The sequence below is a fragment of the Nomascus leucogenys genome, chromosome 9, assembly GCF_006542625.1.
Source record: "Nomascus leucogenys isolate Asia chromosome 9, Asia_NLE_v1, whole genome shotgun sequence".
NCBI classification, from domain to species: domain Eukaryota; kingdom Metazoa; phylum Chordata; class Mammalia; order Primates; family Hylobatidae; genus Nomascus; species Nomascus leucogenys.
Window position 1 is genome coordinate 92404650 of NC_044389.1, and position 72089 is coordinate 92476738.

A 72089-nucleotide genomic window follows, 5' to 3' on the forward strand; every position below is an offset into this window, starting at 1 on the left:
ATTAAAAGATACAGATTAGCAGAATAGATAAAAAATCACAGACTAAATATCTGCTATCTTTAGGAGACTCACCTGACACCTGAGTATTCCTATAGACTCAAGGTAAAGGGGTGGAAAAAGATACTCCATGCAAATGGAAACTAAAAGCAAGCAGGAATATCTATTCTTATATCAGATAAAACAGAGTTTAAAGCAACAACAGTATAAAAAGACAAAGTAGGTCATGATATAATGATAAAAGGATCAATCCAACAAGAAGATATTACAGTCCTAAATATATATGCACCTAAATCAGGAGCTCCCAGATTGATGAAAAAAAATTACTACTATAGCTAAGAAAAGAGATAGACAGCAACACAGTAGTAGTGGGGGTCTTCAACACTCCACTGACAGCACTAAAGTCAACATGAAGGAAAGACTTGTAAGAGCAGTGAGACAAAAGCATCAGGTAACCTATAAAGGAAAAGGTGTTCTCTTTGTTCACTTCCCACCTATGTGTGAGAACCGGTGTTTGGTTTTCTGTCCTTGTGATAGTGTGCTCAGAATGATGGTTTCCAGCTTCGTCCATGTCCCTGCAAAGGACATGAACTCATCCTTTTTTATGGCTGCATAGTATTCCATGGTGTATATGTGCCACATTTTCTTAATCCAGTCTATCATTGATGGACATTTGGGTTGGTTCCAAGTCTTTGCTATTGTGAATAGTGCCGCAATAAACATATGTGTGCATGTGTCTTTATAGCAGCATGATTTGTAATCCTTTGGGTATATACCCAGTAATGGGATGGCTGGGTCAAATGGTATTTCTAGTTCTAGATCCTTGAGGAATCGCCACACTATCTTCCACAATGGTTGAACAAATTTACACTCCCACTAACAGTGTAAAAGTGTTCCTATTTCTCCACATCCTCTCTATCATCTGTTGTTTCCTGACTTTTTAATGATCACCATTCTAACTGGCATGAGATGGTATCTCATTGTGGTTTTGATTTGCATTTCTCTGATGACCAGTGATGATGAACATTTTTTCATGTGTCTGTTGGCTGCATAAATGTCTTCTTTTGAGAAGTGTCTGTTCATATCCTTCGCCCACTTTTTAATGGTTTTTAATGGGGTTGTTTGATTTTTTTCTTGTAAATTTGTTTGAGTTCTTTATAAATTATGGATATTAGCCCTTTGTCACATGGATAGGTTGCAAAAATTTTCTCCCATTCTGTAGGTTGCCTGTTCATTCTGGTGGTAGTTTCTTTTGCTGTGCAGAAGCTCTTTAGTTTAATTAGATCCCATTTGTCAATTTTGGCTTTTCTTGCCATTGCTTTTGGTGTTTTAGTCATGAAATCTTTGCCCATGCCTATGTCCTCAATGGTATTGCCTAGAGTTTTTTCTAGGGTTTTTATGGTTTTAGGTCTTACGTTTAAGACTTTAATTCATCTTGAGTTGATTTTTGTATAAAGTGAAAGGAAGGGATCCAGTTTCAACTTTCTACATATGGCTAGCCAGTTTTCCCAGCACCATTTATTAAATAGGGAATCCTTTCCCCATTTCTTGTTTTTGTCAGGTTTGTTACAGATCAAATGGTTGTAGATGTGTGGTGTTATTTGTGAGGCCTCTGTTCTGTTCCATTGGTCTATATCTCTGTTTTGGTACCAGTACCATGCTGTTTTGGTTACTGTAGCCTTGTAGTATAGTTTAAAGTCAGGTTGCGTGATGCCTCCAGCTTTGTTTTTTTGCTTAGGAATGTCTCGGCAATGCAGGCTCTTTTTGGTTCTGTATGAACTTTAAAGTCATTTTTTCCAATTCTGTGAAGAAAGTCATTGGTAGCTTGTTGGGGATGGCATTGAATCTATAAATTACCTTGGGCAGTATGGCCATTTTCACAATATTGATTCTTCGTATCCATGAGCATGGAATGTTCTTCCATTTGTTTGTGTCCTCTCTTATTTCGTTGAGTAGTGGTTTGTAGTTCTCCTTGAAGAGGTCCTTCACATCCCTTGTAAGTTGGATTCCTAGGTATTTTATTCTCTTTGAAGCAATTGTGAATGGGAGTTCACTCATGATTTGGCTGTTTGTCTGTTATTGGTGTATAGGAATGCTTGTGATTTTTGCACATTGATTTTGTATCCTGAGACTTTGCTGAAGTTGCCTATCAGCTTAAGGAGATTTTGGGTTGAGATGATGGCGTTTTCTAAATATACAATCATGTCATCTGCAAACAGGGACAATTTGACTTCCTCTTTTCCTAATTGAATACCCTTTATTTATTTCTCTTGCCTGATTGCCCTGGCCAAAACTTTCAACACTATGTTGACTAGGAGTGGTGAGAGAGGGCATCCTTGTCTTGTGCTGGTTCTCAAAGGGACTGCTTCCAGTTTTTGCCCATTCAGGATGATATTGGCTGTAAGTTTGTCATAAATAGCTCTTATTATTTTGAGATATATTCCATCAATACCTAGTTTATTGAGAGTGTTTAGCAGGAAGAGCTGTTGAATTTTGTCAAAGGCCTTTTCTGCATCTATTGAGATAATCATGTGGTTTTTGTCATTGGTTCTGTTTATGTGATGGATTATATTTATTGATTTGTGTATGTTGTACCAACCTTGCATCCCAGGAATGAAGCTGACTTGATCATGGTGGATAAGCTTTTTGATGCGCTGCTGGATTTTGTTTGCCAGGATTTTATTGACGATTTTCGCATTGATGTTCATCGGGGATATTGATCTATAATTATCTTTTTCTTTTTTTTGTTGTGTCTTTGCCAGGCTTTGGTATCAAAATGATGCTGGCCTCATAAAATGAGTTAGGAAGGATTCCCTCTTTTTCTATTGATTGGAATACTTTCAGAAGAAATGGTACCAGCTCCTTTTTGTACCTCTGGTAGAATTTGGCTGTGAATCCGTCTGGTCCTGGACTTTTTTTTGTTGGTAGGCTATTAATTATTGCACGTGAGATGGGTCTTCTGAATACAGCATTTTGATGGGTCTTGACTCTTTATCCAATTTGCCAGTCTGTGTCTTTTAATTGGGGCATTTAGCCCATTTACATTTAAGGTTAATATTGTTATGTGCGAATTTGAGCCTGTCATTATGATGTTAGCTGGTTATTTTGCCTGTTAATTGATGCAGTTTCTTCATAGCATCGATGGTTTTGGAATTTTGCATGTTTTTGCAGTGGCTGATACTGTTTGTTCCTTTCCACATTTAGTGCTTCCTTCAGGAGCTCTTGTAAGGCAGGCCTGGTGGTGACAAAATCTCTCAGCATTTGCTTGCCTCTAAAGGATTTTATTTCTCCTTCACTTATGAAGCTTAGTTTGGCTGGATATGAAATTCTGGGTTGAAAATTCTTTTCTTTAAGAATGTTGAATAGAGGCCACCACTCTCTTCTGGCTTGTAGGGTTTCTGCTGAGAGATCTGCTATTCATCTGACGGGCCTCCCTTTGTGGGTAACCCGACCTTTCTCTCTGGCTGCCCTTAACTTTTTTTCCTTCATTTCAACTTTGGTGAATTAACTTTTGGTGAATTTAACATCAACTTTGGTGACAATTAAGTGTCTTGGAGTTGCTCTTCTCGAGGAGTATCTTTGTGGCGTTCTCTGTATTTCTTGAATTTCAATATTGGCCTGCCTTGCTATATTGGGGAAGTTCTCCTGGATAATATCCTGAAGAGTGTTTTCTAACTTGATTCCATTCTCCCTGTCACTTTCAGGTACACCAATCAAATGTAGATTTGGTCTTTTCACAGGGTCCTATATTTCTTGGAGGCTTTGTTCATTTCTTTTTACTCTTTTTCTCTAATCTTGTCTTCTCACTTTATTTCATTAACTTAATCTTCAATCACTGATATCCTTTCCTCCACTTAATTGAATTGACTATTGAAGCTTGTGCATGCGTCACGAAGTTGTTGTGCCATGGTTTTCAGCTCCATCAGGTCATTTAAGGTCTTCTCCACACTACTTATTCTAGTTAGCCATTTGTCTAACCTTTTTTCAAGGTTTTTAGCTTCCTCGCAATGGGTTAGAACATGCTCCTTTAGCTCAGAGAAGTTTGTTATTAATGACCTTCTGAAGCCTACTTCTGTCAACTTGTCAAAGTCATTCTCTGCCCAGTTTTGTTCTGTTGCTGGCAAGCAGCTGCAATCCTTTGGAGGAGAAGAGGCACTCTGGTTTTTGGAAGTTTCAGCTTTTCTGCTCTGGTTTCTCCCCATCTTTGTGGTTTTATCAACCTTTGGTCTTTGATGTTGGTGACCTACAGATGGGGTTTTGGTGTGGATGTCCTGTATGTTGATGTTGATTCTATTCCTTTCTGTTTGTTAGTTTTCCTTCTAACAGTTGGGCCCCTCAGCTGCATGTCTGTTAGAGTTTGCTGGAGGTCCACTCCAGATGCTGTTTGCCTGGTTATCACCAGTGGAGGCTGCAGAAGAGCAAATATTGCAGAACAGCAAATATTGCTGTCTGATCCTTCCTCTGGAAGCTTCGTCCCAGACGGGCACCCATCTTTATGAGGTGTCTGTCGGCCCCTACTGGGAGGCATCTCCCAGCCAAACTACACAGAGGTCAGGGACCCCCTTGAGGAGGCAGTCTGTCTGTTCTCAGAGCTCAAACACCATGCTGGGAGAATCACTGCTCTTTTCAGAGCTGTCAGACAGGGATGTTTAAGTCTGCAGAAGTTGTCTGCTGCCTTTTGTTCAGCTATGCCTTGCCCACAAAGGTGGAGTCTATAGAGGCAGTAGGCCTTGCTGAGCTGTTGTGGGCTCTGCCCAGTTTGAGCTTCCCAGCTGCTTTGTTTACCTACTCAAGTCTCAGCAATGGTGGACGCCCCTCCCCTCACCAGGCTGCAGCCTCGCAGGTTGATCTCAGACTGCTGTGCTAGCAGTGAGCAAGGTCCCATGGGCGTGGGACCCACCGAGCCAGGCATAGGAGGGAATCTCCTGGTCTGCTTGTTGCTAAGGCCATGGGGAAAGTGCAGTATTTGGGTAGAGGTGTACTGATTTTTCAGGTACAGTCTGTCACAGCTTTCCTTGGCTAGGAAAGAGAGATCCCCCGACCCCTTGCACTTCCTGAGTAAGGCAATGCCCCACCCTGCTTCAGCTCGCCCTCTGTGGGCTGCACCCACTGTCCAACCAGTCCCAATGAGATGAACCAGGTATGTCAGTTGGAAATGTGGAACTCACCCATCTTCTGTGTTGATCCTGTTCGCAGCCGCAGACCAGAGCTGTTCCTATTCGGCCATCTTAATCATGGCTTGTCTCAATAAATTTTTAAAAATCAAAATCATATCAAGTGTCTTCTCAGACCATGGTACAATAAAACCAGAAATCAACTCCAAAAGGAACCCTCAAAATTATGCAAATACATGGAAATTAATCAGTCTGCTCCCAAATGACTTTTGGCTTAACAATGAAATCAAGATGAAAATTTTAAAGTTACTCAAACTGAATGATAATGGTGACACAACTTATCAAAACTTCTGAGATACAGCATAAAGCAGTGCTGTGAGGAAAGCTAACAGCACTAAATACCTACATTAAAATGTCTGAAAAATCACAAATTAACAAGCTAACATTATACCTCAAGTAAACAGAGAAACAAGAACAAACCAAACCCAAAGCTACAAGAAGAAAAAAATAAGATTAGAGGAGAACTAAATGAAATTGAAACAAAAATACAAAAGATCAATGAAATAAAAAGTTGTTTCTATAAAAAGATAAAGTCAATAGACCATTAACTAGATTAACTAAGAAAAGAAGAGAGAAGATTCAAATTAGCTCATTTAGAAATGAAAATGGAGGCATTACAACTGACATCGCAGATATACAAAAGATAAGTTTACACTATTATGAACACCTCTATGCACATAAACTAGACAATCTAGAGGAAATGGATACATTACTGGAAACATACAATCCTAGCTTGAATCAGGAAGAAATAGAAATCCTGAACAGACCAATAACAAATAATGAGATTGAAACAGCAAAAACCAAAAAATGCCAACAAAAAAAGCCCAGTGCCCCATGTATTCACAGCCAAATTCTCCCAGACATTCAAGAAAGAATTGGTATCAATCCTAGTGAAATTATTACAAAGGAATTGAGAAAGAGAGAATCCTTCCTAACTTTTTCTATGAAGCCAGTATCACCCTGATACCAAAACCAGGAAAGGACATAACAAAAAAAGAAAACTACAGACTAATATCCATGATTAACATAAACGGAAAAATTCATAACAAGATACTAACAAACTGAATCCAACAGCACAACAAAAAGATAATTCACCATGATCAAGTGGGTTTCATCCTAGGGATACAGGAATGATTCAACATATGCAAGTCAATAAATGTGATACATCACATAAACAGAATTAAGAATTATATGATCATCTTAACAGTTGCAGAAAAAGCATTCGATAAAGTCCAGCCTCCCTTTATGATTAGAAACCCTCAACAAACTAGGAATGGAAAGAACATACCTCAAAATAATAAGAACCATGTATGAGAAACTCTCAGTTAACATCATATTGAATGGGAAAAAGTTGAAAGCATTCCCCCTGAGAACTGGAACAAGACAAGGATGTTCACTTTCACCACTTCTATTCAACGTAGCACTGGCAGTCCTACCCAATGCAATCAGGGAAGAGAAACATATAAAGGGCATCCATATTGGAAAAGAAGAAGTCAAACTATCCCTGTTTGCCAATAATATGATCATATACCCAGAAAACCCTAAAGACTCCACTGAAAGACTCCTAGATTTGATAAGCGAATTCAGTAAAGTCTCAGGTTACAAAATCTATGTAAACAAATCAGTAGCACTGCTATACAGCAACAATGACAAAGTTAGGAATCAAATTAAGAACTCAATTCCTTTTACAATAGCTGCAAAAAATAACCTAGGACTATACTTAACAAGGAGGTGAAAGATCTCTACAAGTAGAACTACAAAACACTGTGGAAAGATATCATAGATGACACAAACAAATGGAAATAGCTGCCATGCTCATGGATTGAAAGAATTAATATCATGAAAATGACCAAAGTACCCAAAGCAATCTATAGATTCAATACAATTCCTATCGGGCGGATCACGAGGTCAGGAGATCGAGACCACAGTGAAACCCCGTCTCTACTAAAAATACAAAAAATTAGCCGGGCGTGGTGGCGGGCGCCTGTAGTCCCAGCTACTCGGAGAGGCTGAGGCAGGAGAATGGCGTGAACCCTGGAGGTGGAGCTTGCAGTGAGCGGAGATTGCGCCACTGCACTCCAGCCTGTGCGACAGAGCGAGACTCCGTCTCAAAAAAAAAAAAAAAAAAAAAAAGTATCAATATCATTTGTCACAGAATTAGAAAAGCAATCCTAAAATTCTTATGGACCCTACAAAAAAAGCTTGAATAGCGAAAGCAATCCTAAAGCAAAAAGAACAAATCTAGAGGCATCACATTATCTGACTTCAAATTATACTACAAGGTTATAGTAAACAAAACAGCATGGTACCAGTATAAAGGTAGATACATAGATCAATGAAACAGAATAGAGAACCTAGAAATACAGCCAAGTATTTACAGCCAACTGATCTTTGACAAAACATAAATTGGGGGAAGGACACTTTATTTGATAAATGGTTCTGGGAAAACTGGATAGCCACATGAAGAAGAGTGAAACTGGATATCTCTCTCTCTCTCTCTCTCTCTCTCCCACCGTATACAAAAATCAACTCAAGATGGATCAAAAACCTAAATCTAAGATGAGAAGCCATAACATTCTAGAAGAAAACCTAGGAAAACCACTCCTGGACATTGGTTTGGCAAAGAATTGATGACTATAGCCCCAAAAGCAAATGCAACAAAAACAAATAAATGAGAACTAATTAAGCTAAAAAGCTTCTGCACAGCAAAAGAAATAATCAACAGAGAAAACAGACAACCCACAGAATGGGAGAAAATATTTGCAAACTATGCATCTGACAAAGAACTAATATCCTGAATTTGCGAGGAGCCCAAGCAAATCAGCAAGAGAAAAATAATCGCATCAAAAAGTGGGAAAATGACATGAATAGGCATTTCTCAAAAGAGGATATGCAAAGGGCCAACAAACATGTGAAAAAGTAATCAACATTACTAATCATCAGGGAAATGCACATTAAAACCATAATGAGATACCATTGTACCTCAGCCAGAATGACCATTATTAAAAATTCAAAAAACAATAGATGTTGGCATGGATGTGCTGAAAAAGGAACACTTTCACACTGCTGGTGGGCTGTTAAATTAGTACAACCTCTGTGGAAAATAGTATGACAGTTTGTTGAAGAACTAAAAGTAGATAAGTAGATATACCATTCAATCCAGCAATCCACTACTAGGTATCTACCCAAAGGAAAAGAAGTCATCACACCAAAAAGACACCTGCATGTATATGTTTATTGTAGCACAATTCACAATTTCAAAGATATGGAACCATTCTAAGTACCCATTACATTATGACTGAATAAAGAAAATGTGGTATAATTACACTAAGGGAGGAGACCACCCCTCATATTGTCTTATGCCCAATTTCTGCCTCCAAAGAAAGAAGAAGTAAAAACTAAAAGGCAGAAACGAAATCCACAGGCAGACAGCCCGGCACCACGCCCTGGGCCTGGTAGTTAAAAATCGACCCCTGACCTAACCAGTTATGTTATCTGTAGATTCCAGACATTGTATGGAAAAGCATTGTGAAAATCCCTGTCCTGTTCTGATTACCAGTGCATGCAGCCCCCAGTCACGTACCCCCTGCTTGCCCAATCAATCACAACCCTCTCATGTGGACCCCCTTAGAGTTGTAAGCCCTTAAAAGGGACAGGAATTGCTCCCTCAGGGAGCTCAGTTTTTGGAGATTTGAGTCCGCCCATGCTGCCAGCTGAATAAAGCCCCTTCCTTCCACAACTCTGTGTCTGAGGGGTTCTTGTCTGCGACTCGTCTTGCTACAACACCATGAAACACTATTTAACCATAAAAATAAATAAAATAATGTCTTTTGCAGCAAGTTAGATGGAGTTGGAGGCAATTATTCCAAGTGAAGTAACTCAGAAATGGAAAACCAAGTACCATATATTCTCAGTTATAAGTGGGAGCTAACCTATGGATATGCGAAGTTATGCAGTGATAATAATTTAATGGACATTGGAGACAGAATGGGGGAAAGGGATGAGGGATTAAAAAGTACATATTGAGAACAATGTACACTACTTGGATGCACTACAATCTCCTCACCACTATGCAATTCATCCATGTAACCAGGAACCAATTGTACCCCAAAAGCTATTGAAATAAAAAATACATATTAAAAAAAATTTTAAAAAATTAAATGTCAAAACCCTATGATAAAGAGAAAAATTGTAAAGCAGTCACAAGGAAAAAAAAGCACATTAGAGGCAGAGGAACAAATATATAGAGAGAGATTTTACACAGTCTCAAAAAAGGACATAATGGAATCTCCACTCATTTAGGAGGGAAAATGGCAAATATTCTGCTTAAATAGAAAATAGCTTCCTTCTGAGAAGAACATTTTATTGTCTGCTTCACTTAATTTTTTTGTATCACGCTGTTTGATTTTAAAGAAAAAACTTGCAAAACCTGCTATCAGATTTTAAACTTTCAAATTTGTAAAATACCTTGAAATAATATTAACAAAGCATTGTCGCACAGCAGATTTTCTAGATTAATCTTAATTAGCATATTCATTGTTATGTAAATGATGCTTTTGCTGTGCTAGAAAAATGAATTCTAGCGCAATGTAGTTCTTAAATAAGTTGAGCAACCCTTTTGCTCTGTTAATTGCCACTCAATTTTTGCATTCTTTATTTATACCCTTTTTGCACTATGACTTTAACATTTCAAGGGATAGGGTGTATGAAGCACTTTGTAAACTATAAATCACTGGGGAAAGGTAAAGTAAAATTATTGTAATCTTTGGTTTAACTAACCTCTGCTACAGTGGTTTGGGGTGTTACTTCTCAATCGTATATATCTAGTGATATTAAATCTTCCCTGTCTCTCTGCCTTTCACATTTTTTAGTAGGGAATTATACCATGAGGGTTAAGTAACCAAAGACAAAATAAAGTATGCCAGTGGCATTCAAAATCTGAAATCTTCCTAAGAATGAATCTGCTTTTTCTTGCCATTTGGCTTTATATATATAGTTAGAGAAGGAATGAAGTCTGTCTGTCCTAGGCACTGCCAGTTCTAAGACACTGCATAGTGATGAATTAACTTTACTCAAGGAAAAGTCTTGTCTTTGTCCCTGCTCTCCAGAGTTAACCTTTAAACCCTTGGAATTTCTAGAGTAATGGGAGTGTCTTTGTTACTCATGATGGGCCCCTTAAACCACACCCGATAGTTTGTGTTAATGAGGTGATTCAAGGTGGACCCTTGGTACATCACACTAAGAGATGACTCAGTGTGAGGCCCAGGCTACACCGATAGGCTTAAGGTGAGCACTGACCACACCAGAAAGACCAACTATGTGGTTAGGGGGTCAGGACTTTGAGCCATATGATGCTAGACTGATATCCAAGAAGGGGAGGGGGCTAGAGATTGGGTTTAACCATGTGGGCCTTGATACAATCAGTCATGCCTATGTAATGGAGCCTGGAGAAAATCTCTAGATACCAAAGCCCAGGTGAGCTTCTTAGGTGGGTGACACTCTGTATATAGCCACACATCAACATCAGGAGAGTAACGCATCCCAAGGGCATGGAAGCTTTGTGTTTGGGACCCTCCCAGTCCCAGATCTTGCCTTGTCTTTTCCTTGGGCTGGTTCTGAACTGTATCCTTTGCTGTAATAAAACTGTCATCCTACATATAACGCTTTCCTGAGTTCTGTGACTCATTCTAGCACATTATCAAACCTGAGGGAGTCCATGGGGACCCCCAAATTTGTGGCTGGCCAATCCGAAGTGAGGGTGGCCCTGGGGATCCCTGAACTTGTAGCTGGTGCCAGAAGTCTTGGGTAGATGTAACATTCTGGAGGACTGTGCCTTTAACCTGCCTTTTGTTATAGGAATGTCAGCTATGTTTAATACCTTTCCTCACCTATTATAAGAGTCACAGCCAACACTCCTATAACAAAAGACAAGTTAACAAGAGAAAAGCATAACTATTTAACCACAGATTTACGTGACATAGAAGCCTTCAGATGTGAAGACTCAAAGACCCAGGAATACTGTCTATTTTTATGCTTAGGTTCAATGAAGAATGGACGGCCATGTAGAAATGTGATTGGACAAAAAGGCTATGATCTAATGGTGATAGACTGAGGCAGGGAACCTAGCAAGAACCATCTGCCCAGACTTTTTTGGCCTCTGTGAGCATCACTTCTTCCTCCCGAGAATAGGGCAGCACCCCTAGGGAGAGAATGACTTTCCTAGGTCTTATGGCTTGCTTTGTGGGAGAGGAGTTCTAGTGTTTATGACTCATTTTGGGGAGGAGGAATTCTGATTTCTATGGCTGGCTTTAGGGAAGAAGAGAGGTGGAAGACATGAAGTAAGAGTGTTCCTGGATGGAAGGTCTTGACTGTGAATTGTCCAGGCTCTTGGCTTGTTGAACAAAGACTTGAACAAAATGCACAAACAAAGCAACTAAAGAACAAAGCAATGAAAGACAAACAGCAACAAAAGAATGGAGTAACAAAGGCATAGATTTACTGAAAAAGCAAAAGTACAATTCACAGAGTAAGGGCAGGCTCAGGCAAGAGGCCCAAGAGCTTCCTCTACTGCAGTGCTCCCCAGGGTTTTTATAGAGCCAAAAGAATTTGGTAACACCCCTAGCTGTGCTTTAGAGGCCTCCAATTGGTTACATCCCAAGAACAATTGGCCTGCAACCAATCAGAGGCTGAAGTAGAGACTTGGTCCACATCAATCAGAGGCTGAAGTGGAAACTTTTGTCTTGTTTTTACAGGAGTGAAAAGGTGGCCTATATGCTGCCCAGTCTTGCCTAGAACTGGCTACACCTGCTGTTCTCTTGCTTATGCAAACTCCTATTCCTTTGCTTATGCCCCAACCCTTGGCTACCCTAATTCTCTATCCTCCTACCTCAAGAGGTCAGAGAGATCTTGTTTCTGAGGCTTTCCAATGTCCCTCAGTTTAAAGTACTCAGTGTGCCTAGTGCCATAATTATGAGTATCATGTTCTGAGCCCCAACAGGGCTAAGGCTGGGCAGTCTTTGTTCTTGTGATCCTTATGGACCACTGAAGACGCTAGAGAAAAAATTATTAATACCTATGTGAATAAACATGAGACACATAACAGTGGGCCTTACCTAGTCTTAGGGGTCAAGGAAGTTTCCCTAGAAGTGGAAGAGCATTTGAAGAAGAGAGATGAGTCCATTCAAAGGCTCTGAGACAGGAAGCAACACATCACAATGGAAGAATTTACAAGGGGCTGCAGTGTCTGGTCAGCAGAAGGTGGGGCAAGCAGAGGTGGGAGAGAAAGAAAGTTGTCAGTTCATGCAGTCTGATGCATACTCTTAAGGACTTTGGAGTTTGTTTTAGAAAAGTAGAAAGCCTTTGAAGTGACAATTAGACTTGCATTTTTAATAGTTACTTAGTAGGCATGAGGAGAGCCTAAATCCACTCCAGTGACATGGCTGGTACAAGAGTAGTCCTAGTAGCACAGTCAAGGGCGGTGGAGGAACGTGGATGCATTCAATATCTGCAGGAGCTAGAATCAACCATACTTGGTGATCGAATGGAAATTGGAGTACTGATGCAGGAGATCCCAGGTGTCAGGCATGACTAGGGACAAGAAGGGGCTGTTCACTGTAAAAGGAAAATGAATCTTGGAACCCCAAAACCACTAAGCCAAAGGGAAAAGTCAAGCTGGGAACTGCTTAGGGCAAACCTGACTCCATATCTATTCCTAAAAAACATAGCTACTAAGATTTAAAAAAAAAAAAAAAAAAAAAAAAAAAAAAAGCTACACACCTCCCTCCCTCCCTCACAAGGAATTTCCCTGTGGACAAAGGACAGACAGAACTCAAAGTCGTTCCTCAGCTCACTGAGATAAATGCATATCTGATTGCCTGTTTTGGAAAGGCTAATCAGAAACTCCAAAGAATGCAACCACGTGTTTCTTACCTACCTATGACCTAGAAGCACCCTCTCCATTTCCAGTTGTCCCACCTTTCTGGACAGAACCAGTGTACATCTTACATACATTGATTGATGTCTCAGGTCTCTCTAAAATGTATAAAACTAAGCTGTGCCCTGACCACCTTGGGCACATGTCGTTAGCACCCCCTGAGGCTGTGTCATGGGTACGCATCCTTAACTCTGGCAAAATAGGCTTCCTAAATTGACTAGGACCTGTCTCAGATATTTGGGGCTCACATCACTGAGTCAGAAAATACTGGAAGGGGACAGGTTTGTTGGGGAAGCATCCCCAGCTCACTTGGACTTGTTGAACCTGGCATTGCTATAAACCTTGTGGTTGGAGATGTCTACTGTAAAGCTGTATTGTGGGTCTGGAGCTCAGAGGAAAGTCTAGTGCTGCATATGTAGATCTAGAAGTTGTTGGTATATAGAAGATGTCAAATTCATGGCAGTGATAAGCTCACCTACGTAAATGTACCAGGTTTGTTTCCCAACATGTGTGTCAACAAAAAGAGTCAAATTATGTAAAATACTTGAAGAGATTTATTCTAAGCCAAATATGAGTGACTACGGCCTGTGACGCAGCCCTCAAGAGGTCCTGAGAACGTGTGCCCAAGGTGGCTGGGGCGCAGCTTGGTTTACACATTTTAGAAAGGCATGAGACATCAATCAACTGCATCTTAAATGTATTTCTTAAAAATACATTGGTTTGGTCCAGAAAGGTGGGACAACTCAAAGCGGGGGGTGGAGGGAGTGCTTCTAGGCTATAGGTAAATTTAAACATTTTCTGATTGACAATTGGTTAGAAAGGAAACATTCAGGTTAAGATAAAAGATTGTGGAGACCAAGGTCCTTTTGAAGTCTTAGAGTGTCTGCCCTTAGAGAGAATAGATGACAAATGTTTCCTATTCGTATCTTTAAAACGTGCTAGACTCTTTCCAGAGTCAGATTGGAAAGTAAATCACAATATATAGGGTTAAATAAAACCTATCTGATGAGAATTTATGGTTGGTAGGACATGACTCCCCAGTCCTCTTAGACAAGAATTTGGGCAAAATGCAAAAACTCAGAGCTTAGTCTTCCCGTGGCAAGCAAATACGCTAAGACACTAGGTTGCAGCAGAGAAAGAGGTTTAATCATAAGGCAGACAAATGAAAGAGATGGGGGAAACCTCAAATCTGCCTCCCCGAGGAGTCTAGGGATAGGGATTTTAAGAGGCTTGGACAAACAGCGGGCTGAGGTGTAGAGATGGTTGTTAACGTTGAAGAGTGTAGGGTGAAGTCACAAGATAGACAGATGAAGAAACTATTCTCGTGTGGATTCCGTTCCTCTGTGGGGTTCTTCAAACTGGTTGGCACCACCCATTTTGCTGGAATTCAGGATCTGAAAAACATCTTAAGCAATTCTTAAACAAAAGCCTTATGATTCTAATGTCAGAGTCTAGCTATAGAAACAATGAGAATTTAGTATCTAGTATCAATGAGAATGCAGATGGTCAGTATCTAGTGAGATGTGGCTAGTCCAAATAGAGGTGTGCTGTAAGCCTGATATGCACACTAGACTTGCGTTTATTAAGCAGCTACAAGGAAGTGGGGCAGAGTGCAGTCTGAGGAATGCTTAATTGAAAGTATTATATTTCTGTCCAGAACCTGGCATGCAATTCTTGTTAACTCTATGAGGGTGATTTCACATAGGCAGAAAATGTGCATCAAGAGAAGCTCTGGTACAACTTTATCTACAGCATCTGCTCAAACTCAGCAATGCTTTAGAGTGTTACCAGGGAGTAAAGGCTACCATTGGACAGAAGGTGGGTGGAAGACCCAGAGAAAGTAAAACTTCAAAGTATTTTTCGGGTTTGGATTATAATCCTGGAAGACACAATGCCAAAAGCCATAATCCTTAATGTGTAAATCCCAAAAGATCAAAATCCCTAAAGTATAAATTAATTCTCTGACATATAAAATCCTGAAAATCAGTCCAGGCACCATGGCTCAGGCCTATAATCCCAGAACTTTGGGAGGCCAAGGTGGGAGTTTTGCTTGAGCCCAGGAGTTTGAGACCAGCCTGGGCCACATAAACCCCATCTCTACAAAAAAATACAAAAATAGCCAGGTGTGGTGGTGCATGCCTGCAGTTCCAGCAACTCTGGAGGTTGAAGGAGGAGGATGGCTTGAGGCTGGGAGGTAGAAGCTGGAGTGAACTGTAATCACACTACTGCACTCCTGCCCGGGTGACAGAGCAACATCCTGTCTCCAAAAAATTAATTAATTAGATAAAACCCTGAAAATCACAGTCACAAGATGGTTACATTATGTTAGGCAGAATAGGGAACGCTCATTTCCATGTATATCAAATCATGGAAGAATTTCTAAAAGAGCAACACCACATAGAAAATCAACGTGGGCCAGGCCCAGTGGCTCATGCCTGTAATCCCAGCACTTTGGGAGGCCAAGGCGGGCGGATCACAAGGTCAGAAGATCGAGACCATCCTGGCTAACATGGTGAAACCCCATCTCTACTAAAAATAAAAAAAATTAGCCGGGTGTGATGGCAGGCACCTGTAGTCCCAGTTACTCGGGAGGCTGAGGCAGGAGAATGGCGTGAACCTGGGAGGCGGAGTTTGCAGTGATCCGAGATCGCACCATTGCAATCCAGCCTGGGCAAAAAAAAAAAAAAAAAGAAAGAAAATCAACGTGAACATATTCACCAAGGAAAGCCATGCCCAATTTAAAAAAAAAAAAAAGGCCGGGTGCGGTGGCTCACGCTTGTAATCCCAGGACTTTGGGAGGCCGAGGCGGGCGGATCACGAGGTCAGGAGATCCAGACCATGGTGAAACCCCGTCTCTACTAAAAATACAAAAAAAATTAGCCGGGCGTGGTGGCGGGCGCCTGTAGTCCCAGCTACTCGGAGAGGCTGAGGCAGGAGAATGGTGTGAACCCGGGAGGCGGAGCTTGCAGTGAGCCGAGATTGTGCCACCGCACTCCAGCCTGGGAGACAGAGTGAGACTCCATCTCGAAAAAAAAAAAAAAAAAAGCAACTACTCACTGCAATGCAAGACTTCAAAATACAATGAATGATTGTGATAGTCAGCCAGCTCTTGTGGACTACCTATGTGCAATTGCCCATGGTCTATCCCTATGATACACTTTTCCATATGTCAGATTTTCTTTTCAGTTTGTTTTTGTTTTTTAAATTTTATATAGTTTTTTTTTTTTAACTAAAATATGGGAATTGGAAAGGTTTAATCCCTTGACTCATCTAGTGTTGCCAGCCCACTTCCCTGCTGAGCCATGAGACTGCATAATACCACAGTTTGTCATGACGTTCAGATATGTCAGGGGTTCAATCCTATCCTGTGAGATAGAACAAATGATGGAACAGGGAATACTCAGCCTCCCCTCAACACCAAAGGATATGGCTCTCTTCAGAATAAGGTGTGATGAAATAGTCACTGTATTAGGGTTCTCTAGAGGGACAGAACTAATAGGATAGATGTATATATGAAGGGGAGTTTATTAGGAGAATTGACTCACACAATCACAAGGTGAAGTCCCACAATAAGCCATCTGCAAGCTGAGGAGCAGGGAAGCCAGTCCGAGTCCCAAAACCTCAAAAGTAGGAACACTGACAGTGCACCCTTCAGTCTGTAGCCGAAGGCCCGAGAGCCCCTGGCAAACCACTGGTGTGAGTCTAAGAGTCCAAAAGCTGAAGAACTTGGAGTCTGATGTTCGAAACCAGGAAGCATCCAGCACAGGAGAAAAATGGAGGCTGGAAGACTCAGCAAGTCAAGTCCTTCCACATTCTTCTGCCTGCTTTATCCTAACTGCGCTGGCAGCTGATTAAATTGTACCCACCCAGATTGAGAGTGGGTCTACCTCTCCCCGTCCACTGACTCAAATGTTAATCTCCTTTGGTGACACCCTCATAGCCACTCCCAAGACCAATACTTTGCATCCTTCAATCCAATCCAGTTGACACTCAATATTAACCATCACAGTCACTAAGCTATGCAGAGACTGGGTTTTTTTTTTAGCCAATATCATTTTCTATCTTTAACCACTTAAATAGCTATGTGGCAGACCCACCCTTGTGATATCCTTCATCTTTCAGGTGCTTGAAAATATCCAAGACACTTTTGCCCTCAAAGAAAGGCACCCCACAAGGAAGGATAGGGCAGAAAGAGAGAGAAAGAGGGAGCCATTGCAGTCACAGCAGGAACAAGGCGTTCTGCTTCCGGGGGGAGCCATGCTGATCTGTGCTGCTGTTGCACAGCTCTCTGTGGAGGAAGGGCCTTGAAGTCGTGGATTCTCCCCTCCTAGGAGAAGGCTCCTGAAGGGAATGGCAGGGAGGTGTGCGATTTCATCTCTAGCCTGGCAAAGTGTACTTTCCTGCATTCATGCTTACCTCCCTCTCACTCTTTTTTTTTTTTTTTTTGAGAAGACGTTTCACTCTTTTTGCCCAGGCTGGAGTGCAATGGCAGGATCTCAGCTCACTGCAACTTCTGCCTCCTGGGTTCAAATGATTCTCCTGCCTCAGCCTCCCGAATAGCTGGGACTACAAATGCCCACCACCACACCCAGCTAATTTTGTATTTTTAGTAGAGACAGGGTTTCACCATGTTGGCCAGGCTGGTCTCGAACTCCTGACCTCAGGTGATCCACCAAAGTGCCTCCCAAAGTGCTGGGATTACAGGCATGAGCCACCGCATGCCGGCATCTCACCCTTTCTGTAGCTCTGGAAAGACACTACATCTATAAACCTGAGTTTCTTTTCCAAAAAAAATTTTTTAGAAAAATATGTAAAATGCTTGGATGTTTGCTCCCTCTCTTGCCCTCCTAGCCATGCACTATATTTATAGAGTGTATGTTGTATACCCAGTTCTTCTTTGGCCAAGAGAAAACTTTGCTTGATCAAAAATGATCACAGCTTTGCAACATCCCATAGAAGCTGATATAACTGAGAGTTATTTTCTCATTCTTACTCCACTCATATTTAATGACCATGTGGAGAAAGAAAGCAGATTCCGAAGGTATTTGAATTACATCACCCTATATTCGAAACTAAATGAGAGCCAAGAGAAATACACACACACCCAGTTTTTTAAGTAGTCAAGGATGTCCTTCTCTTTCAACTTTCCTTTCCCGGCGTGGCCCCTTGAGGGCTTCTTCAATTTGTGAAGAACCATAATGCAGGTTCATGACCAGGATTGGAAGTGCCCTGAAAACCAAAGAACTGACTTTCAATGTGCACCAATTACTTTCACACCAACCTAATGTATAATTGAGTCTGCTTTATAGAGTGGGAGGCAAGAAAATCAAGGTCTTGATATTTGTGATATCAAAAGAAAATGTAAAGGGAACATGAGGGAGCCTCCGTTAATGTTCCATCTCACGATCTGGGGTCTAGTTAAGCAGCTATGTTCTTCCTGAAAACTCATCAAAATGCACTTATTATTTATGAATCAGTAAAAGGTTCAAATTTTAAAAATCCATCATCTGGCTGGGAGCAGTGGCTCATGCCTGTAATCCCAGCACTTTGGGAGGCTGAGGTGGGTGGATCACTTCAGGTTGGGAGTTCAAGACCAGTCTGGCCATCATGGTGAAACCCCGTCGCTACTAAAAATACAAAAATTAGCTGGGCTTGGTTGCAGGTGCCTGTAATCCAAGCTACTCAGGAGGCTGAGGCAGGAGAATGGCTTAAACCTAGGAGGCAGAGGTTGCAGTGAGCTGAGATTATGCTACTGCACTCCAGCCTGGGTGATGGAGCAAGACTCCATCTCAAAAAAAAAAAAAAAAAAAAAAATCCATCATCTAATTTGTCTAACAAAAGTCTAAGAAGCAGATTGTGTCCAGTCCAGTTGGTGTTATCCAATATGGTACCCACCAACCACATGTGGCTACTGAGTACTTGCGATGTGGCTAATCCAAACTGAGGTGTGCTATAAGCATAACATGCACACTAGATTTTAAAGGCAGAGTATGAACAAATGTAAAATATTTTATTAATAATTTTTATATTGATTATATATTGAAATCATATAGTACAGATATATTAGGTTAAATCAAATACATTTTTTAATAAATTTCAATTGTTTCTTTTTGCCTTTGTTAATGTGGCTACTAGGAAATTAGAAATTATGTATGTGGCTCTCGTTATCTTCTTTTGAACAGCATGGTCCTAATGTCTCTAACTCTCCCACTAGACTGGGTGTGAAGTTAGTTATTGTAGATCCTGGCCTCACACACTCACACCTAATGAATATTTTCAATTCCTATAGCAATATCACAGAATATTTTATATTCTGGGGGGAAAAGAATAATTACCAATCTTGATTTGTAAAGTTGGCTTAAATATATACACATTATACATGACTTTTTAATTAACAGTGAATAGTGTAAAATGTTTTCAAGTTGAAAATAGTAAAAGTGACACTTCTAAAATGAACAAATCTAGCCAGGCACAGTAGCTCATGCCTGTAATCCCAGTACTTTGGGAGGTCAAGGCAGGAAGATCACTTAAGCTCAGTAGTTTGAGACTAGCCTGGGCAACATAGTAAGACTCTATCTTTGCAAAATAAAAATTAGCCAGGAGTAGTCCTAGCTACTTGGGAGGCTAAGGCGAGGGGATCACTCGAGCCCAGAAGTACAAGGTTACAGTGGGCTATGATTATGCCACTGCATTCCAGCCTGGGTGACAGAGCAAGACGCTATCTCTAAAAAATATAAAAATAAAAAAATAAAAATAATGGGCAAATCTGAAAAGTTTCAGTTCAGTCAGTCATGAGTACAGAACCACCACGGCAAAGAGAAAGAACCTTTCTTGGGTTTATAGTCTTCCCCTTTGTCTAATATTTCTGCTTTCTGTTGTATACTTTTTCATAATTGGTATTCAAGCTGTGAAAAACATTCTTCCATCAGCAGAATCTGGCACTATAGCAGGCTCTTCAGATAGCAGGGTTGGCATTTTTAAAATTCACTCTGGATTTGTTAAGTGGTTTGTAGCTGAGAAGCCAGAGGAGCTGACTTTTCACCGTATAAATTTTGAAAAAGCACAGAGGCAAGTATCTATTTAAGAATTATGATATTCTGTGGGCAATATCATAGGCACGTTATTAAAATACGTGCTCTTTTTACTATTGTAGTAATCTAAAATTTTCTAATTATGTAATAGCACACTAACAAAAGCATAATCATAGATATACATTATTTGATGTGTATCCCAGTTTTTGGCAAACCTTGAAACTAGTTACATATTATATCTAGAAAAATCAAAATTTGTCCCAAAAGTGTTAGACTCAAGTCAAGACTAGAAGTGCTTAAGTAGGCTTAGGGAAATTATAATTTCTTCCATGACAGTCACCGGGGAAACATCTGTCAATGGAAGTTTAAGAAAATTGGGCACAGTAAGCAAGAGTGAAGGACGAATCACAGCAATTGCCTTTAAGCATTCTCCTGTTTGCAGAGATTCTAATCCTCACTCTAAAATGAATTATTTCACTGCAAGGGGTTTGCGGTGAGAACATTTTGTTTTTATTTTTGCTTTTTCAGAGACAAGGTCTCACTCTGTCGCCCAGGCTGGAATGCAGTGGTACAATCTTAACTTACTGCAACCTTGAACTCCTGGGAGCAAGCATTCCTCTCACCTCAGTCTCCTGAGTAGTTAGGACTATTCCTGACTAATTTTTTTTTTTTTTTTATGTTGTAGAGACAGGGTCTTGTTATATTGCCCAGGCTGGTCTCATACTCCTGGCCTCAAGTGATCCTTCTTCCTTGGCCTCTCAAAATTTTTGTTCTTTTTATATGTAACACTAACCATTTTACATTCAACAGTCATTGGAAAACTCAAAGATTCAACATTTGTAGGACAAACATTCTTTGAAAGTAGCAACACTGTTTAACAAATTTTAGTTGATATTCAACTTAACTATAATATTCGGAACAAAAAGAGTGGGGAAGATAAGAGAAGGAGGAAAGAAATGAGACTGTCAAATCAGGGAGACAGGAGGAATGAAAATGAATGGTATATTTTCTGGAAGTCATGAAAGTCATCAACCTGAGTTTAATATTTGATCTGAATGATAAAGGAAGATGGTACTGGTGATATCAGAAGGGAATTCTAGTTCATTTACATCTCACAAAACACATCAACAATCTAATCTAGAAGATGAGCTACCATACTTATATCAAGATTTCTCCAATATGTGAATCACAGAATTCTTCCTTTTTTTTTTTAATTGTACTTTAAGTTTTAGGGTACATGTGCACAATGTGCAGGTTTGTTACATATGTATCCATGTGCCATGTTGGTGTGCTGCACCCATCAACTCCTCATTTAGCATTAGGTGTATCTCCTAATGCTATCCCTCCCCCCTCCCCCCACCCCACAACAGTCCCCAGAGTGTGATGTTCCCCTTCCTGTGTCCATGTGTTCCCATTGTTCAATTCCCACCTATGAGTGAGAACATGCGGTGTTTGGATTTTTGTCCCTGCGATAGTTTACTGAGAATGATGATCTCCAGTTTCATCCATGTCCCTACAAAGGACATGAACTCATCATTTTTTATGGCTGCATAGTATTCCATGGTGTATATGTGCCACATTTTCTTAATCCAGTCCATCATTGTTGGACATTTGGGTTGGTTCCAAGTCTTTGCTATTGTGAATAGTGCCGCAATAAACATACGTGTGCATGTGTCTTTATAGCAGCATGATTTATAGTCCTTTGGGTATATATCCAGTAATGGGATGGTATTTCTAGTTCTAGATCCCTGAGGAATCGCCACACTGACTTCCACAATGGTTGAACTAGTTTACAGTCCCACCAACAGTGTAAAAGTGTTCCTATTTCTCCACATCCTCTCCAGCACCTGTTGTTTCCTGACTTTTTAATGATGGCCATTCTAACTGGTGTGAGATGGTATCTCATTGTGGTTTTGATTTGCATTTCTCTGATGGCCAGTGATGATGAGCATTTTTTCATGTGTTTTTTGGCTACATAAATGTCTTCTTTTGAGAAGAGTCTGTTCATGTCCTTTGCCCACTTTTTGATGGGGTTGTTTGTTTTTTTCTTGTAAATTTGTTTGAGTTCATTGTAGATGCTGGATATTAGCCCTTTGTCAGATGAGTAGGTTGTGAAAATTTTCTCCCATTTTGTAGGCTGCCTGTTCACTCTGATGGTAGTTTCTTTTGTTGTGCAGAAGCTCTTTAGTTTAATTAGATCCCATTCATCAATTTTGGCTTTTGTTGCCATTGCTTTTGGTGTTTTAGACATGAAGTCCTTGCCCATGCCTATGTCCTGAATGGTAATGCCTAGGTTTTCTTCTAGGGTTTTTATGGTTTTAGGTCTAACATTTAAGTCTTTAATCCATCTTGAATTAATTTTTGTATAAGGTATAAGGAAGGGATCCAGTTTCAGCTTTCTACATATGGCTAGCCAGTTTTCCCAGCACCATTTATTAAATAGGGAATCCTTTCCCCATTTCTTGTTTTTGTCAGGTTTGTCAAAGATCAGATAGTTGTAGATATGTGGCGTTATTTCTGAGGGCTCTGTTCTGTTCCATTGATTTATATCTCTGTTTTGGTACCAGTACCATGATGTTTTGGTTACTGTAGCCTTGCAGTATAGTTTGAAGTCAGGTAGCGTGATGCCTCCAGCTTTGTTTTTTTGGGTTAGGATTGACTTGGCGATGTGGGCTCTTTTTTGGTTCCATATGAACTTTGAAGTAGTTTTTTCCAATTCTGTGAAGAAAGTCATTGGTAGCTTGATGGGGATGGCATTGAATCTATAAATTACCTTGGGCAGTATGGCCATTTTCACGATATTGATTCTTCCAACCCATGAGCATGGATTCCTCCTTTTCTACTTGTAAAGCCTATCCAAATTCTTTGGAAATTTCTCTGATTACAGGAAACAGCAGATAGACTGATGAAATATCTGTAGTTACATAATGCTAACTAGTTAATTTTTAGAGCCTGTTAGGTTGAGAATTTGAAGTCTATTATTCTTGTATCAACCCAAAAGCATCTCTTTCAGGCATTTGTTAGCTAGTCCCTCAGCATACATTAGGTTAATTTTATGTATCAACTTGACTGGGCCACTGGGTGCCCAGACATTTGTGTCAAACATTATTCTGGGTGTGTCTGTGAAGGTGTTTCCAGATGAGATTAGCATTTGAATTGGTAGACCTAGCAAAGCAGTATATCCTCCCTAATATGAGTGGACCCCATCCAATCAACTGAAGACCTGAACAAAACAAAAAGGCTGAGTAAGAGAGGACTCCTCCTGCCTTAATGCTTGAGTTGGAACATGGGTCTTTTTCTCGCCTTCAAACTCAAACTGAAACATCAGCTCTTCTTGAGTTTCAAGCCAGCTGGCTTTCAGAATGGAACTTATTCTATCAGCTCTCCTGGCTCTCAGGCCTTTGGACTTGCACCAAGACTACGCCATCAGCTCTCCCTGGTCTCCAACTTGCCAAGTACAGATCTTGGGACTTCTTTGCCTCTGTAATCATGTAAGTCAATTTCTTATAATAAATCTGTATATGTAAATGTGTATATTTATATACACATTGTACTTTTACATATATGTGACACCTATGAATGGATGGCTTCTTTTGGACTCATGGTATGTAGCTCTAGCTCTGTCCTGGGGAGAGGAAATTTGTAGGAAAGACCTTTTCATTTCTCCAGCTACTTCATTTCTCTCATGTAGATGGGCTTTGCTGCCCATAGACAGGATGGACTTGTTGCCCCTGCCCATCATTGTCACAGGGGAACAGGAATGCACCTTCCCCAACTATCCCACCTCACAACATCTGCTCTGAAGCGAATACATACAGGAATCCATGAAAGTTTATGCAGTTCTTGACTGAAGGGGTTTGAGTGCCTACAGATTTAGGATGTGCTGGGGCAAGTGAACAAGTTTTTTTTGTTTTTTCATTTACATCATTTTGTCTTTATTTCTTGCGAAGAAATACCCTGATTGTATTATGCACAGAGAGTATTCCCATGCCAGAGTTACTTCACAGTGAAGAACCTCAAATGCAAATCACTTCTCTAATTCTGAAAGAAAGAGGAAGATGGTACTGGTGGCATCAGAAGGGAATTCCAGTTCATTTACATCTCACAAAACACATCAACAACCTAATCTAGCCGATGAGCTACCATACTCTTATCAAGATTTTCCCAATATGTGAATCACAGGATTCCTTCTTGTTTACTTGTTTTCCAATATAACTCTATAAAATATATTGTGTCAAGAGATAATCCCTGGCAGTAAATGACAGTATATTCTGCCAATAGGGAACTATTACATGTAGTATGATTGTGTTATATGAAACTGGAGATGTGATCCTTAATTACTCCATTTTTCTTTTACTTTATTTTATTTGGTGACATAGTAATCTCTCCAGATCTGGTTTCTTGTGGAAGAAATTGAGATTGTGTACTACAGTGATTTTTTCCTCTGTATCTTTATACCCTTATCTTTGTAAGAAGGAATGGTTTGTCTACAAAAATGTGTTGCCTCACTATTAAATTTTAGAAACCAAGACCTACTGTCTAATATATGTCACTTATTTTCAGGCTGCTTTATTCCTGGAGACAAAAAAAAAAAAAGTACCTGTAAATGATTTTTCTTTTCTTAATTTAAAGGAAGGTGGAAATGATTTTTCTTTTTTAATTTAAAGGAAGGTGATTTATCTGAGAAGAACTGTCAACAAATAAATGATCACAGGCCATGTACAATCAAGTTGAGTGAGAGTCAGAATACTGTAGTGTCCAAATACACAGACTCTAAAAGGAGAAAACACAGTTTTGAAGCCTGACTGTTAAACTGAGTAAATGTATACCTTTGGGCATAGCATTTTACCTCTCCGATCCTGTTTCCTCATCTGTAAGAAGGGATAACGATGTCTAGCTCACAGATTTGTAAGGATCAAGTGGGATAAGTTTTGCATGCGCCTGGCACATGGTATTCATTCTTTCTACATTACCTTTTATTATTTACCATTCCCCACACAAACTATTTTGAAGATTAACCTTCAAATTCTTCCACCAAGCACATTAGGAAAATATAGAGGGGGCTGATGAGAACTGGGCAGGATCCCAGGTTTTCTGCTAAGCAGTTTGGGGTTCAAGTCAGGGCTACAGTGTAAAAGGACCAAGGTGCGGGTTCTATCTCCTAAGGGATGGCCGTGGCCAGGGCTTGGAAATCAAATAGCTCTGGTTTGAAATGCTAGCACCACTGCTTCCCAGCTGTGTGAGTTTGAGCAAGTCATTTAATACTCTGCAATCTCATGTTTCCCCATTTATAAAATGGGAATAATAATGTCCCCCGTAAGGTGGTGGTGAAGAATTAAATGTGATCTTATATATAAAGCATTTAGCATAGTACCTAACAGTAATGTGTCAACAAGTGATAGTAGTTGTATTTAATATTGGGGAAGGGTTTATATTTTCTTTGTTAGTGTTGATGTTCTTTAGGCTGGTCCAACTCTTCATGGGGCAGGAGTGTTTTGCAACTCAGTGTGCCATCAATTTCCAAGTTCCTCTCTAGACCTGTGGGGTCTACAATCACAGAAATCATTTCAGACCCCACTAGACAATAGGTTAGTTTATTGCCTTCCTCTTGGGTCTGGCTGGAGAAGCTCAGGACTGGGTCCTGGTGAGCTAACATGTAGAAGGAAGCCACTGGGAGGTCCTGCAGGAGGCCATAGTTTGCAGTATCTTTACTTCTTCTTCCTTTATTCTGCATTCCACATAACATGAGAAACACAGGTGAATCTTTAGTTAACATGTTAAGCTACCTTAAAATAGGTAGTTGAGCAGATGATTATGTTTTATATGTTGCCATTTATTCTCATCAAAATGTTGAAGATTCATTTTGCTTTAGTCATTTTATAACTTCTGCAGAGAAAATGCAAAGCTGTAAATTTGAATAGTTCTATGATACTGCTACATCTTTTTGGATGTAGTGGATTAGACTGCTGGGCACATAAAGGGTAATTTACAGGAATTAGTAGTATCTGTAATCATCATTATTGCAAACAATCGCTTTCTTAGCCTGGTCTAGGTGATTCTGCACGTGTGGTGACAGTATAACAAAGTATCTCATTTACATGTTTAATTCAGTCTAATTTTTTCCAAATTGTCTTGTTCATTTTTAATGTGTTCTTTTATCCAGAAATACTTTCTTGCATATAATTTTTTTCTGCATAATGAGATTGTTTAGAAATGTCTAGTAGGATCCAGACATATTGTTCTCACTGATTTTCTATTATGGGGAACTTTTGGGGCTTCCTATTGGATATTTGCAAACATTCTGTCTAGGTTTGAGAGAGGCAGGTGGGCATATGACTTCCCTTACATTCATTCATGAAAATTGATTCGAGTGTTTTTTAAAGATAATCCACAAAGGTTTCCCCTTTTCTACCCAAACATCTTCATCTCTAGGTTTCAAATTGGTTATTTTTCATCTTCTTATTATTTAAATCAATTAAAGTTTTGAATTAGAAGAGAATTCCATTAAAATTAAATTACTTTACCAAAACAGTGAATCAACTTGGGATTAAACTTTCTTAAATTGCATGTGTTCTTTCATTGTTCACTCAGTCAACTTTTTTTTTTTTTTGAGATGGAGCCTGGCTCTGTCGCCCAGGCTGGAGTGCAGTGGTGCGATCTCAGCTCACCGCAACCTCCACCTCCTGGGTTCAAGCGACTCTTCTGTCTCAGCCTTTCTAGTAGCTAGGATTACAAGTGTGCGCCACCACACGCAGCTAATTTTTGTATTTTTAGTAGAGGGGGTTTTTCATCATGTTGGCCAGACTGGCCTCAAACTGCTGACCTCAAGTGATCTGCCCACCCCAGCTTCCCAAAGTGATAGCATTGCAGGCATGAGCCACTGCACCAGGCCAACTTTATTATTTTCTTTTTTTTTTTTTTTTTGAGACAGGGTCTCACTCTGTTACTTAGGCTGGAGTGCAGTGGCACAATCATAGCTCACTGCAGCCTCCTCCTCCTAGGCTCAAGTGATCCTCCCACCTCAGACTCCCACACAGTGGGGACTACAGGCATGTACCAAGCTTGGCTCATTTTTTTTTTTAAAAAAAAACAAGGTCCTGTTCTGTTTCCCAAGCTGGTCTGGAACTCCTGGGCCCAGGCGATTCTCCTGCCTGGCCTCCCAAAGCATTGAGATGAGATTGCACGCATGAGCCGCTGTGACCGATCTTTACTGAGCAATCTTTAATGACCAACCTTTATTGAGCACTGACTGTTTTAAGACATTAGGTAAAATACTGTGAGTGAAATAGAGATAGATTAGCAACCATCAGGAACTTCCCTCTGCAGGTTTGTAGTTTCATAGAGAAAACAAGATTTAGATGCAAATGCTTGTAGCAACATTTACAGAGAAATCATGTAGACCAGAGGAAAGGAAGAAAGATAAAGCATCAGCCGTTGGAACTTGGACAGGAAGGGATTAGTCCTGGCTTGAGGGAGGATTTGTACCTGCCTCTGTGTATCCTTTCCTGCATTTTCTGACTTTGCATTCATTCTTTCTTTCACTATTTAATGATGTTTTTACCCTCTGGAATGGTAGAGTTAAAAATTACGACCAGGCAGGTACAATGGCGCTCCTGTAGTATCAGCGACTCCAAAGGCTGGGGCGGGAGAATTGCTGGAGGCCAGGAGTTCATGACCAGCCTGGGCAACATATCGAGACCCTGTCTTGACACCAAATTTAAAAATTAGCTGGACATGGCAGCACGTGCCTGCAGTCCCAGCTATTTGGGAGGCTGAGGCGGGAGGATCATCTGGGCCAAGGAGTTCAAGGCAGCAGTGACCTATGATCATTCCACTGCACTCCAGCCTGGGCAACAGAACAAGGTCCTGCCTATTAAAAAAAAAAAAAAAAAAGACATTTCACCGGCTCTTGCAGGGCAAAACAGACATAGGCTCTGGGATATACAATATATAAAAGAACTGAAAAAATAATAATGCAGGTGCTGATTTTGGATCTAAAAGATTAAGTTCTTGTTATCTGCGTGTTAATTTAGAAATAGTCCTCCTCAACATTAACATCTATAGACATTTGACCTAAGGTTTGAAATATTAGGGAATTTATTTTCTTTTTTTCCCCCTCTGTTGCCCAGGCTGGAGTGCAGTGGCATGATCTCAGCTCACTGCAACCTCTGCCTCCTGGGTTCAAGCAATTTTCCTGCCTCAGCCTCCCAAGTAGTTGGGACTATAGGCACACACCACCATGCCCAGCTAATTTTTGTATTTTTAGTACAGACGAGGTTTCACTATGTTGGCCAGGCTGGTCCTGAACTCCTGACCTGAAGTGACCCACCCGCCTTGGCCTCTCAAAGTGCTGGGATTACAGGCGTGAGCCACTGCGCCCAGCTGATTGTCTTAACTGATAGAGGCCAAAAGGAACAAGGATCGACACTGACCAAAGCCTGACCTCCACAGAAGTGCTCCCAGCACAGGGAGGCCCCAGGAGTAGCAGAGAAAAATTCAGGCTGAAATGTTTGCAAACAGACATCCCCAGACACAGCGTTGGCATGAAGGAAACTCAGAGCACATTAGTCACTGCTTCAATGGAGGAGTGGGAAGACCAGCCTCAGCCTGCTGGTGAAGAGCGAACTTTAAAATAACCCTACTAAATTAGAAAAGTGGTCAGGATGCTTTTTAAAGTTTGCTGAAGATAAATGCAGGGTAGGAGTCCCTCTAGGAGAAGGAAGTGAAGTATACAAACAGAAGATAAGATGTGACTGGCTACAGGGAAGGATGTCTTAAAACGAGCCAGCAATGAAAATAGATAAGCTGGAGTCAGTCATAACAGCAGCTTTTTAAAGACTGCACAGTGCCAGGATGCAAAACCAAGTCCCAGAGGAACCATGAGATCACCCTCCCATTATACATGGTACTGGTCAAACTTTTCTAGGAGCATGGTGTCCATTCCTGAGTTCTAGCATTAAGGGGCATGGAGAACTTGGAGAATATTTTATCCCTAAAGTCAACCAGGATTAGAAAATGAGACTTCTGCAAAAAAGGGCTCGAGATTGTTCATTATGAAGAGAAAGCCAAGAGTTGATTAAATTGGCATCTTTAATTGGCAAGATAGTGTATGTGTGTATGTATGTATATATATATGTATTTAAATTCAGCTACTTTTTTCACTAGGGTACAATCTTTTTAGCTATAATATAAATATTTGGGGTTACATGTTAAGAGAATTGTCTAAAAATAGAGTTCAAACCCCAGTTTGAACAAACTCTTCTCTAAATTGAAAGCCATTTGCTTAGAGGTCACAGGCCTCCTGGAGGGCCTGATCTTCTTAGTCTGATTTGACTTAATACTGGTAGGGATTAGTGCCTAATGATTTATTTTTCTTCATTCCATTATTATTTTTCAGGCATCTTTCTTCTTCCTGGTCTACAGTTTGTAATAGTGTCCTCCCTTATCTACAGCTTTACTTTTTGTGGTTTCAGTTACCCGAGGTCAACCACAGTCCAAAAATATTAAACGGAAAATTCCAGAAATAAACAAATTATAAGTTTTAAACTGGGCAGCATTCTGAGAAGGGTGATAAAATCTTGAATTGTCCCGCCCCATCCCACCTGGGACATGAATCATCCCTTTGTCCAGTGGATCCACACTCTACTACCCACCCACTAGTCATCAATATCATCTGCTGCTGACATCCAGTCACTGCCATCAATTATGGCTCGATGATCCGGTTCACCTGAAGCAGATGGTTCTCCTAATGGTCAGAAAGTCAATAGTAGCCCAACCCTGCATCACAATGTCTACATCATTTACCTCACTGCATCTCATCACAAAGGCACTGTGGTATCCCATCTCATCACAAGAAGGGTGAGCACAGAACAGTAAAATATTTGGAGAGAGAGACCACATTCCCACAACTTTTACTGCAGTATATTTTTAGAATTGTTCTTATTATGAGTTACTGTTATTAATCTCTTACTGGGCCTAATTTATCAATTAAACTGTATCATAGGTATGTAGGTATAGGAAAAAACAATATCTATAGGATCTGGTACCATCCATGGTTTCAGGCATCCAATGGGGGTCTTGGAACACATCTCATGAGGATAAGAGGGGACTACCATATTCTCCTGTCTGTTTGTAACAAGAATGCTGCACTTCTAGTCACCTCCCAACCCCTTCCCCTCTGCCATCAGAGAAACCCTCCCCCCTCCTCCCCTCTTCCTGAGCTTGCTTTGTGCATCTTGTGTCAGCCGAAAGCTGTCTCTTCCCAGAAGACACTCCTTCCGATTGCCCGGGAATGCCCTTCTCTCACATGCACCCTAGTATGGAGGTGGGCTGCCATCTTCTTTGCTCCTTGTTCCACTTGCATCCACTACTATTGTTTCCTCTTGCAAAAATTCCTGCTTTTTTGGACTTCATAGTTTTCAGCTCAACCACTCCTTCTTGTTAGTTTCTTCGAGCCAATTCCTGGTCACTCCCTTCCCAGCCATTTGTCAAAATCTTAGCATCTGGACTCCAAGTCCCACCATCATGCCCAATAACTTCAACAAACACATGGCATTCCGCTGTACCAAATGGCCTCTGATTCCTCAAGTTCTCATCTGCAATAGCTCTTCCACTCCACTCAAATCATCCACCGTAGTGCACACACATTGGATCTTCCTGTCACTCCCCAGTCCCCCACTTTCAGAGTGACTGAAGCAAACGTCCTCTGAGCATCACTACTTCCCCTTGCCCTGGCTGGCTCGGCTCCTTCCACTGAGGCCATTCCTCAGCCCCATCAGAATTTCAGGCTTGCAGCTCCATCCTCAGTCTCTCAGTGCCTTGACCTTGTCCCATCTGCACATCCCCCTCATCTGGCAGATGCCAAGGGTTCAGCAAGTTTATAGCCCTTTTGCCAGTACTCTATATTCCCTTGCCCTTTGAGCTTTTTTTGTTTGTTTGTTTCCCTCTTCTGGCAAACTCTCACCCCTAATGAATCCAGCTATTTGCATTCCAGCCCCCAGCAGCTGAACTCTTCTGAAGAAAGGCATGCAATGGAGCAGACTGGCTTTATTGTAAATGCACAAAAATGAATCTCAGGGCTGAGTGCGGTGGCTCACACCTGTAATCCCAGAACTTTGAGAGGGTGAGGCGGGCTGATCACTTGAGGTCAGGAGTTTGAGACCAGCCTGGCCAACATGGTGAAACCCTGTCTCTATTAAAAATACAAAAATTAGCTGGGCATGGTGGTGCAGCATGCCTGTAATCCCAGCTACTCAGGAGGCTGAGGCAGGAGAATCGCTTGAACCCAGGAGGCATTGGTTGCAGTGAGCCCAGATTGCACTACTGCATTCCAGCCCGGGCAACAGAGTGAGACCCTGTCTCAAAAAAAAAAATGAATCTCAGATGGACCCTCTTACTACATATTTTGATTAACTCACTCTCCTACTTTCCATCAAAACTTCTACAAAGCTTCTCCCCTCCTTTGGTGACAGCCACTCTCACACCACATGCACACACAAACACACGCATCTGCCCCTTCTTCCTCAAACTCAGCAGAAACTTTGCCTTCTACAACACAAAGAAAATTGAAGCTGTAACAGAAGGACTCTGATTGTTCAGAACACTCTTTGCCAGGCTTTGGCGGTGCAGGCTTTTTTGTCTTGCCCTCATCTGTCTGCCTACCCCATTTCCTTTGTACAAACCTGGCCATTAAATATCCACCATGTTGTGCCAGAACTTTTTCTTCACTCTGTGTGCTTTTCTTAGGCATTCTTAGCAATGACAAACTTGCACAGATGACTCACAAATGCGTATCTCTAGACCAGACATTCCATCGGCGCCTCCCACCCATCTGTCCACCTGTCAACCTGTCACCTCCATGCAGACATCACAAAGACACAGTAAAAGTTCCTACCTAAATTGTGCATCTTCCTACCTTCCAATCCATGTTCTTCTTCTACCTCTCTTATTTCAGCAAAAGATACTACCATCTTTCCTGTTCCACAAGCCAGGTATCTAGGCATCATCCATAGCCTCCCTGTCTCCCTCACCCACATATTGATTCTAACACCTTGTCCTGCTCATTTTACCTCCTAAATACCTCTCAAATCCATCTCCACCCTAACCCAGGCAGCCATCACTGTCAGCCTGTATAATGTCAGTAGCTTCTTCCTGCAACAGCTTAGACCACCACACTACTCATCCTGTAACCATACTTTATCCTTCTCCTCCACTCAGAAGCCAGAGTGATCTTTTAGAAACATAATTCTGAGAATGCAGCTCTTCTGCTAAAACTCTTTAACAGCTTCCATTGCTCTAAGAATAAAGAGAAAACTCTTTATCCTGCTATTTCCTCAGATAGATACCCTTGGTGGTTGTTTAGGTCATGCTTCTTCATGCCACAGGACCTCTCTCGTGTTGTTCCCTCTATTTGGAAATGTCAGTTTTCTAGCAAAGACTTCTCTTCTGGCTCTAATTGTCAAATTGTTGCCACGCAATCAGTAGGCTTGCTGCCAGATGCACATAGAGGCCAATATGATGGCACCAGCTTTTGGGAAAAGAAAAGCTTTATTGTCATTTAACTCACAAGGAGACAGGAGGAAATGCTCAAGTTTGTCTCCTGGAGCTAGGTGCTGAGGCAGGTTTTATAAGCATAGGGTAATGAGGTGTGATCTCATTGGATCTTGCAATGGGGTGATGCCAGGAGGCATGAGCTGATTGGATCCTGCCATGAGGTGATGACCGCACTCAATCTGATTGGATCCTGGATTCTGCCAGGCAGTGCCTGCTGCTGCTATTTTTTTTTTTTTTTTTGAGATAGAGTCTTGCTCTGTTGCCCAGGCTGGAGTGCAGTGGCACAATCTAGGCTCACTGCAACCTCCGCCTCCTGGGTTCAAGCGATTCTTCTGCCTCAGCCTCCCAAGTAGCTGCGACTACAGGTGAGCACCACCATGCCTGGCTAATTTTTGTATTTTTAGTAGAGACAGCATTTCACCATATTGGCCAGGATGGTCTCAAACTCCTGATCTCATGATCCGCCCACCTCGCCTCCCAAAGTGCTGAGATTACAGGCATGAGTCACCGTGCCTGGTGCGGTGTCTGCTTCTTAATTCAGTCTCTGCTCCTCAGGCTGAGCATTTAGGTTCTTGTGGTTGCACACTTGGGCATGGTCAGGTTACATAAGCTTCAACCTGGGGGGCTCTTGGCAATAGAGAAACAACTCACAACTTTGTTATGTAAAAGTTGAGCCAGATTGGTCTGGTGCGGTTAGAAAGTCTCCCTACTATAAAATATCCTTCAATATGGCTTCAGTTTTACAATTATTAGTATGATTATTTGACTGATGTCTTTCTCCCCTTGCTAAGGAATGCTGTTCTGTGAGCACAGGGACCCTGTAGGGCCTGGTTCCTTATTGTCTGCCTAGCACATGACAAAATGTCAAGCACAACGTAGGCAATCAATAAAGGAACAAATGAATAAATGATCAGTATTATGTCTTTGTGTATCTCTATAGAAATATTGATTAATTTATCATCTAACCTATAACTTAGTTCATAGGACAGGATACCATTCTTTAAAATCAACTCTTGGCCAGGTGCAGTGGCTCACACCTATAATCCCAGCACTTTGGGAGGCCAAGGCGGGTGGATCACCTGAGGTCAGGAGTTCGAGACCATCCTAGCCAACATGGTGAAACCCCCATCTCTACTAAAAATACAAAAATTAGCCAGGCATGGTGGCGGGTGCCTGTAGTCTCAGCTGCTTGGGAGACTGAGGCAGGAGAATCACTTGAACCCAGGGGGTGGAGGCTGCAGTGAGCTGAGATCACGCCACTACACACTCCAGTCTAGGCAACAGAGTAAGACTCCATTTCAAAATAAAATAAACTCTTTGCTGTATAAGTAGCATATCATAAATCATTTTTTATCCCACGTCTCCCTCTTAGATGACAAAATATGCAAATACTCTTTGCATAGCAGTTTTGTTTCAGAGTTCCCTAATATTTTATAATATTACTCCACTTATTTTATAATTTAAAATTAAGGAAATATTTGGATTTTCAGTTTGGACCTTTTGATTTCTCTTCCTTTTTTTCACTCACTGATTTGCATTTAAACTTCTACTTCTCTCTACTTACCAGACTCTGCTTCCTAACAGAGACCTTCCAGGATGAAAGGGCTGTGGTTGGAGCTCAGCCACATTGGTGCCGGGCAGTCATAGTGGCTGCATTGTGCAGGGCGGCGCCTGTGACAGTCAGAGCCCGGCGGCCTCTGCTCCAGCTCTGGGACAGATTGTTCTCACTGCTGTTGCTCTGATTAGTTGTTTTTCTGATTCTAAACTTGGCTTTGCAGTCTGAGTTATTTCCTATTTAACCTCACATGCAACGTGGCATCTGGCCATGCCTCCTGAGAAGGCTTCTCTGATTCTGCCAGTTGAAATACAACTTGGTTTGTGTATGTGGGCTAGACCCTCCTGAGTCTGTCCCCTGGGAAGAGAAATAGGTTCTTCTGGTGAAGGTGACCCGGACCCAGACCTAAACACATTTGCAGAACAGTTGGATTGGTCTTAAGGTCTCCTGCCTACCCACGCATTCCAACTTATTCCTCCTTCTTCTACTCCCCACCCCAAGCCACTTCCCACTTGGGACCACTAACCCTGATCCAGCAGCTTCTTACGTCCTGTGGTTCCAGTCACTCCTCTCTCCTCTCTGTGCTCTCCCTCTCTGCCCATCTATGTGCATTTCCTTCACACACTCTTCTTCCTGTTGCCACTGAACATAAGTATCCCTCAGGCCACCACCTTGACATCTTCTCATTGCACTTTGCCCACCCTCCTTGGGAAGTCTTTACTCTGGAATAGGTAGCATCAAGTCGAACCTCCAGCCTGACTTTCAGATCCATATATTCAATGCCACTTGCAGAGTTTACTGTTCACTACTGTTTCATTGGACAGTATGATGCACATAAAAGTGTTTAAGGCAAAATAGAGAGGCTGACAGTTCCATAGGAAGCCGGTAGGAATGGTGCTTCTAGGAGCAAAGAGCCTTGCAGTGGCCTTCAATTCCCATCACACAGGGTCTATTTGACTATATTATCAAGCCCAGATATGCTTCCTTTGCAGAAGGGACAGGTTTCAATAATTATCCTCCTATGTGATGACATCTTAAGTGGCAAGTGACATTCTTGTCAACCACCAATATGGCTAGGATATGAGTATGCATGATGCATTCTACCGTGTATTTTCTCTTTTGAGGTTTAGAAAGATACAAGAGCACTCTTTTTTTTTTGAGACGGAGTCTCGCTCTGTCGCCCAGGCTGGAGTGCAGTGGCACGATCTTGGCTCACTGGAAGCTCCGCCTCCCGGGTTCACGCCATTCTGCCTCAGCCTCTCCGAGTAGCTGGGACTACAGGCGCCCGCCACCACGCCCGGCTAATTTTTTGTATTTTTAGTAGAGACGGGGTTTCACCGTGGTCTCGATCTCCTGACCTCGTGGTCCGCCCGCCTCGGCCTCCCAAAGTGCTGGGATTACAAGCGTGAGCCACCGCGCCCGGCTGAGCACTCTTAAAACTGTAGAACAAAATCTCTTTGATGATATCATGGGGAAATTGCCACTGAAAACCCAATGGTGGAAATGTTCAGTCACTAGCATACAAATGCATTTCATATCTGATGTTGTTTTTGAATTTACCCTTAATATTGGGCGCTATTTACAATTAAATGAATGGCCGCAATGCAACTATTAATGATAAAATGTCTATTTGCTTTACGAAAGAAATATGATACCTGGAAGTCTTTGGTTTTGCATTTAAATTAATTAGTGAATTGAATACCTGTCCCTTGGATTGCTCATTTACACTCTTACTAAAAAGGTGGCTAGCTTGTCAGAGGAAGTACTTTCAAATTGGCTAATTAATTGCATCCATCCTTACTTGACCACATTCCCATGAAAATAGCAAAAGGGCATTCTGAGGACAAACAAAAAAATATCTGCACAGGCATCATACTTGTCATCAGCTCTAAAGTAATGTTATCTGTAGATATCTACTCAGTAGAAGAGCTGCTTGACTAATAGGGCAGATTGGCTTCAGGAAAAGAAATGTATATATATGAAAACTGTGATTACGTCTTATCTAATTAAAGAATATATGGTATCAAAAGCTAAGTTTTAAACATTTAATATAAAATGAACATTCACAGATATGAACAGTGCTCACATGTAACAACTGGAAAAGAAAGCATAATAAAATTAAAGATGCGAAGTTTTATATATATATATATATATATATATATATATTTTTTTTTTTTTTTTTTTTGAGACATAGTCTTGCTCTGTCACCCAGGCTGGAGTACAGTGGTGCAATCTCGGCTCACTGCAACCTCCATCTCCCGGGTTCAAGTGATTCTCCTGCCTCAGCCTCCCAAGCAGTTGGGATTACAGGCATGTGCTACCACACGTGGCTAATTTTTGTATTTTTAGTAGAGATGGGGTTTCGCCATGTTGGCCAGGCTGGTCTCAAACTCCTGACTTCAGGTAATCAGCCTGCCTTGTCCTCCCAAAGTGCTGGGATTGCAGGTGTGAGCCACCATGCCCGGCTAGTTATTTATATATTTGCCAGAAAAAAATAGTGGGACCCTGAGGGACTTAAATCTTTATGGGCTAAAAGTGAGGCAGGAGAATAGGGTCTGGAGGCAGGAACATAAGGCCGATTCACACTGACTTCCTAGGACTAAATCAAATGGAAACACTTCAGCTATGATGGGAAATATCCTCCCCATTTACATAGGGCATACACCAAGTAACCAATGGAAACCTCTAGAGGATATTTAAACCCCAGAAAATTCTGTAACGGGGCTCTTGAGCCCCTGTGCTCGGGCCCACTCCCACCCTCTGGAGCATAATTTTGTTTTCAATAAATCTCTGCTTTTGTTACTTCATTCTTTTCTTGCTGTGTTTGTGCATTTTGTCCAAATCTTTGATCAAGACGCCAAGAAACTGGACACCTTCAACCATTATCAAAAAGATTCAAAAAAGCCCAAATTTTGACCTAATGTATTATTCTACTGAATACAGGGCATCATCCCTTGCTTTGAACTGTATCTAAATTAGCCTGCAATGATAGATCCTGGACATAGCACGTCGTGCCAGTGTTTTGAAAACCTCACCAATGATGCCACCATATTGTATGATTCAGGTCCACAACACCTCTATCCAAATTCCCTCCAATTCACAGTCAAGTAGCTAAAACAACCACATTAAAATAAATCAATTACTCCTGATAGGCGTACTAACCTATGCACTGTCTGAAACCCCACTGGAGTCCCAGTTCTGAGCAGGTGTGCTTTAGCCTTCTCCAGTAAAATATGTTTTGTCAGTGCCTAGGTGGCTCACATCTATAATCCCAACACTTTAGGAGGCCAAAATGGGAGGATCACTTGAGTCCAGGAGTTCCAGACCAGCCTGGGCAACATAACAAGACCCCTGTTTCTTTTTTAAAATTAGCCAGGCATGGTGGTGCTCGCCTGTAGTCCCAGCTACGTGGGAGGCTGAGGCAGGAGGCTTGCTTGAGCACAGGAGTTGGAGGCTGCAGTGGGCTATGATTGTGCCACTGTACTCCAGACTGAGCAACTGAGGGAGACTCTGTCTCTAAAAAACAAAAGCATGTTTTGTGAAAGATACCTCATTAACGGCCAGGCACGGTGGCTGACGCCTGTAATCCCAGCACTTTGGGAGACCGAGGTAGGTGGATCATGAGGTCAGGAGATCAAGACCACAGTGAAACCCCGTCTCAACTAAAAATACAAAAAATTAGCCGGGCGTGGTGGCGGGCGCCTGTAGTCCCAGCTACTCGGGAGGCTGAGGCAGGAGAATGGCATGAACCCGGGAGGTGGAGCTTGCAGTGAGCTGAGATGGTGCCACTGCACTCCAGCCTGGGCGACAGAGAGAGACTCTGTCTCAAAAAAAAAAAAAAAAAAAAAGATACCTCATTAACAGAAGGTGGCATGCGAACTCCCTAGTTTGTATGTTCTGAATAATCCTTTTGACCCCATCTAGAGTGTCCTCTCCTCCCAGCACTCCTTACTTGAAAGAATGACAGAATGGATATGACAACAGATTCAGAGATTTGTTAAAAAGGTAATGTCATGCAAGAGATAATGACAGGGGTGCAGACCCTGGGTTTCAACCTTTGGTTTCTGGAGTTGATCTCATAGCTTTAGCCTCATAATCTTGCATGATCTGTGCTGAGAATCATGCTGTGGCATATTTCCAATGCATTTCTAAGGATCCAGGTGCATTCAAAGTTGGTTGAAGGATTCAGTCTAGTGAATGTGGTGGGTAGATGGATCAACGTGATTGTGATTCTGGTTTCTTGCTTGTTGCTGACATGTCCCTCACAGCTTGGAAGAACTGGAAATTGGTTTTTAATATCATTAGCTAGAATTCTAAGTCACCTTCCTGTGAGACCAAAAAGGGAAAAAATCAGTTCAAAATGCAACTTTTCACAGTCAAACTTTTAAAATATGGGCTTTGTAGTATCAATGCAAGTTTGGGAATGTTGGCTTATGGGCTAACAGCAAAGCAGGTGTGATTCTTCTCAGCTCTGGGGTTTTCATTTTTTTGTTCATTCATGCATGTATGTGTTCATTCATTCATTCATATCAAGATAGAGGAGAAAATTTATATTTAAATCTTTATGACTTGATTCTCTCTCGAACCTCTCACACAAAGCAAAGGAGTGCAGCTCTTTGTATTGGGTTGAGGTGGGAGAGATTGTTTTAAATTGCAACAACACAGACAGAGATAACTCTATATAGATGTTGGAGTGGTTATAAAATGCAACATTAATGACAAACCTCATTCTTAAACGCAAGGTAAATAATGCTTCTACACAACCACATGGTGTTGTTAATTATGTCAGTCTAAAATGCCAGATTATATTAACCCAAACTGGGAAGTAAAGGAATAAAACCCTGTTACATTTTTCAGTTGACCCAAAAGCAAGTCAATGATTCTTTACGTTAAAATATAATTATTGACATTAAAATAAGAGAAAAGAAGTCTGAGTATTTTTGACTCTACTAACACTTCTACTTTAAGTGTTAGTGGAAACATAATAAGCTCAGATCCCATCTTCAGAAGGGAGGCATTTATTCCTCCAGCTGCTGGGAGTGCTGCCTGCTGAAGGCTCACAGCTGAGTCCCTCCCCAGGAATTGCCTGCAATTGGAGGAGCTTTCTTGCTCCTAAAACATGATACCTCTCCAAGCACAGCCCACATCCATGCCTGGTCAATGTAGGAATATAAATATTATATACCTAGCTGCCCCTCGACCCCCTCCACCCCCACACCTCAGTTTGGAACATTCTAGAAGGGCCATTTCAATCTCAGAGCTCCATATAAGTTTAGCTGAGGCAGCTTCTCTCAGCTCAGTCCTACATCCTTCACCTCCTTATAAATGCTGCCCCTGGAGTACACTTTCCAGCAAAGCTCCAGGTGCAGGTCTCTGGTTGTTTCTTGGGGATCCTGACCTATGACAATATGTGACTTCCAAATCACTGGAGGGTATAAAGAGCAAAGTCAACATAGTCATTATAACTAAAGTAAAAAAATAAAAAATAAAATTCTAAGAGCATGAAGAGTATTTTTTAACCGAAAGCATGAAACGAGATGACATACATGTATGTGTTCAAATCTCCTCTGTGAGAAGACAAAGACACTCCAATGAATCAAAACAACAAAATCCAACTTTGTGCTCCTTTGTCAGTGTTATTTCTTTCATAGATGTTAGCTGAGGTCATCTTGACCTTTTAAAATTAAAATAAAATTGGCCTGAGCCTTTCGTTCTACATCCTTAGGGAAGCACAGCGCCCTTTTCTGATATTTCTGCAAATTCCTGGGCACTTAACACTTCACTGTCACTTCTGCCCACCTCTAGACATTTGAACTCATGCATGACTCCCGTATAACTCAAACCCTTTCCTTGATTCTCCCTCAAACCTCTCACACAAAGCAAAGGAGTGCAGCTCATTATGTTGGGTTGAGGTAGGAGAGATTGTTTTAAATCATGACAATACAAACACCTTTCAAATTGGATTTGGTATTCATTTTCTGAAAGTTCCTTGATCACTGAAAGCAGTTCATTATGCAAGTTTCCTAAACAAAGATAATTTCCTCTCTAAACAGAACTCTGAGAGCAGCCAATAAAATATTTTTAATCCTATTTTTATTAGAAAAAATGTGGAAGCTACTGAGAAGTCCAACTATAGGGGAAGAGTTACTTAAATGATGGTAGTGCCAGATGGTGGGAAACTGGGGACCCAATTTTAAAGTTCATTCTCAAAGAATATTTAATGGCTTGGTAAAATGTTCTTGGTATTGAGTTGACTATTTAAAAAAACACAATTTTATAAGTTTTGTGATCGAAAACATATATAATTTCATGTACAGTAATGTAAAAATTGAAAGGAAATGCACTGAATCATTAACTGTAGTTTCCAAATAGTGTAGTTTCTAGATAGTGAGATAGTTTCTAGATAGTGAAAATAAAATTAAAATAATTAACTGTTAATTACCGTTAATAACGGTAAATAATTTTATTTTCTACACTTTTCTGAATTTTTTTTTTTTTCCTGAGACAGAGTCTTGCTTTGTCACCCAGGATGGAGTGTAGTGGTGCAATCTCAGCATACTGAAACCTCAGCCTCCTGGGTTCAAGCAATTCTTCTGCCTCAGCCTCCCGAGTAGCTGGGATTACAGGTATGCGCCACCACGAGTAGCTAGGATTACAAGTATGCGCCACCACACCTGGCTAATAATTTTTAACTTTAAAAAAACTGAATACATACTTATGGTGGAATCAGGACAAATAAGCAATGCTATTTTAAAATATTTATTGGGGATTTACTCAGGATTAGAAATAATTATTTGGTGGGGAGGAAAAATGCAATCATTTACATTATTCTATCTTCAAACCTGCTCATTTTATGTCATGATGGGAAATTGGGGCCTTCTGAAACGGGTGGCAGTATTTCCTGTTGCTTCGCTGAGTATTTGTTGAAAGTGAGAAAAAGAGAGTGGAAAGTAATAAAAATTAGTTGATTCGGCCGGGCGTGGTGGCTCACGCCTAACAATCCCAGCATTTTGGGAGGCCAAAGCGGGCGGATCACGAGGTCAGGAGTTCGAGACCAGTCTGGCCAACATGGTGAAACCCCCTCTCTACTAAAAATACAAAAAATTAGCTGGACATCGTGGCACACACCTGTAATCCCAGCTATTCAGGAGGCTAAGGCAGAAGAATTGCTTGAACCCAGGAGGCGGAGGTTGCAGTGAGCTGAGATCATGCCCCTGCACTCCAGCCTGGGTGACAGAGTGAGACTCCATCTCAAAAAAAGAAAAATTAGTTGATTGATTCTGTGCTTGCAAATTCACAGGTGGCACAGACTTTGTATTAAGTATAATTATTTTGTATTTGTCGTATAATTTTATAAAGTAATATTTCTATTACATATGCAGTTGTCTAATTCATTTTTAAATAAATTCACTAATTTTAATGTCACAAAAGTAATATGCTCTTTTTTAAACTAAAAAATACGAATTTTTAAAAAATATTATGTAATATTTAAATGATAAAAATTGGTATAATAACGGGGCTGCAGTGGTCTCTATGAATTGGTCACTGTTGCGACTATGCCATTGATAATTTTCAGTGTAAGACCAGGAAAGTACAGTGCTGTCTCTTTACCGACAGGACTTCCCCTCCACACCACACCCCACCATTAAAATGGGTTCCCTGGGACATAATCACACAACTGTCCCAAGAACATGAAGGGTGCTAACTGTATCCAATGACAAAGGAACTGTTTTAAATTAATAAGCCAATGTTCACTAAGAAAGTGGATGAAGAGTTAAAACCGCTATTATTGAGATGCCTTTTGTAAAATCTGAGGAAAAGGAAAGAGGAAAAGCATTTCTGCCAAAAGGATTCAGATTCTCCTTTTATTTACTCATCAAAATCCGTTAGGAAGGAAATTTCTACAAGACGATTTCTTGTTCTTGGATTTTCTTCATCTCAAACCAGCAACACTCTCTTTGTCAAGGCAGAGGTTGATTGGTTGGATTCAAAGGGAATTGTGTTTCCTAACGTGGGGTCCAGGGCTCCTTTGCTCAGAATCACCAAAGACCTTGTTAAAATGCAGATCCCGAGCCTTCCTCCAAAATTCTGATTCAGCAGATCCAAAGTGGAGCCTGGGAATCCATTATTTTACAGGTTTCCCAGTGATTCCTATACACATGAAAGTTTGAGACCCACTGGGCCCAGCAATTCTCTATGATAGTTTTAACAAACTCTCGGCAATGTTGAAGGATGAGAGCCTGGTAACTTTCTAAGGCCCATGGCTCACTGGACCTACAGAAGGTTTTCAATCCCTTTAACAAAATGTCTTGCCATATGAACTATAGTCCTTAGGAAGCTGGTGAAAAAGATGGAGATCTCAAGAAATAATCTAATCTCTCCCCTTCCAGCCAGACTCAGTTGAAATTTAGTGCCATCGGAGGCAGTTTTTGTTTATCAGTTCAGATTCACTAATAATGATGATGCTAAATAATCTCAAAACACATAGTTTAATGCATATTTTGAAATATCATTTAAGGTGACTATATACTCCAATATCAGAATTATCCATACTTAATACACATAATGTATTATGTGTGCATATGTGTGTGGGCACTTCATTTCCCCATGCCAATTGTAAGCTGTAGACCACAGTTTTAAAAATAACTTTTATTAGGCGGGCACGATGGCTTATGCCTGTAATCCCAGCACTTTGGGAGGCTGAGGTGGGTGGATGGCTTGAGCCCAGGTGTTCAAGACCAGCCCAGGCAACATGGTGAAACCCGTGTCTGCCAAAAACAAAACAAAAAAAACTAGCTGGGCATGGTGGTGTCCACCATGCACCTGTAGTCTCATCTACTCAGAAGGATCATCTGAGCATGGGGAGGTCAAGGCTGCAGTGAACCATGATTGCACCACTGCACTCCAGCCTGGGTGACAGAGTGTGACCTTGTCTCAAAAAAACTACTTTTATTATTTTTATGACTATAAACATAACACAGAGTTGTACAAAATTCAAACATTGCACAAATACTTAAAGTAGAAGGTGAAAATCTACCATAACCCCCATTGCAAACAATCGATATATATGCTAATGGATATACGTGTGTGTGTATCCAACATTTTTCTACACATATGGAACATTTTTAATGTACATGGAATCATATAAAATACAATGCTATACCATTTAGCAATGCATGTTGGACTTGCTTCCAAGGTAGTACCTCCGTCATGATAATAGCTGGGTAGTATTCCACTGAATGGCTATATGATCACATTAGGTTGTTCTATGCTTCTATTTATCATCAACAATGTGACAGTTTATTTGTCATAAGCAATTCTTGCTCCTACTTAGTCTTGAGATCTCTGCTTATTCGTCTTTTCCTCAGGATTTCTTCCCTGACCTCCTAACTTAGGTTTACTTCCCTACCACATGATCTCATAGCAGTGTATGCGAATCTTTCCACTGTAGCCTGATCCAACTCTAATTTGATGTGTATTTGCGTGATTATTCAAGGCTCTCTGAGGCTTCTACTAAGCTCTGAGCTTCATGAGTGCAGGAGTGTGTCTGTTGCTGCCTCCTACCACATCCCCAGTGACCAGCATAGTTTTCGGGAAAGGGTAGGCTCATAAGAATTATTTTTCTTTGGTGTTTGTTTGTTTTTGTTTTTTTGTTTTCTTTTGATGGAATCTTGCTCTGTCACCCAGGCTGGAGTGCAGTGGTGCAATCTGGGCTCACTGCAACCTCCACCTCCTGGGTTGAAGTGATTCTCCTGCCTCAGCCTCCCGAGTAGCTGGAACTACAGGAGTGCACCACCATGCCCAGGCTAATTTTTGTATTTTTAGTAGAGACAGGGTTTCACCATGTTGGCCAGGCTGATCTCGAACTCCTGACCTCAGGTAATCTGCCTGCCTAGGCCTCCCAAAGTGCTGGGATTACAGGTATGAGCCACCGTACCCAGCCAAGAGGTATTTTTCAATGGGTTCATAAATCACTCTGCCCATTTCAAAAGTGGCTTCTTTAGGATAAACTCCTACAGAAAACTTACTGGAAAGCCCAAACCAAAAGGAATACTGTTTTATTTTTAATAGATTTCAGTTCATATTCATGAAAATATTCATTACAGAAAAGCTTCCCTTGGCTTTTCTAGACAATGCAGATCATACATAAATAGTAGTGTATATTAATATATGATTTAAACATTAGTATTTATACATCGAGTTTATATCCTAGAAATGTTGACTTATGGGGTACATAACTGAAGAGTGCTAGGATCACTGCACTAAAGGCAAGAGATCCTTGAAGAAAGGGAGACCAGGCCCTAGAAGGGCATTCAAAGCCCTCCACTGTCTCACTCCCACTTTCTCTTCCAGCCTGTCTCCTGGTTATCAGCCCCCTATACTTCAGCTTTGTTATTTTTTCCCCCCACCCACCCTTTCCTTTCCCTTCTGCCCTGCATTTGTTCCCACCTGGACTGCTCTTCTCCCCAGTCTTCCTGTCCTCTAACTGCAGGGTCAAATGTGATTTCCATCACAAAGCACTCAGGACGGCCATAAAAAATGAATTCTTTCCCTTGTGTGCTCGCCAAGCCCTTTCTTCCTTGTACTGTTGTAGTACTTACTGATTTAAGAACTTGCATTATACTTATTAGGCAGGCTCCCTCACTTAGATTATAAATTCCTTTAGAGTACATAGACATTGTGACAAATAGATAAACAATTATAGATATAGATGATAGATAGATAAATAGGAACTCTTTATGAATGAACTATTCATTTATTTATCAAATAAATATTTATAGGGTAACTTCCAATGTCAGGCACTGTGCCAGGCTCAGGGTATCACAGTCTTTAAATAATCGTCTAAGGTGAGGAATTAAGGTGACAATAAGTGCCTAATGGCATGATTACATTAGCTGTCCCAATAATTTAAAATTGGGTTTCTGACTGAATTTATGTTTCATTACACTACCTGATACTCTCTTAATGAGTCTTTCAATGTATTTATTAATTGATAACATTATCATCTCTATATTATACATTCAGGCTTTAAGAAGTTTATTAACTTTTCAAAATTATATCTGCCAGTAAGAGTTGCTACTTCCCAAGTGGTGGGAAGAAGTCCCTTTTGCAGCCACTAAACTACCGGGTTTTACCCAGAGGTACAATTAAGTTCAAGGTCAACACTATTTCTCATTCTTTGTTCTTAACAATATCAATACACAAACCCTCTACCACGATAGAAAACTCTGCCTTCACAAATAAATAACAGCAAGATTTGATGAGCCTTGACTTCCTTCTTTACTACCAGTAACTGTCATTCTCACAACTGGAGACATCATGGACTTTATCTCTAATCTTGATTAGACAGGCAGGTATGGTGGCTCATGCCTGTAATCCCAGCACTTTGGGAGACCAAGGCAGGTGGATTGCTTAAGACCAGGAGTTCAAGACCAGTCTGGCTAACATAACGAAACCCTATCTCTATTAAAATTACAAAAATTAGCTGGGCATGGTGGCATGCACCAGTAATTGGGAGGACGAGACATGAGAATTGCTTGAACTCTTGAGGCAGAGGTTGCAGTGAGCTGAGATGGCGCCACTGTACTCCAGTGTGGGTTGACAGAATGAGATTCTGTCTCAAAATAATAATAATAAATGATTAGAAAATTCACTTCTATAAAGTCCCTCCTAGTTGTGGTCAAGTTGTGAATTCAGAACAGATTGGCATCAAAAAAGTTGTGTACTTTCTTACAGCTGTTAGTTTCTTCCCATTTTTACATCTAATGACAGGCTATTTCACCTAACAGGCTACTTGTGCTGATAAGTTAAATATATTTTATCTTTCTAGTACTATCCTATTCTCTCTGACTCTCTTACCTCTCCTATTCTCACGCATACTAGAGAGAACAAACCAACTAACCCCATCTGTATACTGAGTAGAGAGTGCAGGACTGTTTTGGTTAAATCTTTCCAAATCTTGAAGGTTTCTATATACCTAACTTCCCCCATACTCTCAATTATTTATTCCTTCCCATTTAAGAGAAAAGTTTCACTTTCCCTCTCTATTAGTCAGTTCCCCCCTCTAGCCATTTTTTTCCCATAAAGTCACTTCCTTTGTTAATTCTCTAATAATCTGCTAAGTTTAAACTATTTGTAAACACACACTTTTAAAATAGCATATCATCACTACTCAAGTCATTAAATAATTTTTAGATCAATAAAGATCTGTTTAGAACTGCTCCTGGATTTTAGATTTTCAAACAGAAATTTATCTCACTATCCTCCCCAAACAAAACAAAAATACAAACTTAGATTGTTTGTTTACTGTATTCTTGCCATCACATGAAATATTAAATGTTAGCTGTGACCCGAGTTTCCAGATGACCCCACAAGGAAACTATGCTTTTAGGCATTTATCTTTCATTCATTAATTCAATAAACATTGGCGTCGGCTCTGTATCAGGCACTGGGCTACACCATGGAGCTCCAGACCACGGAGCGGGGGAAGTTCAACAGAGCTTCCTAACAGCTGCTACTCTCAGCAGAGCCATACATCCCTAAGCTAGCTTTCTGCCTGACCAATCAATAGTCTGTTCTGCGCTTTTCTTTAGAAGATCACTGAAAATAATAAAAGGCACTAGGAAAGCCAGTGTTTTTGTTTGTTGGGTTTTTTTGTTTTGTTTTTTGAGACAGAGTCTCGCTGTGTTGCCTAGGCTGGAGTGCAGTAGCACTATCTTGGCTCACTACAAACTCCACCTCCTGGGTTCAAGCGATTCTCCTGCCTCATCTTTCTGAGTAGCTGGGATTACAGGCCCATGCCACCACACCCAGGTAATTTTTGTATTTTTAGTAGGACGGGGTTTCACCATGTTGGCTAGGCTGGTCACGAACTCCTGACCTCAAGTGATCCACCCGCCTCAGCCTCCCAAAGTGCTTGAATTACAGGCGTGAGCCACCTCCCCAGCCAGCTAGTGTTGTTACTCATATGTTTGATATGTGGCATTTATGTAGCCAATCTGTTAATTTCTTAACATTTTTGTTTTAAAAAGTTTATAGAGAGAAAAGTCCCTGCCCAACCCCCACAAAATCTTACAGTCCAATATTTCTTACTTGAAATTATGTTTCTTTATATCATGTGGATTTACAAAATCCATTTTTCGGCTTATATTCAATTAGTGAGAGTGACTCTCTTTATGTCTTTATAAAATGGGGAAAGATGGCTAAATTGACAGAAATTCTTAGATGTGTAAAGCAGTGTGAGATACCTGGAGAAGTTAATATCAACAACAATGTCAACAGAAAAGGATTTTCATAGCAAGAAAGAGAGGGATCTAGTAACATACAGCTAGAGATGGAAGAACCCCTTTAATTCTTACAAATGATCCATTAGCCCATTCATAGAGTTGGGTGCTGTAGTTTGAGGGTTCTGTCAAGAGCAGTGACCCAGTGGTCTCAGGAAAAATAACTCCTAAGAGATATTGGCATGTACAGTCATTGAGAAAGAGGAATCTGATAGATCTGAGCCTAGGCAAGTAGCAATTGTATAGAATGCAACAATGGCGGCCAACTGTTTTATTCCTGTTCCTTTGATAACTCCTGACTCCCAAGTGAGAGGATGTTCAGCCGTGATAGTTGTGGTTAAATGACTACTGTATTTTCCCCAGTTACTAAGGGATTTATATTATGTGTAGGGGGAACTTCCTGACAGCAAAGTAGTTGAATATTCAGGTGGGAACTGTGCCAGGTATATTTTAGGTATTGCTCTAAAATGACTGACTTTTCATCTGTATGCCCATTGTTTACATGTGTTCCCATTGGAAAAGCATTGTACTGTTATCAATTTGTTGAAGGGGGACAATGAACCCTTGTCCCCCTTAGTTTTTGGATCTTCAATACCTAGCAAAGTGCCTGATCTGCATTGGTATTTAAATGTTGATTGAATTACATTTTAAATATGGAATTATTTGGTAATTTCCATAACAGTTTTCTATTATATAGTTAGAAGACCTGTGGTAAAGAAAGGTTTCATTTTCTGCTAAAGCTATGAAATATTAAGTCTCTGCTTAAGGAGAAAGATCAAACCTACATTAAGACATCCAATTTTTATAGATAGGTATTTTGTTTTTCTTTTGGATTACATTGTGTAGTTAAGGATCATAAGGTGTTTTTAAGAGTATAGAGGGTAAGGGCTGGGCGCTGTGGCTGACGCCTGTAATCCCAGCACTTTGGGAGGCCAAGGCAGGCATCACGAGGTCAGGAGATTGAGATCACCCTGGCTAACACGGTGAAACCTCATCTCTGCTAAAAATACAAAAAATTAGCCGGGCGTGGTGGTGTGTGCCTGTAGTCCCAGCTCCTCGGGAAGCTGAGACAGGAGAATGGCGTGAACCCGGGAGGCGAAGCTTGCAGCAAACTGAGATGGCGCCACTCACTCCAGCCTGGGCTACAGAGCCAGACTCCATCTCAAAAAAAAAAAAAAAATTTTTATATATATATATATATATATAGAGAGAGAGAGAGAGAGAGAGAGAGAGTAAGATAAAATAATTGGTAATGCCAACCTGTTTGGACTGTGGAAAGAGTTTATGCTTTAGAGCATTTTCTTTCTTTCTTTCTTTTGTTTTTAGAGATGGGGTCTTGCTTTGTTGCCCAGGCTGTTCTTGAAATCCTGGGCTTAATTGATCCTCCTGCTTCAGCCTCCCAAAGTGCTGTGATTACAGTTGTAAGCCACTGTGCCCAGCCTAGATCATTTTCAATATGTGTTTGTAAAAATCGAAATATTTCTTACATATTCTAACACATTTTAATAACAGTGGTTTTAGGCAAGCCACATGAGGAAATTAATCCTTATGCTTTTTCAGAACCCTTCCAAGTGGTCTAATTTGGACTAATGCCTTATCCTGGTTCTGAATGGAGGTGCAGAAGGTTTTGACTGTGTGTCAAATGTATCAAATCCTCCATTTCATCTGTTATTCTAGGCTTAAGAAACCATAATCTGCAGACTCCATCATTGCTAGGTTTTGATATTCAGAAACAGTAATATAAGCACACATGTATTATTTTTATCCCCAAATACGGTACTACAGTGTTGACAGCGGATAGAGCCTGTTTTACAGCAGATATGTGTTATTTTAATCCCCTCCTCCCTTTCCTGGCCTTCACGTCTGTGCCTTCTCTCTATTGGCCAAGTGCTAGGATTTGTTCATGATATAGCCTCAGGCTCTCTTGTTTTGTGCCTCATAGGAAATTCATAAACTTCATAGAAAAGAAACCAGGCTTATATTGTAATAAATCCCCCTTTATGAAATACCAAAGCTTAGAGAATTAATCTAACATGTGAATGTGTTATCTTGTGCCCTAGCTGCCAGAGAACATTCTCAAGACTTCTCTTTCAATCACATGTGTTTAACAATGCATCAACCTCATTGCCTGGAAACTTTCATTTTGCTTCACAGGACAATCAAGATATTATCCATTTTGTCCCTTTGTCTTTTGCTACAATAAAATCTTCCAGTAGAAAAAAGTTAAAAAAAAAAAAAAAAAAGATGAAGGAGTAAAAAAAGCTATGCTCCTTCCAATATACCATTGAACCAGTCAAAGTTCAGGACAAATTTAGATAAAAATATAGACATGTTCATGGCACACACACAAACATTGGCTCAACTTCTTTTAAAAATACCTTATTTCTTGGCCCTATTTATTTTTTATGGATATAGACGATGTGTGTGTGTTTGTGTGTGTGAGTAAAAAGTAAACAGAAAATATTAACCAGACGCTATCAATTGTAGTGTGCAATAAGTTTTGCTTTTCCACTAAAAAAGTCAACAAAGCTTCTGTTTTCATATAGAACACTAAAACTATTAGAACGTATTTATTGTATTTTTCAGCATGTCATTTTCCCAGAGATAGAGCACACAAAAATAAGGGATCTTTCTGCCTCGACTGTCACAATTCATCTGCATCCTAAAAGCAAAGGCCCTTTTTGAAACAGTCATGATACTGTCCTTTCAGCATAGCACACTATAATACTTTTCCATTGTTTCTTCAGAGGCAAGAGGATTTATCCAATAGTAATAGCCACAGGCAAAGCAGGGAGCTCATAAACACATCCTTTACAGCTTCTCCTGGGGAAATGCAAAAATAGACCACTTAAGCACAATGCCACAAATTATTACAGGCTTTTCTGACCATGTTTGAGATGTAGGTGACACTTTTCAGAAAATTAGAATCAAACCAAGTAGGCCCTTTCCCTCAAAAGCCTACAATCCACACTGCTAAAGCATGTGTTTATTTATTTTTGTTATAAACTGTGCATTTACAGTTTGTGTATCAAGACTTCCAGGAAGACCAAGATTCCTCAGTCCCTGAGGAGACTAACTGGCCTGTTCTGAAACCCCTTTCAGCTTGCGAGCAGTTCAAACAATGCTTTGCTTCACACTGGCTTCATCCTATCTCCTAGCCCATCATCAAGAGGATGGAAGTTGGATTTGACCTTTTTTCTCATTCAGTTACACAATTGATTAAAATGCATGAACTGGGAAATGCTATGGGAAAAAGAGATATCCTAGGGGTGGGGGGAGAGCAAACCTGATGATACAGAATTCACATTTGTCCATCATCACAGCCACTGAATCAACCATATCTTACTTGGTTGATTGCCAAGAAATCACCTCTCCAGGCCAGGCACAGTGGCTCATGGGTGTAATCCCAGCACTTTGGGAAGCTGAGGCGGGTGGATCACTTGAGGTCAGGAGTTTGAGACCAGCCTGGCTAAAATGGTAAACCCTGTCTCTATTAAGAATAAAAAAATAAAAAAATTAGTCAGGCGTGGTAGTGTGTGCCTGTAATCCCAACTACTTGGGAGGCTGAGGCAGGAGAATTGGCAGGGGTTGCAGTGAGCCAGGATCACACCACTACACTCCAGCCTGGGCAACAAAGGGAGACTTTGTCTAAAAAAAAAAAAAAAAAAAAGGAAAAAGAGAAAAATAAAGAAAAAAAAAGAAATCACCTCTCCAGTCTTCATTAGGGCACGGAATGCATTGAATTCAATTGTTGAGGTAATTCTTATTCTATAGACCCAATCATAATCAGGCCTCAGTTTTCTATACCTATCTCTCAACAGAAAAATGAGAAAAATAATCACAGGTTGAGTTTGGGCCCCTCATTCTCTTCCTGCTGGGTTCTAACCTATTGTTACACTTGCTCTGCTCCCATTCACCCAAATAACTTGTTTGGCACAATGTGACTCAGTGAAAAGGGACAGGACAAAGTTATTCTGAAGTAATAATGATGTGGCAAAGACAGGGGTCATTGTGTTCCAGTTTGTTTTGCTTTTTTCTAGTTACTTCATCATTTTGTTCAGATTGTCAGAGTAATATAGGCTTCCTTTACAAAATCCAAAAAGTATATATAATTATAGAGAAAAAAAAATAATGCCAACACCTGGAGACAAAACACCTGTTTTATACACTGGAGTGATTTTTCCTGGTTCAAGAGTTTACCAACAATGGGAATGGCCAGTAAATCTTCACAAAGCCATGCTGTTATTTCTTTGCTTTCACCTTGACAGCACTGGAGTTTAGTGGGATTTATTACACTACATTGTAGCCGCCAATTTACTTGCAAATCATGCCTAGCCTGTAAGCTCCTTAAAGGAGTATCTGTCACACAGTAGTTGCCCAGTAAATATTTCCTGAATTGAAATACATTAAATCAATCTAATCAGCCAGCAGTGGACTTTGAGCACAACGGGAAGACCAAAGTCTAAAGTCGATTTTTGGTTCGCGATGGTAGCCAAGAGCAAGTCAAGTCTTATCTGCTGAGGAGTATATTTTCCTTTCAAAGTGAAACATCTACCGTCTTAATTTAACAAGCTATGGAAGTACCTATGTCTGATGATTCTGACATTTTATAAAAGTCCAAAGAGAGAAAGGGGGGAAAAAAAGCCACAGAATGATCCTCATTTAAGAATGTCTAATTAGGGATTTCTTAGATATCTTATTTTCAAACTTTACTCATATCTCCAAAAATAAAAATAAGAAAGCAGTATGTTATATAAGCAAGTGTAATCCAGACCTGAAGGCAGAGGATGTGGGTTTAAAATTTGGTTCTGCCATTTTCTACTCCTGACCTTCTTCGAGTTATTAAATCATCAACAATTAAGCCAGGTGGGAGGGGATCCCTGGAGAAACTCCAACCAGCTTGCCCACTGAAAAGCCCTGCGACATTTTTGGCATGCAACATGGGTTCGAGAAGCGGTGAGTCAAATGGGGACTCAAAACCTCTCACTGTTGCTTCTAAGCCTTTTTATCCTCGGACTTCTGAGGGTAGGGGAGACCATGCTCCTACCCCTCATAGCTCCTGGGCCTTTTCGTGGCCTTTTCTTTTTTGGGACCCACCGGTAAGCAGCAGCTCCCTCTGCTCCCCCATCCCTCCTTGTGCTGGGATGCATGGCCCAAGGGTCCTGCGCAGCCGGCTGGCCAGTTCCCAGCCCCTTGAGGCTCCCCCAGCCTTCCTCTTCCCTGGCCAAGGGGTTTAACTCTATCGGATGGACAGTAATTAAGCTTAAACTTGTTTCCCTGGTGGAGGAACCACTTGCATAAGAATAAGATGTTCTTCCACCGGGCGTGGTGGCTCACGCCTGTAATCCCAGCACTTTGGGAGGCCAAGGCAAGCGGATAACGAGGTCAGGAGATCGAGACCATCCTGGCTAACATGGTGAAACCCCGTCTCTACTAAAAATACAAAAAATTAGCTGGGCACAGTGGCGGGCGCCTGTAGTCCCAGCTACTTGGGAGGCTGAGGCAGGAAAATGGCGTGGATCCAGGAGGCGGAGCTTGCAGTGAGCCGAGATCGTGCCACTGTGCTCCAGCCTGGACAACAGAGCAAGACTCCGTCTCAAAAAAAAAAAAAGAGATGTTCTTGCACAGGTTTTTTTTAACTGTTTCTTTGTTTTCCCCTTCCCCACCCCATCAGCAAGTTAACTTTTTTTTTTTTTTTTTTTTTTGAGACGTCTTGCTGTGTCATCCAGGCTGGAGTGCAGTGGCGCGGTATCAGCTCACTGCAAGCTTCGCCTCCCAGGTTCAAGCGATTCTCCTGCCTCAGCCTCCCCAGTAGCTGGGATTGCAGGCACCTGCCACTATGCCTGGCTAATTTTTGTATTTTTAGTAGAGACGGGCTTTCACCATGTTAGGCTGGTCTCAAACTCCTGGCCTCAGGTGATCCGCCTGCCTCAGCCTCCCAAAGTGCTGGGATTACAGGCGTTAGTCACTGTGTCTGGCCCACAAGTTAACTTTTAAAAGAATTTTTTTTTTCTTTTAGAAGATGTTATACTAGGCTAGACGCCCCCTACCACCACCCCTGACTATCACTGTATTCTCTGCAGTTTTGGTTGCGAAATCAAGCCTCCATCTTGTTTTCCATCCTGAGGGCACGGCTGGTAACTCCTTGGCAAGGCTTTGTTTAGCAATCCTGCCTGAGGGGATGCCCCTCTCAGATTCGATGTCTGCAAGTTTTCCTAGCTCTTTTTTTTTTTTTTTTTTTTTTGAGACGGAGTCTTGGTCTGTTGCCCAGGCTGGAGTGCAGTGGCGTGATCTCGGCTCACTGCAAGCTCCGCCTCCTGGGTTCACGCCATTCTCCTGCCTCAGCCTCCCGAGTAGCTGGGACTACAGGCGCCCGCCACCACGCCTGGCTAATTTTTTGTATTTTTTAGAAAAGATGGGGTTTCACACCGTGTTAGGCAGGATGGTCTCGATCTCCTGACCTCGTGATCTGCGCGCCTCCGCCTCCCAAAGTGCTGGGATTACAGGCATGAGCCACTGCGCCCGGCCCTAGCCTTGTCTCTTAAAGGGCCCCACCCAGTGACTGGGGTTTCTTCTGCCTGTCTTTGTGTGTACTGTGTGTGATGTCCGTAAAAAGAGCTCTAGGCCGGGCGCGGTGGCTCACGCCTGTAATCTCAGCACTTTGGGAGGCCGAGGTGGGCATCGCAAGGTCAGGAAATCGAGACCATCCTGGCTAACACGATGAAACCCCGTCTCTACTAAAAATACAAAAAAAAAAAAAAAAAAAAAAAATTGGCTGGGCTGGTGGCAGGCACCTGCAGTCCTAGCTGTCAGGGAGGCTGAGGCAGGAGAATGGTGTGAACCCAGGAGGCGGAGCTTGCAGTGAGGTGAGATCGCGCCACTGCACTCCAGCCTGGGCAACAGACCAAGACTCCGTCTCAAACACAAAAAAAAAAAAAAAAAAAAAAAAACTCTAATTACTTTGGCCTAAAGTAAGACAAGTGCTTGGATCTAATATTTTTTAAAGGGAAGATAAAAATCTGTGGTACCTTTCAGTTCATGTAACTTTGATCTTTAAGAAATATGAACGTCCCTAAAGACTATTGGTAAAATGCAGGTGAGATGAAAGGTTTGCTAAGTGTTTTGAGGTTACAAACTGCATTTTGGATTTTGAGAACAATTTGACTTGCTCGCTTCACAATTGGTAAGGCTTGGGGACACACAGAACTAACCACCGCCTCAACTAAGAAGGCAAAACTTGGCTGCAGTTAGCATACAATTAAAGCAACTTACTAAATTTTGTCTTAAAGTTAAAAATTGCTAGGATTTAATTGAAACTACTAGAAATTGATTTACATGCAAGGTATGTAAGAACATTAAAATGTGTTTTTTAGTAAAAGGTTATAAGAAGGCATGGAAATGTAAACTTTTGCCTAGGTTTAAAGGATTGTTTTGAGTTAAATTAGGAAAAAGCTGAAGGTTCAAAGAAGTGGTGGAAAAAGTGCAAAAATTATCTCGCAAAAGAGGTTTTCTGTGTCAGCATATTGACTACATTCAAAGAAGGGTATTATATGGTTTTTCTGTAAATTGAGCATTGAAATAAAAGCATAACAGGGTTTTCCTAAGGCACTAATCTGCTCTTTGGCAAAATTTGTAAAGGGTTTACAAAAGGCTTTTGCTTCTTTAAAATTTCTGAGTCATCATTTTGGCAAAATAAATAACTTATGGTAATCTGGAATTGTATTTCATAGTATCAAGTGTTTTAAACCTCAAGCATTTAACATCCTTCCCAAAATCAAACTTCAGTTTCAAAATTATCTTCCCTGGCGCCTGTCTTTTCATATACTTCAGAGGGCCCCTGAAGTGTCCAGAAAAGAGATAAACAGGATTATTTGATATGTTTAGATACATGGGATTGCCAAAATGATGCTCAATCTTCTTTTAGCTATATCTTGGTGAATAATGCTAATATATGTTGCAAAATTATATGGGATTTCTAAAATTCTGATGTCTGAGTATATGCTATCAATTATAATTAAGGTTTTGTTAAGTTATTATAAACCATGGAGGTAACCAAACTTCTTTGTCATTTTTGTTTCTAACTGTAATTACCCTGGACATATTGCTATTCACAGACAGTTGTTGTCTTGTTTTAATCCTTTTCAAAAGATGGTTTATAGTAAATCGTAAGACTTTGACAGGTGCTCTCAAATGCAGATTTATGGTAACTTTGGATATCATAACATTGGAATACAGGAAAATGCACAGGACTCATGAAGAGCTGAAATGCTCACAAATATGAAGCAAAACAAGAGTTAATTAAATGGACTGAACTCAGGATGCTGAAGTAACTTTTTTGACTTTTGGTTGGAATATTGCTAATCCATGTTTTTTCAGTCGAGGAAACTTATTTTGAACTATTTATGGTCTTTAATAATTGAGTAACGTATATTCCTATGAACAAAATTTGAAGCATATTTGTCTCTCTCTGCCTGGTTCCTCTAGAATTTGGAAACTATCTGTGAGTATTCTTATGGCAATATAGTTGTTTGCATCAGTGCAATAAGAATCCATTTTTCTTTTGCAACAGGACACAATTGGAGAAAGTAGTTATTCTACCAAGGCTCTCACTGGAAGGATATGCTTCCCTTTAAGGAGTCAAGCTCAACTTGCAGAGCCAGTAAAAGCCCCATGGGGAAACTGGCCTCATACCCTTGTCTATGCAGTCCCTATAAAGGGTTCCTGACCTGTGGTCACTAAAGAATGTCACTTTCTAACAGGTCCAGGAGCTCCAAGTTTATCTTGGAACCTTAAGAGGAGTGGATCACCCAACTCATGGGTATTTGAGGATGCAAACCTATGGCTGGGCTCAGCTTTAAAAAGGTCTTATCTGTGATTCCTTGTGGAAAACATTTCCAAAAAAGCCAGTCCAAAAGGCCTACGTAGAAAGTTATTCTTGCTGCATTTTTTTTTAGTTTTTATTTTATTTTATTATTATACTTTAGGTTTTAGGGTACATGTGCACAATGTGCACGTTTGTTACATACGTATCCATGTGCCATGTTGGTTTGCTGCACCCATTAACTCGTCATTTAGCATTAGGTATATCTCCTAATGCTGTCCCTCCCCCCTCCTCCCACCCCACAACAGTCCCTGTAGTGTGATGTTCCCCTTTCTGTGTCCATGAGTTCTCACTGTTCAATTCCCACCTATGAGGGAGACATGCAGTGTTTGGTGTTTTGTCCTTGCGATAGTTTACTGAGAATGATGGTTTCCAGTTTCATCCATGTCCCTACAAAGGACATGAACTCATCATTTTTTATGGCTGCATAGTATTCCATGGTGTATATGTGCCACATTTTCTTAATCCATTCTATCGTTGTTGGACATTTGGGTTGGTTCCAAGTCTTTGCTATTGTGAATAGTGCCGCAATAAACATACGTGTGCATGTGTCTTTATAGCTCTTGCTGCATTTTAAGCAAATAATCAGGTCAAGTATAAGACTAAAGTCTATTTTGCAAAACACTCAGTCCTATCATAATTCTTTTTTAACAAAAATAAGGACTGGAGAGAGAGAAAAATTATGTTCTAAAACTTACCATACATTTGTCATTAAATCCTAAAATCATTAGTTGTTTTTCAGTTTTCACCTACATTTCAGACTAACACTGCTTGCTCCTGTGAACCAACCAACAATCCCTGGTTGCAGGTCAGAAAGAACAAGAGGGATGGGTAATATAGAAATCCGGATCAATATTCTAGTTCTGAGCAATTATCCTGCAAATTCTGCCAGGTGATGGAATAAATAGGGTGCCCATCACCTGGAGGTTTCCTTTTTGGGAAAGTAAAACCAAGGGAACTAAACAAAGCCAAGCATCATCCATCCAAATTCTAGCAAGCATAACTATAGTCGCCGGTTATCTGGGTGTGTCACAAGACGTCCTTTTCTCTCCCTTGGAGGAGGACTCAGTTCCACAGTTTCACCGTAGCATGCGGCTTACAATAAGGAGTCCATGCAATACCCCCTAAGACACATTTTTGTCTCAGACTCAATTTCAAGCTTTGGGTCAAAGCCCTAGAAAGAAAACTGGATCTGAGCGATCCAGAGGCAGATGGCAGCAGAGATTAAAAGGCACAGCGTAGGTGAGCGTAGCTGATTCCTGCCGATTATGCCAACCCCAAGCTTCCTGTTTCATGGATAAAAGGCCACGTTAGTATCCATGGCATAAATGAGGTCCAGGGAACTCCGAGGCTACTGACAGTAGGTGGGATAGAGGCATAGGTGAAAATGGATAATTCCTATTCTCTGGGACCCCCTGCTTCATGGGTGCAAGCCGCTTTGGCACTCATGGCAGTGCCTGCCAAGGTCTCCAGGGCTCGGGGCTGCAAGGACGCGAGATGTAAAGAGGACGCTCTTCCCTCTCTCCCTTACTTGCCCCCGGTATCTGCTAGGAAGAGAAGGGAATCAAGGATGCCTGCTCCCCTGTTTGTAGGTGGGTAGCCGTTCATCTTCACTCTGTACCCCTTTCAAATGCATCCTGGATCCTTGGGACTCCTTTAAAAACGCCTTCTTTTTCCTTTCTTCTCCTCGGTTCTCCCTTCACTGATAGGTAATTGTGTCTCTCCTTACTACGGGACGCTCCCCTCAGATGCATCCTCTAAACTGAAAAGTTAATTTCCCAAACCTTAAACTGGTTGGCTTAGGATTGACTCAGGGGAAGGGAACCCAGAAGCCCAACATCCTGGCAAAAGGGTAAATTTACCAGTCAGGCATTTGGACTTCCTCTCCCTGTGCAAACTGGTAAAAGCTTTTTGGGCTGTCCTTACCCCTCCCCTTGTTTTGTTTTGATACATGTTTTCTAATAACCTGGTTTGTCTGTTCTTGCCTTCAGGCCATCAAACTCCAAATGGTCATGCAACCAGAGCCTCTGACAATGGCCCCTTCTGCCAGGAACCCTTAGATAGGAGCTGATAGCTCCCTCTGAGGGAGCTCTGACAGCCTTTTCCCCAAAACAGAGCCTCCTGTCAGCAGGAAGCAGTTCAGATCGGTCTTTGTCCTTATCCTTAATCTAACGGCAGTTAGATATACTTCTTTAGAGCAAGGAATGAGGCAGCCAGGTGGGAGGGGAATCCCTGGGGAAACTCCAACCAGCCTGTCCTCTAAGGTGGAGCATAGGGAAGTTTACGCCCTTTGCAGCGGGGAGGCCGTGGCCCCTCCTCTTCCTGTGCAGAACCTGGGATTCAAATGGCCTGGCGGGAAGTGCTCTAGTAGAGGGACTCTGGCCTTGTGAGAGTCCCTGTTTCCCCTTTTTTTCCCTTTTCACCCAATAAAACCCTGCTTTACTCACCCTTTAAACCATCTGTGAGCCTAAATTTTCGTGGCTGTGGGACAGACAAGAACCCCATCTTTAGCTGAACTAAGGAAAAGTCCTGCAACAAAATCATTCCTTAGTTTCTTCATTGGTGAAATGTGGGTGATATCCACTTCACTGAGTCATTCTCAGGATGAAGGGAAATGACAGGCAAAAGCACCTGGCAGAGCACATGACTAGATTATAGGTGTCCCAGAATGATCGTTTGAATCTGTGGAACCGTGCTTTCTTACCTTGTTTTTATGTAGGGCTTTTCTTCCTGGGCTTATTCACAACACTGCATAAAATAATTTTACATATAATGACTAGTTTAGGTAATTAGTATCCTCTTCATTTTATAAATGGAATAATATTCAGACTCAGCGATTAGGGTTGTGTCTGCTTGAGACAATTACGCCAGTCATGCAGTATAATTTGGTTCAAAACATTTTTTCTCTTTTCCTTTTAATATACCTTTGCAGAGAATTTGCATGGGACAATTTTCTTCTTACCCAAACAGCTGACTGAATCACACATTCTTGCTGGGATGAATCAGTGAGGGCACACTATTATCGTTCTGAGATCTAAGACCTTGGTATAAAAGTTTTAAATGGAAGTGAGCAGTCACCTCTGGGGTAGTCTCCTGGGGGAAGGGCAACTGATCACCCAAGTGACACTAGTTCCAATTCACCATTGTCCAGGACACAGCCCAAGTCGTACACTTGCAAATGCATTCCTGTCACTCTCCAGGGTTGACTGGGCTCAGGGACTCAGACCAACCAAATTCACAAGAGATGAAGTTAATAAACCAGCAGGCCAACTGGTTCATTTATCATGAATGATACCAGCATTTCCAGCCCCCACCCCATATGTGAACAATGTGGTAAACCAATTTGTGAGAACATCTGTAAGCCTACAATCAAAACAAGAGGTATGAGTTACACAATTCTAACGTTCAATGACACTGAGCTGTTTGGGTTCTGTCCATTTCAATTTGTTCTTTTGTTGCCTTCCAACGTCCCAGGTAAAATGAAACCCTTTCAGGCATTGTTGTCAATAATAATCTGGCCTGGGTGTACCATGACTGAATGTTTCAGCCAGGATTTTAGTGCCTGAAGTGGTCAGACCAGTTAATAATACCTCTCAGAAACACTCGACTTGTTGGCCAGATTCCTTGAATTTAAATTTTTTTTAGCTTTTTTATTTAATTATAACAAGGGAATTACGTTGATCCAGATAACACAAACTGTTGCCATGGTTCTTAAGTAGAAACAATCTTAACCCACCCCTGGAGCCAGGTAGGGTGAGGTGCTGTGAGTCCCCCATCTTTCCTCACTTGCCCATACCTGTGGCCAAGGGCAGCAGCACATGTTGAAAGCGGTGCAGGAGGTGACAAGTGGCACAGACATGGCCTGAGGGGGAATTGTGAGCACTGTGAGCTGGAGGTCATCTGTCTCCATTGCTTGGGAAGGAAATGAAACGTTGCCAATTGTTCAGTTCATTTTCATTTCTATCCTTCACTTGATGTTTCTGCCTTCTAACAAAATTGTCAGTGGGAGTGCCTTAAAATGCCATTTAAAAATAATATGTAAAATTTCCTAGTTTTCCAAAGGCTTCAAGTAAGCAGATTTTCTTTTCTTTTCTTTTTTTTTTTTTTTTTTTGAGACGGAGTCTCGCTCTGTCACCCAGGCTGGAGTGCAGTGGCGCGATCTCGGCTCACTGCAACCTCCGCCTCCCGGGTTCACGCCATTCTCCCGCCTCAGCCTCCCGAGTAGCTGGGACTACAGGCGCCCGCTACCATGCCCGGCTAATTTTTTTGTATTTTTAGTAGAGACGGGGTTTCACCGTGTTAGCCAGGATGGTCTCGATTTCCTGACCTCGTGATCCGCCCGCCTCGGCCTCAGATTTTCCAGGGAAAGCTACGCAGATACAACTGAAATGCTGCCCTAAAAGAAGGAGCCATTAATCCCAATTTAGAACAGATTGGAAATCGCAACATGAGCCAACACCATGATCAGGTTCTCATAAAAAGCTGGGTTACCTTTTAAATCCCACTTTTGGGAGACTTAAGCTAAAAATGAAGAAAGTTTTGTTTGGTTTTCTACAAAGCTGAACACCCAAGTTGAACGTTAGTCTTCAAATAAAGGTTTGTTCACTGGCTTCACACACTTCAAAGTATTTAATTCAATTATTCCGAGAGGCTACATATGAAATCATATCGCAAAAATGGCACTTAATCCAATAACTAGTAAAATATGAAATTCCTGTTGATATGAAATCAGCAATCCCCGTAAGCCAAAAGAAGGACACACCTGTATTCACCTAGTGGAGAATGGTTTGTCTTTTACTAGTTCCCTGCTATTTTTAGCTGAAGTTAATCACAGTAGAAAGAATCTAATGCATTAGCTTACACTAAATGTTATTAATGACTAAGACAGCTTAACCTGTTGACCCACCCAAAGGATTAGTATTTTAACTAAGGACTATGCCTTAACATAAAAGAATAGATCTCAGTTAGTAATATTCCAGGCATCTGAGACAGAATGAGAAGAGAAATGAGCCAGCTCACAGCACATGGGCAATGTGGCCCAGTGGGACAAAGCACAAGCTGTGGCTTCACTCTGATCTGAATGGAGTCCCGTGCCTGGAGCTTTCTAGCTGTCCACACCATTCAGATCTTAAGTAAGTTATTTAACCTATTGAAATGTGGGTAACAATAGCGCCTTCTCTGTAGGACTGTTATGATAAATAAATGAAATAATGTACGCAAAATACCTAGGACAGTGCCTGGCTTATAAAAAGACACCATGACAGGCAAGCCAGTACATGAATGGCTTCTCCATCTATCGTAAAATCACAGAAAGCTGGTTCCACAATAAACTTCCAAATTTCACATTCTCCTTACACTTAAGGAATATTTCACAAATTTCCAAGTACACAAATCTAACAACCTTGCATTTACGGGAGAAGTAAAATGTTTTCGTTTCTTTTTAAAATGAAGATACTATGGGGTTTTCATTTTATTTTATTTTTATAGAGATGGATTCTCACCATGTTTCCCAGGCTGGTCTCGAACTCCTGGCCTCAGGGGATCTTTTCTCTTCAGCCTTCCAAAGTGCTGGGATTACAGACGTGAGCCACTGCACCTAGCACGAACTGTTATTTAGGACTATTAAGGGGCTAAATAACCCTATCTACCACCTTATGTATTTATAGAACTTAGTTTTTGTTCATCTAAATATATGTAGAATGAGAGCTAGAACTATTTTATATTGAACTCTCAGACTCTTTTCTTCTTTGAAAAATATAATAATAGTCGGAACTTGTTACTCAAAAGCTAGGTCACAGGGAAGATAAAGAAGTAATGCAGCTGGGCGCGGTGGCTCACTCCTGTAATCCCAGCACTTTGGGAGGCCAAGGCAGGTGGATCACTTGAGGCCAGGAGTTCTAGACCAGCCTAGCCAACATGGTGAAATTCAGTCTCTACTAAAAATACAAAAATTAGCCGGGCATGGTGGTGCGCACCTATAATCCCACTACTCAGGAGACTGAGGCATGAGAATCACTTAAACTCAGGAGGCGGAGGTTGCAGTGAGCCGAGATCGCACCACTGCACTCCAGCCTACACGACAGAGTGAGACTCTGTTTAAAAAAAAAAAAAAAATACAATGAAATCAGAAAGGGCATCAGGGAAACATCTTTAAAGAGAAGGTGAAAGGGAAGAAGGAAAACAATTTTTGTTAAAAATTATAAATAACTAGGCGTAGTTAAATTTATTTTTTTAAGTGAAATTTGTATTGGCGTTGTCCCAGTGCTGTATGTAACAGATCTGCAGAAAAGCCAGCAGAAAGAGGAGAAACCATTACAGGTTAAAAGGTTTCAGGGGGTGGCAGGGTGGGATGGAGTTGTGTTAGCTAGCCTTGAAAGAATTTGCAAAATGGCTTTAAACCTGTCTGAGGCCAGTGCTGGGGCAGCCTTCATATCATTGCAGATGTGGAAGTATATAAAAATCTGATAATCCAAGTCATGAGCCGCTTATAATCAGGAGGAAGCTGCAAGGAATTTATGAAAAGGAAATTCCATTTCACCAGGACATGTGACTGTGATCACCGTCTGTTTAAACATCTTAATAGTTTGCGGCAAACAACTAAAACCACTTTTTCCCCCCACAAGTCTATCCAAGCACTTTCTGTGTGTCCAAATGGAATTTAAACCTCCCTTTTCTAATGTTAGACTAAAATCTCATTCTAAACTGGAGTGAATTGGGGCTAACTATAGTGGAAAACATTAAAAATTCATCATTCAGCTACAAAATTTAATAAGTAACTTCTCTAAAGATAACAATGGTATCTGCTTGTCCTCAAACCTAATGAGATTTAACTCTGATGGTTATGGTGTTGAAACTTACTATTATAGAACAATCATTAGAATTAAGTGAAGCAAAGATCCTTCACGCTCCTCCTCATTTTGATTTGTTGATTAAAAAATATTAAGCATCTATAATATAAGCATCTACACTTCAGTATCATCTCTGTTGTGTTTAAAACAAAAGTTAATTTGAGGTAAATGTGTATACTTTGAAATACTTATTCTGACTCATCACTTTCCATCTCCTGAACATCAAAGATTTTCTTATTTTAATCTGCCATTTTAAAAACAATGTTGGGCAGGGCACGAAGGCTCATTCCTGTAATCCCAGCACATTGAGAGGCTGAGGTGGGAGGATCTCTTGAGCCCAGGAGGTCAAGGTTGCAGTGAGTTATGATCATGCCACTGCACTCCAGCCTGGGTGATAGAGTAATACCCTGTCTCTAGAAAAAATAAACAATGAAAACAAAATTGATGCACTAAAGCTAAATTTATCAGATTAACAGTAATTCTAGGTAGCCTCTCCTTGTGTCAATATCTGTGTTCAGTGCCAAATTGAACAAACAAGAAGAAATTCCCGAAAGGATCCACTGCGGCTTACGTCCTCAACAAACATTTGATGAGGAAGGACCATTGATCATTATGTGCTTGAGATACAGCCAGTCTCTGCCTTCGAGAAGCTCCAAGTCAAGTGAGACAAGTAGATAGAAAGGTGTCACATCTATTATCAAATCTTTTGCGAGGCCCTGCAATGGCTCAACTGTGCTGTGGATATCAAGTCCCCAGGCTGTACCGAGGCTTGGGCCAGAGTCAAAGAGGAACCGTGTCTCCCCAAGATCAGCACATGGGGGCCTGGGAAGAGAAACTCAGGATGAAGAATTCTGGGTCAACTTCTCCTCCTCAGTGGCAACTATCCTGCCAGCAAGGACCTTGAGATGATCGGTTGTCTTTTAAAGGATGGTGATGTTCCCTTGTACTGCCTCTACCTCTCTGCTTATGAAGTCACTACCTTGCCTTGAATATCTAACTTAGAGTAGATTCTTAGGCAAGGGATTTGGAACCAGATGAGAGAGAAACACAGTTATAGATGGGTCTCAGGTCTCCAGAGTAGTTCCACATTTGAAGGTCTATTCACTGACTCAGTTCTTGTTGAGTTTGCTGAGATGCTAACAGCAGGTTCCATACAATGTGGATCCTACAAGATATATTTGCCCGCCGTCTCCCCACTTCCTTCCAAAATCAATGAGTTTATTTAAATACCTATTTCTGTAAAGCATCGGTTGACTTATTTCTTCAAACAGGAGAGATCCGGAGTAGGAGAAAGGAGCATAAAATCTCCTCTTCCTGGTATATCACAAATAGAACCATGAAGGACATAGAACCCAACCGAGAACCCAGAAGTAAGCAGTGGTAAAGACGAACTCTGGAACCCTTTGACAAAGGAAAGGTTGGGGTAACTTTAGAAGTAGAAGCTTATGAGAAAAAAAAACAGAAGAACTCAGGTATCAAGGCAGAATAGTCTGGGGCCGTTTTGTGTCATGCAATAGTTGTACACACCTCCTTTGTCTCTGGGGATATAATTTTATTTCAGTATTTCACCTTACCTGACGTTCATAATGAGGACCCTAAGACACTGAGGAAAGGTTAAATTGTATGCCCCTTTATATTCAAGATATTTTCATTTTTAAAAACTTTTTGTTTTGTTTTGATTTGATTTTTATAGCTGGATGCATAAGGGCAAGTTTGAGCTATCTGGAAAATTCCCCTAGAACATATTCTCTTACATTGCTAGATGCATAAATTATTAATGTAACTTACGTAATGTAATACATAACATACTGTAATGTAAAATAGACAAGGAGACAAAGCTATGACATATCAAATTTTTTTCCTTCAATCAGATTTAAGATTAGCCCACTTCAAAGTTTGAGGTTAGAAGAATTTTACTTTGCTAATGGAAGTGGACTTTTTTATAGAAGAAAAATCACTTTTTTTGAAGATAGAAATAGATGTTATTGTAGTCATTTATGCAGTGAAGTATCTATTTGTCACATTTTTAAAATCCTAGCATTTTTTTCTTGGTAAATTTTAATAAGATATTTTAACATTTTTCCATATGTCTCATCTGCAAGGTTGTTGGGGTTCGTTTTTTTTTTAACTTCAGTTTAATTTCTTGGGAAATTTTAGATTTGGGTGGGAAAAAGTCCCAAGACATTTCAACTTAGATGATGGAAAACTAAAATTATTGGCCCTTTTAAACAAGAACACATATTTTGTTTTAAAAGAAAGAAATATTTAATAGGAAATGAATTCCCATAAAACCAAAGTTTTTTACCTATAGCACTGGTACAAGAAATACATCATGGGATATAGACCTTTTTATAGTAGAGCCCTCATCTGAAATGAGTATTAGTTATTAGTCAGTTTTAAAGAGCATCATTTAACGGAGGTGTTTCCTTTCATTTGTTTGTTTGTTTGTGAAATCCCCACTTAACATTCTCTATTGCTTGGGGCCACAAGATAAATCCCACAGTTACCTATGTTTTTTCAGCTTGTTTATGGTGTACAAACTCAGGATTTAGGTTCTCTTCCTGTGTGAATCATGAGAAAGGCAAGAGTACAGCACTTTTTTTTTTTAATTTTTAAAACTTTTTATTATGAAAAATTTTAAACATACGTAGACACATTATAGTAGTATAGGGTAAAGATTTTCTTTTTTTTTTACAGCACTTTTTAATATATTTTTTTCACTGATAAAAGGAAGTCATTCCCAAACTAGCCTCTCAAAGAATATTGATTTTTGTGCACAGAACTAAGATATCCTGCTCTTTAAAAATCGTATAATGATGACTTTTTCACAACTCAAAGAGAAATTTAGGTTAATAATAGTGTTTTCTTTGTTGGTTTTCACACGGGTATTTTTTTTTTCTTAAAATTTTGACTCTTGCTATAAATTGTGCATAGGCCTTTTTGTCTACAAGAGATCTTTTATTATTCAACACAAAAGATTATATTTAGTTTCTACATGTTTACTAAATCAATATTTCATGGTATTCCATGAAAAGACTCATGACTTCTAGAAACTAAACCACTTGAAATATTTTGAGAACCACTAATATAACTCTTTCATTAATTAATATCAAGCGTTTTGGCCAGGTGTGGTGGCTCACATCTGTGATCTCAGCTCTCTGGGAGGCTGAGGTGGAAGGATCGCTTGAGGCCAGGAGTTTGAGAACACCCTGGGCAACATGGTGAGACCCTGTCTCTATGAAAAAAAAAAAATTGGTCAGGTGTGGCGGCTCACACCTGTGGTCCCAGCTACTTGGGGGACTGAGGCTGGAGCCCAGGAGGTCAAGGCTGCAATGAGCTGTGTTCATGCCACTGCATGCCAGCCTGGGCGAGTGAGACTGTCTCAAAAAAAAAAAAAAAATAGGCTGGGTGTGGTGGCTCACACCTGTAATCCTAGCACTTTGGGAGGCCGAGGTGGGCGGATCACGAGGTCAAGAGTTTGAGATCATCCTGGCCATCCTGATGAAACCCTATCTTTACTAAAAATACAAAAATTAGCTGGGCGTGGTGGTGCACGCCTATAGTCTCAGCTACTCGGGAGGCTGAGGCAGAAGAATCGCTTGAACCCGGGAGGCGAAGGTTACAGTGAGCCAAGATTGCGCCATTGCACTCCAGTGTGGTGACAGAGCGAGATTCCATTTCAAAAAAAAAAAAAAAATTAAGCATTTGCATGTGAATGTAGCACCTTGATATGAGTTTGCAGGTTTCCCTAGCCCCCAATGTGACTGTATCTAGAGATAGGACCTCTAGGAAGTAATTAAGGTTAATTAAGGTCATAGGGCTTGGGACCTTAACTCAATAGTACCATGGCCTTTTAAGAAAAGGAAGATTCTAATCAGGTATAGTGGCACGTGCCTGTAGTCCCAGCTACTCAGAAGGCTGAGGCGGGAGGATCACTTGAGCCTAGGAGTTTCAGTCCAACCTGGGCAACATAGTGAGAACCCATCTCTTTAAAAAAGCAAAAAGAAAATGAAGATTTTCTTTTTCTCTGTCTCTCTCTTCCATGTGAAGACACAGCAAGAAAGCAGCCATCTGCAAGCCAGGAAAAGAGCACTGATCAGAAACTGACCATGTTGGCACCCTGATCTCAGATTTCCAGCCTTCAGATCTGTGAGAAAATAAATTTCTGCCTATGAAATACCCAGTCTATGGTATTTTGTATGGCAGCCCGGGATGATGACAAAGGGGGAAATGGCAGCCATGTATGAGTCACACAAAAGCCACAGGTCTGGAGTGTTGGAATACAGCCAGCAAAGTTCTCATCCTTCCCCAGTCAAGATTGCTTTTTCTTGTTGTGTCAGTCAGCATGAGAAACATTATGCTACAGTGACAACCCCAAAATCTCAGTAGCTGACAAAGTCGCTCTGTCCCAGGGTGCCAGAGGCTCCATCTCAACATGTGCTTTTATGATCGTAAAGACAGCCAGGCACAGTGGCTCATGCTTGTAATCCCAGCACTTTGGGAGGCCAAGGTGGGCAGATCACTTGAGGTCAGGAGTTTGAGACCAGCCTGGCCAACATAGTGAAACCCCGTCTCTTCTAAAAATACAAAAATTAGCCAGGTGTGGTGGCACGTGCATGTGATCCCAGCTACTCAGGAGGCTGAGACAGGAGAATCACTTGAACCCAGGAGGCAGAGGTTGCATTTAGCCAAGATGTTGCCACTGCACTCCAGCCTGGGTGACAGAGCAAGACTCCATCTCAAAAAAAAAAAAAAGGCCAGGCGCGGTGGCTCACGCTTGTAATCCCAGCACTTTGGGAGGCTGAGGCGGGCGGATCATGAGGTAAGGAGATCGAGACCACGATGAAACCCCGTCTCTACTAAAAAAAATACAAAAAATTAGCCGGGCGTGGTGGCGGGCGCCTGTAGTCCCAGCTACTCGGAGAGGCTGAGACAGGAGAATGGCGTGAACCCGGGAGGCGGAGCTTGCAGTGAGCCGAGATTGTGCCACTGCACTCCAGCCTGGGCGACAGAGCGAGACTCCGTCTCAAAAAAAAAAAAAAAAAAAAAGATTGTAAAGACAAGGAGAGAGGATGTGATGACTCATGAACTGGCCCTTAAAGCATTTTCCAAGAAGTGTATACATCTGTTCGCATTTCACTGTCCAGAGTAAATCACATGGCCATGCCTGGCATCCTCATGGGCAGTAAAATGCACTCTTATTAAGTACACAACGGAGAAGAGGAAATAGGTCAGTGGGCCACACTGATGACTCTCCTCCAGGAGTGTAGTGTTGGGGATGGCCTGGCCATCAAAGTAACACACTACGGTCAACATGACGGGATTCACGAGGTGTACTACGGGACAGAAGATGCCTAGATTAATTTCCCCAACCCCTGGGGCACCACAGAGAATACAAAAGTGTGTTACATCTTTTCCAGTAATTTTCAGTGGAGGTGATTATGAAGACATATACATGAAAATAAGTAATAAAAGGCCAAGAGTAATAAAACATCAAAATGAGTGACATGCATATATTGAATTATGCAATTTCATAGAAGATGGAGATTACTCTGCCATGAAATCATTAAGAAAAATTCCATAGATGAGATAAAGGTTTAAATACAAGCAAGCTTAGATACAGTAAGAGAAGGAAGAGGGATGGGCACGGTGGCTCACGCCTGTAATCTTGCACATTGGGAGGTCAAGGCGGGAAGATCACTTGAGCCCAGGAGTTCAAGACCAGCCTGGGCAACATAGTGAGACCCCATCTCAAAAACGAAAAATAAAAAAGTAGAAAGAGGATTCAAGGCAGGAAAATGGCAGGAGGAAAGGATTGGAGAGTGAAATTTGGGGGCATGTTCAAACGGCAAAAAGGAGACAAGCCAAACTGAATCAGAAGTTTCTTTGTAGGAATAACAGAATTTGAATTTTGCTTTATAATTTTTGAAGGTCATGTCTGTGTGTCTTTGTTTAAGTAGGCAGTGGTGTGCAGATGTTTGCATTTCAGAATAATTTATCTGGTGTAAAGCATGTAGGCAAAGATGAAACAAACCAGAAAAAAGAAGTCAATTTATTACCGTACAATAGCCTATGTGATGAGCACCTGGAAATGAGTGTTCATTATAGGAACTAAAAATAAAGTATGATAACTAAAAAAAAATTAAGATGAATCAGTGGGTTTACCTTAGGACTGGTGTGCTCTGTAAAATGAGGGGGGAAAAAGCAAAGATGAGGTCAAGGTTTGAAATGTAAGTGATCCTCACTAAATTAGGAAGGAGACCAAGGGAAAACACAAATCTCTCCACATTCTAAGACAGCATCTAAAAAATCATCTTGTTAAGATTATAATGGGAACTTAGGTTACCAAACTAACAGGATGGAAAGGCCTGCTTATTTAAATGATCAAATCTTACAAGAATGCATCAATCACTAAGGTAAATTTGAGCAGACATTTGATATAATTTATTTTCAGAAGCATGGGTCTACATTTATTCCGTGAAATTACCTTCTAACTGAAAATATTCATTCAAAGCTTTCTGGTTTCATCAGAAAAAAAAAATTTCAGTAGCATGGTCACATATGCAATATATCCTGAAGATTTATATCCTCCTTGAACTTATAGGCCAGAGCAAATCTTTCAGTGATCCAAATAAAACACAATCAGAAGGTTAACCAGAAGGTTAACACATAGAACTATGTTTCTGTATCAGATTCACCTTCTGAATAAATTTCATTTGTTTTAACTCTTTCAGATGGTAAAACTGATGGTATTCTTCAGTGGTATAATCTAAAACAAGATATCCTTTTAAAATGCTCTTTGCAATAATTTTTCCATTGCATAGAGCAGCAATCACAAGTATAGCAACTACTTCTATCACTCAGTAATTTTGGCAAGCAGTACCAGCATTCTCTGAATAAAAAGAATTAATCTGAGTCAGTAGATCACAGTTCCATATTCTCTTTTATCTGAGCCTTTATTCATTGTGTTATCTCATTGGAATTGATCTCTACCTGGTTAACGACCCACATTCTACCCTGCTACTTAAGGGCCTGCTCTAATATTATTTCTCTTTTTCTGAAATTTTATTGCACTTGCTGTCTTCATACTTCATTTAGACTTGTCATTTTCTGTGCTTATTACTTGTTTTCTTTTCACTAGTGACTGTAGAAAAATCTTCCTCCAGGATAGAGGAACAAATTAAATGACACCTCCTCTAGGCAGTTCCAAATAGACCCAGAAGGTGGGACATTCTGCAGTTCAACTGGCCATGGTAGATGCTCAAATACAAACTGTCTCTTCAACAAGACAATATCATGAAGAAAAAGACTCTGCTATATGGAATAGTGTCTATGATATATAACAGGTGCATTTCGTGGTCCTGGGTTAGAACCTTATCTGGACAAGGCAGGAATAAAGGAATTTTTTTAGGAGAAAGATGAGAAGAAAACTTATGGACGGGAAAAGTTGGAGACTGCTCACTTAAAGAAGTAACTGACAGGCCAACACATGCAGTATGATCTCCTAGGAAAAGAGATTTGGAAGGATAAATGCTAAGAACGTAATAGTTATAATCAATGGGTCATAGGTCTTTTCATTATCTTATTTTTGGTTTCTCTGCATTTTCTTACATTCTACAAACTAACCATACTGCCTCTATAATAATAAAAGCTTTTTAATTTTTTTTTAATTTTTATTTTTTTAGAAACAAGGTCTTGCTATGTTGCCTAGGCTGATCTCAAACTCCTGGGCTCAAGTGATCCTCCCGCCTCGGCCTCCCAAAGTGCTGGGATTATACGCATGAACCACTGCACCCTGCCAGCGGTTATTATTTTTAAGAGATAGAAATCTCCCTGTATTCCCAGCTCTCCTATCCCTGGCCCATATCTGCTCACACTCCCATAGTACATGTTAATTACACCAAGGAGTCCGACCAGGGAGCTGGGAGAAATCCTAGGTATTTCACTTTCCCTCACCCACCACAGATTTTACCACCTAAATATTTCTCCAATCTGTTCATTTCTCTTCTCTACTACCATTGACTTTGATCCAAGCTTATTACCTTTCACTGAGTGTGAAGAGTTTGTTTTCCAGCCAATCTCCCTGCCTCTCATCAGGTTCTCTTCTCTACCAGAGTGAGTTAAAATGGCAACGTCATTCTCTTACTTAAAATCCCTCAGCGGCTCACCGTAAGATATGGTCCGTGCTCAGTATGGATGGGCTGGAGATCTCTTCAGGACCCTGCCCATGGGGATGTCTTTCATCATCCCTTGCTCCACACTGTCCTAAGCTCCAGCATTATGGAGCTCCATGTAGCTCCCAGCACACTTTACACCCTGCTCTTTTTCTCAAGTGTTTGCCTATGCATAGAAAACCCACCTCTCTCTCCTTTGAATGTCCTCTTCTGTCCCTTACCTACAGATGGCAAATTCCTATAATCCCTCAAGTATTATTTCTCCAGCAACCCTTCCCTGACAGACCCTGGCACTCAGGCTGAGTGTCCCTCTTTATGTGTTCGAGGTACTGTGAAGACTTCAGCTCTTGCAGTTACCGTTGGCCCTGTTGTATGGAAATCATCTACTGATGTGTCTATATCTGTCACTCAACCAGAGGTTATTCCCAGCAAAGACCATGAAGCATCTTATTCACAGACATGGCAGGTGCACAACACAGATTTCAAAAGCTGACATGGGCCAGATGCAGTGGCTCACGCCTGTAATCCTAACACTTTAAGAGGCTGAGGCAGGAGGATCACTTGAGGCCAGGAGTTTGAGACCAGCTTGGGCAACATAGTGAGACCCTATCTCTACAAAAATAAGAAAAATTCAGAAAAGCATGGTGGCACGTGCCTATAG